The following is a 72,089-nucleotide window of genomic DNA, read 5'->3' on the forward strand; positions in this document are numbered from 1 at the left end:
TTTAACCACTGCCTCACAGAGGGCTACTTCCCCACTGATTGGAGGTCAGCAAGAGTGAGACTCATAATGAAGAACCCAAAAAAGCAACAAGACCTTCCGGGATCCTATAGGCCGATTGCACTGCTCTCGGTGCTCAGCAAGACTTTCGAACAACTGCTCTATCAAAAGATTGAAACCCATTACATTGGTGCGGGGCTCTCCTCTCCGAATCAACACGGTTTCAGGAGATGGTGCTCTGCAGCTGATGCTCTGGAAAACATAATGAACGAAGCACATACCTGCACCAGCAAGTATTTCCTAATAATCTCAATAGATTTTCCTGGAGTGTTTGACTCGCTATGGTGGCAAAGGGTCCTCGGCAGGCTCCGGAAGGCAAACGTACCCATCAACTTATACCGGTGCATTCAGACCTACTTTGCAAATAGATAAGTCAACGTCAGTTCAGTGCTCCGTACTGCCAGGTTTCGCGCCCAGTCTTCAGGGGTTTCCTGCAGGGCTCTGCCCTGGGACCCCTTCTGTGGAATCTGGTCCTTGATGAGTTCTTAAACTTTGACCTGAACTCAATAAAAATGCAAGCCTACGTCAATGACTTGATAATAATGCTTCAGGTAAACAGCAGAGTCCAAATGGAAGCAACGGCAAGTCGGGCGATCTCAACACTACTGCACTGGACCCAAGAGAACCAGCTCAGAATTTTGCCATAAAAGACTAGTTCCATCCTCTTGATGGATTCTCTGGAGATTAGGAAGCTCCCATAGATAAAAATCCATGGAACAACAATAAAGCAAAAAACGGAACTAAAATATCTCGGGATAGTCCTGGATAAGAACATGTCATTCACTCCACAACTCAATTACCTATGTGCCAAAATCAGGAATTACTCCGCTATGATTTCAAGAGTTATCAGAAGGGACTGGGGCTTGAAGAAGAGGACACTCTCCCTTTTTACAAGGCTATTTTCATCCCGGCTTTGTCATATGCCACAGGTGTGTGGTACAACAAAGCAATCACTGCAGTGAACAGGAAAAAACTAGACACCATACAGCGCTCTGTCCTACTGACTATCTCCAGAGCATGTTGTAAGGTTAGCACCCATACGCTCCAGGTCCTCGTTGGATCCCTTCCCGTGGACCTAGAAATTGTGCACTGTGGGCTGTTTTACCAACTTTCCACAGGGAGAGCGACTACCTGCATTGATTTCACCACCGATCCAACAAACAACACAAGTGTTGAAAAGAGGCAACAACACACCGGTAGCAGACCTGGCAAAACGATGGTCTGACTCTCCTAGAGGAGCCATAACACAGAAATTCTTCCCAGATGTACATCGGATATACCCAAGCCAGCCTGCATTGTTCGCTGAAGGCCTCCTACCACCTTTCTCCTCATGGGACATTGGTCCTTTAGGAGAAAACTCTATGACTTTGGTCTCTCAGATTCGCCGCAGTGTCACTGTGGGGAGGAAAAAACCTGGGACCACCTCATACATGAATGTCCTACCTACAAGGACCTTCGCAGCATCCTCATGAGAAAGATCCAGTTCACACTCAGGAACCAAGAACATCTCGTGTTGCAAAATGAGAACATTACCATGCCTTCACACTCTTCGCGCAGGAGCTCTTTTCAAGACAAAAAACTCTTCCACGACCACACAACCACAGGCTGACACCTCGTAAAGCTACCGGCATGGCCTCTCAGCAAGTCTACAAGCCCACAACTCTCAGTCCAAATCCTGCAAACCCAGCGACTCGTAAGAGACAATACACTTCAAGAACCAGAGGAGAGAATAAGTAAAGAAAGGAAAAGGGAAAGAATAAACTACAAGGAAAGCAGTAAGAGAGAAATGCTTCGAAGGAAAGAAAGAAAAACATTGACTGCGACAACAAAACCTGGACGGCATTCTGTCCTATGCCTCAACATCCTGGAGGAGCTTAATTTGAGTGCAGAAATACCCCCTTGCACTAGCTATCCACGATCCCACAGCACCTTGCTGCCAACATGCCACCTGGCGATCTGGACTTGGCACCTTGCCTGACCGCTTTCATTCCCTCTCCCCGGCGGGGCGGGGCGGGAGCTCTTTTCCGTCTCCTCGCTGACACCCTTTTCCCTCCTTGGGGGGGGGGGGCTTGAGCCTACCCGCTGACTTCCTATATTTCTGTCTTTTACCTCCAGTCTTCACTCTTCCCCCCCCCCCCTCTTAATGCAAGCGAATGGCCCCACACACCTAAATTTAAATACGTTCAAATTAACTTTTGCCCGTATTCTAGGCCTTTCCTGTTCAATTGACATTACTCTTTGCAATTGAAATAAAACTGATTAAATGATTTTTTTATTAGGTCCTAGCCATTGAAATCTCAGGAAATTAGGTGGCAGGACTTGGCAGAGTAAATAATTATAATACTGGTATACCTCGTCTGCCTCCACGGGGCGAAAGTGGGGAAATGTTGGGGCTCAGCAGCGGTCCAGCGGCTAAATGACCAGATGAACAACGGTACACAACAGGCAAACATGTACAATATCCATACACTTTTAAATCTCTGGCATTTCCAGCAAACTGGCATACCCATCACAATGCAAGCAGTGCGGAGATAGGGGGAACCTCTGGTGCCGCTTGACACCAAACACACTTTACTAAATTGGCATGGTGTTCTGGAACAGCCCGGTCGTTAGCCTTTACGAGCAAGACAAGATTGTCAGCGACGGTCAGTCGGGCAGATATCCGTCCCCATTAATTCATCCAATACTAAGTTCCAGAAACAGGGACGAACAATTGAACCCTCAAAGCAGCCTAGTGTCACTCTCCTAGTAATGCACTGATATCTGGTTTTGATTGAAACCTGTCTATCCTTAAGATAATCTTCTATTGTCTGCTATAAGTTTTGCAGTATTCCAGCATATCGTAGTCTGCAAAGTATGTTGGGGCACCAGCATACTTTGCAATAACATTTTAGACACTATTATACAGACTGAGGTTCCCGTCTTCAGTCTGTATAATACTTGTCTAAGATGTTATTTACAGAGTCTGCCCAACACAAGGTTTGGGTTCTATCTGGGTTTGATAGTTGTTTTTATAACCTCTCTTCTTGGCGGCTCTTTGGTCACTATTCTACAGACAACTCTTCAACGATCATTGTTTTCAGTAGGTCTCACCTCCAGGATTCTTTTTTCTTGTCTCTAATGAGGGCTGTATATTGATTCCTTAGTCTATAAGAATCTTTCAGTACATCCACTTCATTTTGTGGCCAAGATGTTCTGGCTCTTTGAAAGTGTCTCCTCACCTAGTGCACCATTTTCCTGAGTATAGTCAGTTGAGGGGGACTACCTATTATATTGGGTTTTAGGACCCAAGGCTTTGTTGCTCTGTGTATGTCGTCTTTAAATTGCATGTGTTCTGAGGTCCATTTTCTGTTTTCTGGACGAAAATCCCGAGCTTCCGGGAGAAAAAACCATGCTACCACCGCATGACACTAACTCAACCACGTTTTGAAAAAGACCCATAAAAATTCCTCCCATCATCGATGAGACTCAAAGTCGGGTTTTTCCACCTGGTGCGGGAAGGACGGTGATCCTACTAACTGTGATACACACGAGGGCAAGGAGACTGTCAGCTTCCTCAGTATTTTCCGTTGAATAGACAGTTTGGCTGTTTTTGTTAGGATGTTTGTCATAGCGCTTGCTCGTTCGGGCTACATTTGTTGTTCGATCTAGACCACTCTTTTTTCTGTTTTTGTAGCTCAGCTGCAGTAAGTTCTGTCAAGATTTGCTAGGTTTCCTTTTTTATATTAAACCTTTTAACATCTAATAGAGATTGTTGGTAAGTTTGTAGCTGCCTGTTGAGTTTAAAGGTGATAGCGCTATGATCTGATGTTGTCCAAGCTGGTTGGACACTACACTAGCCTGTAATTTTGTAGGCTCTTGAATTTGTGGCAAGAATAACATCGATGTCACTCTCCCATATAGTACTGCTAAAACTTGGGAGGTAATTTGGTTGATTTATGGGTTGGTGGGTTGATGGGTCTTGAAATGGTGAGGTAGCTATATACAGAAACTCTCCGACTTACGTAAGGGTTGCGTTCCACAGAACGCTACGTAAGTCTGATTTTACGTAAGTCGGATTTCCCCCATGTTTGTGCATCACTCGCTACTGTGCTCGCTGAATTGATTGAATCAAAAAAAGAAATGTTCAACGAACATGTAAATAAAATTATTTATTGTATTTATTCAATTTTTGTCATGCGCGGGAAAAATTACAAAAAGCGTGCAATTTAAAAAAATTTCAAAATTATAAAATTACAAAAAAAGAGAGGAGATAGGCATAACGTCAGTAGATTTTAACTCTCGAGCATCGTTGCCAGAATCGACGTCTTCAGCTGATAAGTACGCCGCTGCGGAGGTTGAGGGCTGTGGAGATTTAGAAAGGGTGGGCTGCTCAACCTTACGAAAGAACATATTAATGGATGACTCGACAGTGACTTTTTTCTTTTCATCATAGATTTCTTTATAGCAAGCAAGCATATCATTCACCCCTCTGTTAACTTTTAAGAATTGTTCGCTGTCAGGATCCATCTTCGCAAACCTGGTCATTGCCGATGCAATTTCACGAAATGCCATTGCCATCTCTCTGGTGATGAAGTGTCTCGACTTCTCATTTGGTTCGTCTTGTGCTTCGTCAGCATTTTCTTCTTTCACTATCGCTGCCTGCAAGTCAATAAGTTATTCGTTAGATAATTCCTTCTCTTCTTTCTCTATTAAATCCTCCACGTCTTTGGCATCAACCTCCAACTGAAGTAGCTCTGCAACCTTTACAATATTATCTGTAACCTATTCATATGATTTTTCTTTTTCAAATCCTTCGAAACCTTTACGTTCCGTGAGTATTTTCTTCCATGCGCCATTTAAACAACTTTTAATAATTTCCGCCCAGGCCTTATTAATGTTTAAGATGGCGTGGTAAATATTGTAAAATTTTCAAGTCTCTTAAATTAAAATTTTTCTCATCGTGTACTGCAGACAATGCCTGGGCAAATGTTTTCGTAAATAGTATGCTTTTAAATTCGAAATAACACTCTGATTCAGAGGTTGATGAGTGAAGTCGTGTTTGGCGGTAGAAATGACTCTCACGTTCGAATTGAAATCATCTAGATGCGTAGGATGTCCAGGAGCATTATCTATTAGAAGCAAAATCTTGAAAGGAACGTCGTTGTCTTTACATATTTTCAACCTCGGGAATGAAGCAGCATTTAAACCAATGCTCATAGAGAGATATTGCTATCCGTGCTCTCTGGTTCGATCGGAAATACACAGGTAGGGTGGCTTTATTGATGCGCTGCTTATCGCTGCCTAATGCACGAAGATTTTTAGAATGGTACACAAAGAGTGGTTTTAATCTGTGATCTCCCGCTGCATTAGCCAGGCTCAAAGCGTGGCCCTTTCTTTTGACGCAGTGAAACCTGGCATTGTATTTTCCTCTTTGGCAACGTATGTTCGATCTGGCATTTTTTTTTTCCAATACAGAGCAATCTCGTCAACGTTAAAATTCTGCTGTGTTGAATAGCCCCCTTCATCAATAATTTTTTCCAACACATTACAAAATTTCTCTGCAGCTGCAGAATCGGCACTGGCGATTTCACCGCATACTTTAACATTGTGGAAACCAGCCTGATGCTTGAACCTATTAAACCTCCCGTTGCTTGCCACAAACTTGGGTCGGGATTCGCCGTAGTTATCTTTAATATCTTTATAAATACTTGTTTCTTGAATGGTCATTAGACTCAGAGGCACTTGCTTCTGAATCTGATTTTCCATCATATTATTAATCGCTGTTCCATCTTTGATATAGCACCTGAACGCTGTTTTGTGGTCACTGTCGATCTTAAGTGCATTCATCCTTTGACATGTTCTTTTATACGCGTACTGTCCTTTCGTACATCTTCATTTCTAAATCAATTTTGTTTCGTGTCCTGGCACTACCACCACTTGCACTTTCCGTTGGTTGTTTTTCCTTCATCATTGTTATACGTAAATAGGAATGAATAGAAGTTTCTGAAAATTTGTTTTTTATATGATTGATAGCGCAACCATAACAGCGCAAAAAGCCACATAATTGCAGTTATCGGTATTATCGCAAATGCAATAAGATCGAGTTTACTACGCGTTTATAATTAGATGCACTAACAGAAAAGCCTAATAAACCGGAAAATGCATATTGTTTTTTGGCTGTGACCTCTAGAAACTTTCCTTTAGAAAAATATCACAAAGGCTTTCAATATTGATTCTTATAACGGGAACATATGATCACGATGAAAGCGTAGTGCAATTTCCATTTTAAATATGATCTTTTCGAGAGATAAATAGCTTATTGTATCTTTATTGTACAATTAAGATTTATTCTTAGTTGTATTCAACTTCCAAGGACTTGGAACCAATTAAAAAAATAAAAAAAAACAGTGTTATTGGGTTCACATTACGATATTTTCACGATACCTACATTTATTCCTACGGGATGCAAAATAGGTTTCCACGATTTTTTTAAGTTTGCACTGGCCGGCAAAATCTTACGTAAAGCGAAATTCCGTAAGTCGAGGAGTTCCTGTAATCTGAAAGTATCTGGCCATTGTTTGCCTACTCTGTCTTTTGTACCGCTATGCCATAAGGCTGACTGACAGTTGATATGACTTGCTACCTACTGCAAATACCACACACGTTTGTTTTGTTATTTGGTTTTTAGGAGCATTAGCAACTGAGGCCATATTGCTCCGGGATATGCGGTGGTCATTCCCTGACCTTTCCGCATCCTCCGTATTTGGTGGTGACGGGCTCGAACCCCGGTCTAATCAAGAAGCCTGTGCTACACACTGCTGCTCCTTCCCACCTGGCTACGGAGGCGCCTAATACCACACACACACTATGGTATTTGCAGTAGGTAGCAAGTCTGTGACTGCTTGTAAATATTCTATGGTAGGAATTATATCTTCATGGTCTGGAAAGTGAGATAACATAAAACTGTCCTAGATCACTAGTGATATGAACACAGATGACACATCTTTGTGACTGTAATCTCAGTATCTTTAACTGCTATTGCTGTAGAAGGGACACATGAGGTGTATTCTATGATTTTATAGCGTCTTGGGTATCCTTGAGCCCTACTCATATGTGTGTGTTTGATTCTTGGAGTACCAAGATATCTATGTCATTTCTTCTAATTTAAGCTTGATCTGACCTATAACAACTATTGCTCTTTGTGTATTCAGTTGGACGAGATTTAGAACCCTAGTCACATTTATATTTTCAGTCTGGCCCATAATTGGTCCTAGATTGTATAAGTGTTACCATGTTTTTTATAGCAGGGGGATTTGTCATTCCTGACGCTGTGTGTCAGTCAGCCGTGCTGCCTTGAAGGCAGCACATTTTGGCTGCTGATTTTTATTTCTGCAATTTTTGTAGTCATGTCGAGGAACTGCACAGCGACCACAGACAGGTTCTTTCTGACTGTAATCCCTGGCAGTGTGACCAAATTTGTGACTATTAAAGCACCTTTGTACAGGGAAGTGCTCCCTGAATGTATGACTGGTCCAGCCAGCATAGATTCTCTGTTGTGGTGAAATTTCTGCTATTACATTTAGCTCTCCGTTTTTCCTACTCTTTGTAGCTCTTTTTAAGATGAACTCATTTGTAAACTCTTCAATGTGAGTGTCTCTGTAAAGTTCTTATAATAGATGTCTGTCATTAACTCCCTTTCAGGATTTGACTCTATTATATCAAATATTAATATGCTAGGTCTCCCGTCCTTCGGCCTTTCAGTTTCTAGTCCTAGTTTAATTATCTCGTTGCGATTTTATACTTTTGTTAAATCTTCCTTTGTAGCCACTTCAAATATAACACCTAATTTTTCTCAAATTGTTAATCTTAACTTCCTGTAAATGTGGCTTTAATTTGGTTATTACTGTTTGCTTGACTGCTTCACTAGTTTTCACGGCTGTGTCTTCTTTTGGTTTTAGAATAACAATGTTAGCTTCCTTAGTAATCCTCCTTGTTTTGGTTTTAGTTTAATTTTTTTCCAGTCTTAGTTGCCTGGGTATATTTCACGGTATTAATTTGTTTATAGCTATTTTTTTAGTTTATTTTTGAGAAATTGATTCTCTGTTAACCTCGTTCTAGTATTGTCCAGCAATTCACTATTTGTAATCTTATAGCAGAGGTAATTCTATTTATTAGTTCTTATCGGACGATAAGAACCTGGCTGAGTGGGAAGCTTTGCACGATTCTTCAAGATTAACCAGAGATCAGCTTTTTTTCTAGGGCTTCGGGAAGACGCCAGCCTGAAGACATATATTCATGAGGGCAAGTAGATGGTCAGATTTTACGAGCTTGCAAATTTCTTGAACATATCTACACAAGCGAATCATGTCTGGTGCATTTGTTATCCGATTTGAGCTCCTACAGAATTAAATGTGGCTGCACTGTTTCATTGATGTATGCAGTATTATTAGCCCCTCTCTGCTGTTGTGCTTCAGTAAAGATAGTCTTCCAGATGGAAAAATACATTCAAAATATTGACAGCAACGTCATTCCAACTTTGTTTTCTGGGGACCCTCGGGTATGATAATACTATTCGTGCTGTCCCCATTGGGAAGTTTGTTAGTCACAATCTGGTAGACAGCACTACTAGGATTTGTGTTGCCGGAGGCTGATACCAAGTAGTTCTAGGAAGTTCTTTTCTTATTGGAGATTAACTTGGCATATGCGTTTCTAACATTCCTATACGCATTTCTTAATGTTTTTACTTCAAGGCTGGGGCCATAATCATCGGGTACGCTGAAAAGTTTTTCATGCCAGTTGGACTCTCATTCTAAGGGTCTCCAGTTCCTGGCACCACCAACGAACAGCAGTAGTACATGGTTTTCTCTTTTTCATAGAGGTGTCATAAGTAGAGACGATAGTGTTGTTAAGTTTATCCACGTATTCATTTACAGCAAGGCTTAACCGATTGGTCAAGACTTGGAAGGTTAGCGTCCAGCGATTCTGCAAATTTGTCCCAGTCAGCACATTTAATGGCATAGCGGGCGATATCATGATACGTAGAGGGAGCTGGATCCACTTGAAACTAGGGAAAAGGTAGTTGTCCAATAGTTTGAAGTGGTCCAGGCCTCTTTTACCTTCCAGCTGATGAACTTATAAGATATTGATCGAGTAGCCGTAGTCACATATATATGGAGTGCTTTTCAGCAGCTTGAGCTAAACATGTAAGCAATTATTAGGCTAGTTTAGCACCACGAAAGAAGATGTAGCAATGCAGTCCTCTATATAACTACCCGTTGTATGTGCTAGCGCGATCTTCAGTATTACTATGTCATAGTCGGCATCGAAAATTAGCGTCCGATGCACATATCTTGCCAGTTGGATGTAAAGCTGTGTCCCACTGCAGGTAATGGACGTAAGAACTACGTCCTCGCCTTGTCTACAGCACATGGAGATAATGTAAAGAGATTCAAGCGCACAGATGTTAAGCAGGGTGCATAGCAAATTAATCTTAAGTTTTTGAGATTCGTTTTTCTTACCAGCCCTCATGTGTAGTACCGTTGGCGTAATCACCGTTCACCCCCATCGGGTGGAAAAGACTTGCGGTTCGAATCCCGTCCAAGATGCAAAGAATTTTATCGATCTTTTTCACAACGTCGGTCTTAGGCAAGGATAGCGTAGTTTTTTTCTTTTGGAAACTCAAATTTTTCGTACCCGAAACAAATCGACCACAGAGCACACTCAATTTAGAGACTTATTATATTTGGTGCAATATGGTCTAAGTTGCTGATACGCCTAAAACCCTAAAACAACAACTTTCTTACCACAATGGCTGCCGAGCTAGTGTCTGTAGAGGTTCATCACCGTATAACAGAGAGGTATCCGTTTTTTCTACCCATATGCGTGTAGGGTTTCCTTGATGCATCAATGTTTTTCTCCTTCATTTTGACTGATCTACATCCAAGAAGGACAGCGTTTCTTAATGGTAACAATGCAGCAACCTTTTTTTTTTTTTTTTTTTTTTTTTGTGGCTAAGCTAATGTTTTCCTACTTACCATGCTTTTTTTTTTTTTATTTATGAACTGCGTACATTGCCATTTTATATTTTTCGGATAGCATATAGTCATATGAGCTACGTATAAAAATTAAAACGCTAATTATGTTATTCGCTGATCTCAGCGAAACACGAATGAAAAAAGTTATTGTCATTGCACTTTAAAGATAAGCTGTGGATTTTCAGAACTCAACTTCCATTTAATTTTAGCAAAACTCTTCATTGAGGCGTAACTTGGGTATGGGTAGGTGTGGCCATAGGCCACAGGCGCCGTTTCGTCTTAGGCATCGAATGGAGTTAAGAGCAACTCCCCCTCAACCTTTTCCCTCAAAAGCATTCTTCATTAACCTTTCACCTCACAATCCATTATTCGTATAATTTAATTAATTAAAAATATTAATGTTATAATTAATTTGAATGGGTTATGTAATTTTTTATTATTTTATTACTATATTGTAATGCAATTAAATTAACGGCGCATTTATGTATTTGGCCGTCGGATGTCAAAATCCCTACTTGGGCTTCTGTGTTTCTGCAAGAATCTGTTTGGATTTTTGAAGACACAATTCATGCCACTGTGTAAAGTGCATCTTTAATGAAAAGATAATGATTTTGATTGTAAACGCATTAATTGTGCTCGGGGTGGTTGATTTTGATCAAGGAACGGCAGCCTTTTCCTTTGTTGGTTCTATTTTTGTTCATGAGAACCATATCAGAATTATAATTCGGATACACTTACAAGGTGTATCTGAAATATAATTTATGTAAAATACAGAAAGCATCATATTACTGACATGCCATAGAGAATCTTCCTTTGTGCCACGCTTGCATAGAGTTTCTGATTCCTGGTGTAGACTATCATGTCTCTGGATTCAATTAATAACGCCAAATATAAAATGCGTGCGGATTACCTGTTACTAATTGTTGGTGTTTGGGTGCATTAGCAACTAAGGCCATATTGCTCCGGGGATATGCGGTGGTCATTCCCTGACCTTTCCGCATCTGGTGGTGACGGGCTCGAACCCCGGTTTAATCAAGAATCGTGTGCTACGCACTGCTGCTCCTTCCCACCTGGCTACGGAGGCGCCTCTGTTACTAATACTTATAAAAAGATCAAGAACTTAAATATTCAGTCTCTGCAAATTCTTAAAGATATTCTTATGGCGTTACCTAAGTTATTTATATAACTTAGGTAACGTTACCTAATGGCGTTATGTAACGTTATGGTCTTATGGCGTTACCTACGTTATATAAATGACTTAGGTAACGCCATAAGAATAACATTGATTAAGCAGTTTTCAGTATCATGCTTCCTGTCAACTCTTTCTTTACAATTGTTTCCTTATAATTAAATTCCAAATTTAATTTTACATCGGCAGTGCATTGTGCTGTGGGAAAAGAATTGATGCCTATAATTATAATAACAAATTAATACCGAAACTTACTTCTTTCAGCACGTTCAGAACATCTTTTAAATGTCGAATATTACAATAATCTTAAATATTGCCGGCTCATGATTTTTTTTTTTTTTTTTTTTTTTTTTGCACTGTGATGAGACCTTTGTTTGAGAATCATTCATTCCATTGGCTTTCTAATTATTGCAACTTGCCCGACATCAACCAATGAAACATTAACAAATCATTTATAAATATTTAATAGATCATTAATTTTTAATGCTGTCTGATGCTTTAATTTTAGTATTAAGTGTTTATGTAAATATGCAGATATGCTTAAATCTTCCAATGGACCAAAGTAGCACACTTTATTAAGATTTACGTCTTGTTTTTCAACAATAACAAATCACGACTTTTTTTATTATTTTTTAAATTAAGCAATTGCTTTTATAGCAGCCTTCAGGCCTGCCCATGTCTCTTCTCCTGTAGGGATGAGCTGACTTCTCGGTAGCATGAAACCATACCTTCCTTGATCTCTCAGTTCCAGTGCAAATGCCATTCTCATACCCACTCTAGAGTAAGCATAGTCTACGGTGGAACCTGCTGCTTCATCTGTGATAAAACAAAAAAAAATTACACAATCAAACATACTTATCAAATTGGGCGTGTTTAATTCACGTTACTAATATAAAAAATGAAGTTAGTCACTGCTAAATAAAAATATAAATGTTTTTAATAACTTGATGCCATAGTTATATACCTGGAAAATGTAACCAGCATCCTCCGTGATCAAAAAATAATAATAGGAGCCGACGTGAACTGTCGATCGCAGGCTTGGTACAGCCATACTCCGGATAGACATGGAACGAGGAATGGGCAGCGCTTGGAAGAATTCCTTGCAACATCAACCATCACTGTACTAAACAAGCCAAACCACCTACCAACCTATTGTAACCTCAGGTGGGAAGCCACAATAGACGTCTCACTAGCAACTAGAAACATCGCAGGCAACATAACCGATTGGCAGCTGCAGGACGCCTGGACAACCTCCGATCACAGGGCCCTGACCTTCCAACTAAACAGAGACCACCAGAGACCCCACCTAGCAACAAGAATGCTCCACAGATATGCACTCCACACTGCTGATTGGAATGTATATACTGGTGTTCAAAGAAAGTGCACCACCTAGGAATTTCACATTTCTAACCCTTTTTCGCGATGGTATGTTACATTAATGACCAGCATCACAAATGGAAATATAAACAAAAGATTTTTATTAATAGTTAAGGCAAAGCTAAGTAATATTTGACAGGTGTTCTCAAAATATTCCAAAATGAGCATTTGCAACCTTTATACAACAGTTTTGGTAAGCACGACAATTATAGCTGAAATGTTATCAGAAGCCCTCAGTTTGCTTCAGGTTATCATTTTAAATGGAAAACAAAATGAAAAGTTCACCAGGTGCAAACTGGTTGATATTTAGTTGAACCGCCTCTGGCCTGATGACAGCAGCACACTGACGTCGAGGCATTGACATTATCAATTTCTGAAGATAATCAACTGATAGTTCTTGGTTCCAAACACGAATTTTGGCTTCCTGAAGTTCACAAAGGGTCTTTGGTTTCTTTCTGGCAACTGTAGATTCCACACAACCAACAGTTCTCTATAGGATTCAGGTCCGGGCTGTTTCCTGGCCAGCTAAGAGTTGTAATGGACCGTTCTTCCAACCATTTTTTTCACCTGTAACAAATGTAAACACATTACTGCCGAACATCTAATGCAAAAATGAAGCTAAGGTAACTACAGAAGTGCCTACTTACACTTTTAGCCCGATGACAAGGAGCAGAGTCGTCCTGAAAGATGCAGGTACTTGGCAGGTTGAAATGGTCGCTAATGGTTGGCAGCAATTTGCCTTCCAATATAGCCAGGTATCCAATGGCATTTACGGAACCTTTTATAAACTGCAGGTGACCTACTGCGCGATACGAAATGCACCACCATATCATTTGGCTGGTAGGGTATTTCACTGTAGACACCATACAGTGTGGATGGTATTGTTCACCATGTTTACGGCGAATCGTTTGTCCTCCCATCAGCGCCATGCAGGCTGAATTTCTTCTCGTTCGAGAAAATAACTGACTTCCCCTGCTCGGGGGCCCATTTGGCATGCTCCTTACACCAAATTAATCGGGGCTTCTTCTTAGGACGACGGGCTTCAAGTCCATTTTTGAAGAGGCTTCTTCTGACTGTTACTGCACTTGCTACCGCTCCTGTATGTTCTTCCCATTCTCTTTTCAGCTTAGACGAAGAAGTTTTACGGTTTTTAAGGCATAAGCGCTTCAAAGCGCGATCCTGTTTTGGTGTGGAGACGCGTTTGCGTCCGATTCCTCTTTTTCCTATCAGCAGAACAAGTATTCTTGAGTTTGGAAAGAAATCTACTCATTATCGACTGATTACAAGACACTCTATAAGCAATATGACGGGAAGAAAATCCTTCCTCCCGTAAAGCAACGATAGCCCTCTTTCTTCGCGGCGTAAACTGCACGTAAAGCCAAGGCCACACAGAACGCTGCGCTATGTATGCTACGTATGCTTTGTACGATATGTTTGCTACGTTGGCTACAACAAGTGGCCACACTGGCTACGATTCGAAATAGATTTCAGCAGAGAAAAAGAACTAAATTTCTTGCATGCGGGTCTACTGCGCATGCCCGTAGTCAGCGACGCTTAAAAATATAGCCACAAATCAAACAACACGGCGACGTAGCTAGACAGCGTACATAGCGTACGCAGTTCTGTGTGGGCCCTGACTGCTTGATCCTTCATGTAAGACAAAACTGGAACTCTTATGAGAAGTGAGAAAACTCCACTTCCCAGAACGTTGACTACCGGACGGGACAACAGTCCCATGAATGACTCCCAACTGTGACATTTTGCACAACCTGTTCAGCCAAACCAACATTGGATCGGCTCTGCTGGGCCTCAAGTTTTTCTGGATGGTGCGGACCTGACCCTGCGGTCTGGTTTGCTCCCACCCATGCACACAGGCCACATTGGCAACCTGAGCCAGCTCTCTTGTCTGGCTCACTGTCTCACCTCTTCCTGGCAGGGTGGGGAGGGGACAGTAAACTGTCCCCTCCCCACCCTGCCACCCTATTTCTTCCCTTTGGTGGGGCATGGGCATGCCCCACTGTAAACTGGAGTTGCCTTCCCTTTCGGCTCCATATTTCTGTCTATTTGCCCCCCAGTCTTCAGCCTTCACCCCACTCTATCTGATAGCAACGTGAACACGCCCCACACAATCTAAAATCACCAATCTAAATTAATTTTGCCCAACATTTTGGACTTCTAGCGCTCCCCGCGACGCGTACGCGATTTTTTTTTTTTGTTTTAAGGTCCTAGCCACTGAAATCTTAGGAAATTAGGTGGCAGGACCTGCCAGAGTGAACTATATACTAGTGAGTACCTGGTCTGCCTCCACGGGGCTAAAGTGGGACAACGTCGGGCCTCAGTAGGGGTCTGGCGGCTAAATGACCAGATGAACAACGGTACAAGGCATCAAATATATACAAAGTCCATACACTTTTAAATCTCTGGCTTTTCCAGTCAACTGGTTCACCCACAATGTAAACTACGCGGAGATGGGGAACCCCCCCTGGTGCCGCTTGACCCTAAACACACTTTACACTTGACACTTTACGTTGTCTATAAAGGGAACTATTTTTCCCATGCATTGCAAACATAGCGACGTTGCGCTCTGTGTGGCCTCAGCTTAACTCGCCATCCTGACACAAGCAAGGATTGACTGCAATATGAGCGTGCTTATATAGCTGACAGTAACAGCTGATGCAATATTACGTCATTATCTACGCGTTTCAATCTTATCTGATGCAATATTACGTCATCACCTAAGCGTTTCAATATTATCTGATGCAATCTGTAAGAAACGTATCGCCCCTTAAAATTGTAATTTCCTTTATTACGAAAATTACAATTTTAAGGGGCGATACATTTTCTTTGAACACCAGTGTATTAAATTCTTCGTTGTACTAGTTTAAGGCGCCCTTTCTTGGCTGTCTTATGTGCTTAACGTCTTCAAAACAATTCGTGTGTCGAGCAATTTGTAAATTACGATCGGTTGATATTTATTGAATAAATCGTATAGTTCTTATGTATTTTTTATGTATTTCAGTGCAATTTTTAATGAAGCAATGGTATTTTTATAGCTTTGTTTTGGATTGAAATCTGAATAACTGCAGATGCCCTGAAAGATTAAACACCTGCTCTCGTGTTGCAATTACTTGATGACACGTAAGAATGTGTTCATGACTTAACATTTGTATCCTTCCCCAAAGGAATTAAACTCCTGCTGTATGCAGTGATTATTACTTTATTTAGATAAAGTTTTACATTTCTTGTAATAATCTAATCCGCAATAAACATATGTAACCTGCTCTCACCCTCTTTAAAACTATAGACTAGGCTGATACTAATAATTTCATTATAAATATAATAAAAGGTAATATTATGGCTTTTCATAGTCCGAGGAAAAGCATATCCTTTCCCTTCTCAGAAACTGTAGACAACCAGTTAATTAAAAGCCTCTATCATCCTAAATTTAGGAATAATATTTACAGATAATTGTTCATTCGCTATTTATTATAAATAATATTTTTTCATCAGCCTTCAGAAAACTACGATTAATCAAGAGATTCTCCCATTCACTACACATTTCTATTTTAACGAAAAATCATACACCACATCAATTCTTCTTTTATTAGAATTTCCATGCCCCATCTATTTTTTAAACTCCTCGAATTTAATAATAAATAAGATTTAAGAAAGAAAAATTCAAATTCCTATTCCAAAGTGTTAACTAAGGCAAGATAGAATACTTAACTATTACAAGAATAAAAGCTATTCTTACTTAACAAAATACAATATTAAAAACCTTTATATATTAGCTGCCTTGAAGATGTATTTCAAGGATTAAGATTTATTTATAAAATATTACCTAGCAAATGCATATCTGTATTTCCGAAAATCACTTTTAACATTCCCAAGTGAAATACAGTTCATCACAGGATATTTTTCTGGAATTATAGAACTGACTTTCGAAAACCCTCTCGATTCTAACTTCCATTTAATTGACCACTGTGAATTAGATCCGTTCACAGAATGGATCTAATTCACAGTGGTCAATTAAATGGAAGTGAGAACTGATATTCATTTACATGAATTTTGCAAAACAATTAAAAGAAATATTTATATATACTGTATATATATATATATATATATATATATATATACGTGAATGTTCAGTTTGGAAAAGATGAGCTGTCTATGGGTGGATGTAACTTTTCCTTTACTTGAATTAAATTTTTAAAAAATGACTTGGAGAGCTAACTAAAAAAAAATAATAATAAATAAAATAAAATAAATAAATTGAATTTTTTTATTTCTTTCCTGAACAAAAATATCTGAATCCCTCATTAGCCCAAGGGTTCGCCGATTCTAGGATTTCTTATCAACCCCCTGTAGTGAGCACTGTATTCAGTGCTCGCGTTGTGTGTGTGCATTGGATCGTTTATTTTCTTGGCCAAGATAATTTAGTATATGTTATGAGTTGTTTCATTAAATTAATATGTACCATTAATTTAAATTCGCACAGTTTATATATAAGATTTTATGTGTTATGACCTGTTTTTTTTTTAAATAACCCTGTTAAAATTAAATTTATTAAAACTTTTATAATAAAAGTTTTAATAAATACAGAAGTACAGATTTTTTGTTTAGATTTTTATACATCGTATTAGTTTTTATTACACAACCCCCAAACCCACACTGTCCAATCAAAACATTATGACTCTTCCCATATTAAGCAATTTGCTATTCCTGACATACCTATCGCGGTGAGAACCGGTAAAAATATGACACTGCAGATTCGTCGCATGTGGTCCCAAATAAATACTTGATCGACGTAGGCAAGGGATCTGGATCGACGTAGGATCTGGCGTACTTCGAAAAAGTGCTGTCATCGTCGGGTACCGGAAATGGGGGCAGTACTGCGGAAACTGTGAATCTTGTGGGCTGTTCGTGGAGTGCTGCAGTTAAGGTTTTAAAAGAGTGAATGGATAGTGGACAGAATAGCAGTGGCCAATCCAATGGCGGGCGCCCACGCATCATCGATGATCGTGGTGAATGTAAGGCTGTCCCGCCCGCCTTGTGGAGCTGATAGACGGAAAACTTTGGAACGGCTGACCATAGTATACAGTCTGCGCGGGTAGCACAGTGGTATGGTCACAGCCCTCCCCACACCGGGTGGAAAAGGCCCGGGTTCGAATTCCGTCAATGACGCCAGCAACTCTAATGGGTTTTTTTCACTCCGTGGCTGAGTTAGTCGGTCTCAGGCGTAGATAGCAATGTTTGTTTCCCCAGTAACTGAGGTTTTTTCGTCCAGCCAAACAGGCAACTTCACCAAAGAACACACGCAATTTACAGACAATTTACGTACGGGTTTATGTAATGAATTACGGGTGACCCTAATATATCTACACTGCCCCTGCTATGTGGACCTTCGTAGCCAACACACAAATCACAGATATATGAAATACCTCCACAAGATAGAAGCACCTTTTCATAACAGACCAATAGTACTCCCAAGCTTTTACTAACTTCGCTCAGAAGCTTCTCACCCGCAGAAGAACAATAATGGCCATAGAAAACCACACCTGCTGACTGATTATAGTCATACTGGGTAAGGATGCCCAGTTTGCGCAGACTGTAGTTTGACATCAAACTAGGCATTCTTGCCCAGGACATTACTCTACTATTGTTCCTAACTAGGACTTACAGCATCTCTACTAGGACATTATCGGACATTCATTAGCCGGCTAAACACACTAGCCCAGGCAACTCAACTGGACAGGATTCTTCAATGGCATCTAATTCTAAAATTTCTGCCCCCACTAGAAAATGGACCTGCTTACCCTGGGCATTCCAGGGTAGGATCGCAAACTTTGACATCGTCTTGGTAGAATATGCATATTCTCATAGCACAGGATAGGATAAGAATAAATGTACTTCTGCAATTGGAATAGACCCTGGATGATTGGGCTAGAGGGGAATGACTGATATAGGGCTGATTATGTTAAGAACAACGTTGGAGGTCAATGGCAGAATAGGTATCAGTTGGTTTCTAGCTATCTGAACGGAAAGTCTTAATTGATTAAGCTAAAAACATACAATGTGCGGTATCGTTCTGATTAACGGTGGGTTGCTTACCCTTAACATCATTTTTGACATCTGGAAGACGGAGGAAAGTTGTTATCATCTAAGCATCTCTTTGTGATGGGCGTTGTTATCGTCTGGACTGGGCAGCTCCTTGAGCTGTTCAGTTCCGAGCTGCCAAAATGTTCGTATGGACTGCAGTTCTTATCTTTGTGAGAGCGAGCCAGATGAACTTCAGTCATTGTTGCATACTTTTAAATGACTGTACCTCTTTTCTGCACGATAGTGTTAATTGTATCTGTAATGTTTTAAGTACGGTATTGTAATATATGGTGCGATGCCATAATTTAGCAGGGAACGCCTGGTATAGTAAATAAAAAATAATAATAATAAATATGCTAATACCTTTGGGTAAGATACAGTGGTTTATGGTCACTTCAATGCCAATAGGCGACAGCACCCTCGCTAGATTGCTTTTCTTCCTTCTCCTTGGGGGTTACTCCCACCCTTTCGTCTGGTGGAGCCAATGTTCCTCTAATAAATGGGAAGGATGCCTTCATCTACATCTTTTCTTTCTTACTTTCACTTCCCCCCCCCCTTTTTAACTTAGTCTTCGTCCAGGAAGCTCAGGCGGCGCTGGTGAGGACCAACCAAAGAATAATGGGCATCCTAGCTTACCTCATAGTGCTGTGTACGGGCAATATGGGGTCTTATCAGTGGCCCTGTGGGCAAAAGCCAGAACAGAACCCAACATATTATTCATATACCACACGCAACACTTTTTCTGGATTTTAGAGTACGGTATACGTCACAAGAGTACTTATGGCACAGTTATGGGAAACCACCATTGGCGTTTCCTTTGCAAACACTGACCATGACTGGCTTGGGCCACCATGGATTTTCCTGCACGCACTGGTTTCGTACTACCTCCGGTGGGTGGGTCTTTTTGTGGATTAAAAGACGAACACACTTTTCACATATCTGGCCTTTTTCACAGAGAATTTTTTGACAGATGGAGTTAAACAAAGTTCTAGGTGCGCTAACAAAAATACAATACAAGGCCATGGATTTAACCAGGGGACGAACAGTGCTGTTTCCAAGACCACGGCCCCAACGAACACTCCTACGTGTGGGCTTCCGAATAGTCATTCGGTGAAGGCACCCATTTTTATGGCCAACGACGCCTAAAGTTTGGAAAAAGTCTGAATAGTGTCACTAAGACTATTGATGAATGGGAAAAGTTGGCTTTCCTGATGAATCACATTTCTGCTATGCCGTGTGGACGTTAGATGGAGGGTACGGCGACAACTGCGAGAGGAATCATTCTAATGTTCTGGTCCAGCAAAATCAGGCATGTGGCTGCAGTATTTTGAAATGGAGGATGTTTCCCTGGGAATTCTCTTGGAGCTTTCATAACCCTAGACTGTACTCTGAATGCTAAAAACCACTTGTCGAATGTCGCTGATCAGGTACACCCCTTCATGGTGATTGTCCTCTCGGATGGCACAGGTGTGTTCCAGGAGTATAATTTACCCTGCAGCTTTGCCCTTATTGTTCGAGAATGGTTCTCCGAACACGAAAGTAACTATCAGGTGGTAGCATGGCCACAATTTGCCCATAGAAGATCTTTGCGATTACGCGGATCGACAGACCCGGCGTTTGGATCCACCATCGACTGTCGCAGACCTACGGGACACAGTCCTGGGGACATGGTACAACAAACCTCCTGCAACATTGAGAGGCCTTATAGAGTCTATGCTTCTCCATGTGGCGGCGGTACTGGTGGAAAGAGGACGACATATTATGTAGGTGGTCATAATGTTTTGACTGGACACAGTGTATATATATTCTTATTTTGTAAAGATAATATAATTTAGTTGAGTCTCTTAAATTGTTTCTATTTATCACGTAAAATTACATTGTAGCCGGGACCGTTAGCCTGTAATGTGCAAATAAAAACAAATATACTAATGCATCCGGTTTGAACCATTAGAAACACACCCGGTGCGTCATTTGTGACAGTATAGCGAGTTCACTATTTTCCCCTGGTTTAGATTTGTATTTAAAAGTCCCCGACGACTTTAGAAAAACTTAATTAAAAAACTAGTGGTGGTATTATTGTCCTGGAAATATCCATTATTATTTAGAGAACAGCGTATGACTTAAATTTTTAGATATATGAATTTAAATTTTTAGATATATTTTTAGATATATATTAGAGATATTTTAGATATATATTTTTAGAAATATTAGTGCTTTGCATTCAAAATGAGCAGTCCCAACCCACTCTATGAAATATTTCAGATGCTTGTACTGTATATATATACAGTAGTACATGCAGAATCTATCTCATTGTCTTGGAGTTGACGTTGCATGCGCCATTTGCTGTCTATAGAAGTATGAAACGGTATTCATTGGAAACACAAATCTTTTTGTGATTATATTATCGTCAGTGCAGTTTCGATGATCTTCGACCCATTTCAGTCATTTTTATCTGTTAGTCGCTGTGGTGAGCATTTTGTAAACGGGGACCTGGCTGTAAACTTCAGTTTACATTCCGCGCCCATGATTATCTTGAACATGAGAATATCCCTGCTATAGTTGAAAGGAATATTTCATTGTTGCATACATGAATGCCTATTTTAGCCGTGCAACCCGTTGTTAAATATGAAAATAGGCATAGTACAATGAGTACTGCCTGGGTTGGCCACATTAGCTGAGTGGACAAACGAAATTATACATTAGTACAGTACATGCGTTTGAGTTGTCTGTTTCAGGCTCGCATGACTGTTAAATACGGTGATGCTCTTGTATTATTTCTCTCTTTTGAGCTTCTCGAGTCTTATGTGGCCGTCCCGAAGTATAAACAGAAAATTAATTTTAATTTCTAAACCAATCATCACTTGTTTCAGCTATGTGTAGCTATACGGCATGGTAGTCCGCCTTTCTTGTTTTGCATTCGGTAACAAATAAAACATCAACTTTTTTTTGTGATTTTGTTACGTATGATATTTATTTACATAATAATGGAGTAAAATGGCAGATAAATCAGTACTCCTGAAAAACGATAATCCGGATACATGCACTCAGAATAGCTATTGCAGCCACAATTAAAGACGTGGCACCATATTTAATTTCTTTTTAAAATAAGCATAGGGCATCGTGCATTTTGCCATTAGTCCTGTTTAAAATGAATAAATAAATATGAAAATACTTACAGATGATTCTTGCTATGGGTCCAACTCTGTACACCGTACCGTGAACCTTTCTCAGGGCAGCTGCTCCAGCTTCACCAACTCTCATCTGGAATAAGAAATAATTACAAATAGTTGGAGTCAGATCAGACTGGGTGATATTTTATGGTTAACGTAAATCAGAATATTTTAAAGATATTTAACGAAAATCATCCATCCATTAATTTCCAGCTCTTGTACACAACATTGGTGAGATATTTTCCGCTGTGAATTATCTAAAGTGATCGGTAGCATCTTGCAGTCGCTATTATTAACCGAATTTTCTTACGGGAAAATAGTCTGTTTATACAAGACAATGTACACTAACCTTCACCTTGTATTGGGCCACCTCGCTCCTGCGACGTAAGGATTAATTCAGTAGGGTACATGACAGGTAGTTGGCAGTATAAATATGTTAAAAGCAGGATATAAAAGGGATGCATGCTCATTGACAAGTACATGGAACAATGGAACCTGAAAAGAATCTGCACCCCTCCACAAGAGGTGTGATAGTCAGCTTTCATATAGCGAGCATATCCATTCGCTAGATGACAGAAAGAGTAGGATATCGAAAATAAGCTGTTCGAACACTGCACACCAGTGGCACACAGAAGCTCTGGTGAACTTTCATTCCAAGCAAGGTAGACCACCATTAATTGGAAGCAAAGTATTTGTTATTACTTTGCTTCAAATTTATACTAACAAATAAGTATTAGCAAAATACATTGCATGCAAAGTTTCATGCAACGTACACAGTCCAGGTATCAAAACACTAAATTGAAATTAGTTTTAACAACACCTGACAGGCACTCATCTCTGTATTGTTTATTTTGTCTGTAATGTTTGTTAAGGGACTGATTTGCATGTTCTGCGGATTGAAAAGCCGGAATAATCTATGGTTGAGACCCTACTTCGTCTACGATCGGTCTCGATTGAGTAGGATTGTAGAAATTCCTCTAGTCATCGAAAGGAATTGAACCTAGACCTCTTCAAACCAGTGGCAGAGGGCAATGTATCGTGACGACTAGTCTGCCATGAAGGACAATCCAGGCATCAGATGAACCCCAACTGGATGTCCATCTAATGCTTGCACTCAACTTTCATTTATAACATCGATCCCAATTTGGTATACAAGTTAAAAATAAATAAATTATTTTATTGAACTTAAAAGATATGATACAGATATACACAATTAAAAAAAAAAAAAAAAAAACTTAGCAGGCAAATAGAAACTTCTGTAAATCAGTCCTCCTTGCATCTATATTAAAGGTTTGCGTTGATGATGGCGATTAATCAATGGACGTCAACACAAGGGTGACACCAATTGATTAATGATTTCAGAATTAATATAGTTTGGGAAGGACGTTACGTGTATGTTATTCATTACGAATTATTAAAATATATCATAAACCACTCTTATACCACGTGGAGTTACTGATATATTTTATTTCAGCATTAGCCTAAACTAATATACATTGGGTAACGTTTCGGGTACTTGCCGATACCCATCATCAGACCGTGCTGTCTGCTGACCGAATCCTCTTTTCGGGTTCACAGACCTGAAGCGAATGTTTGTGAACTTCAGGATTCGCTTCAGGTCTGTGAACACAGGATTCCCGAAAACAGGATTCGGTCAGCAGACAGCACGGTCTGATGATGGGTATCGACAAGATATCCGAAACGTTACCCATTGTATATTAGTTTAGGCTAATGCTTAAATAAAATATATCAGTAACTCCACGTGGTATAAGAGTGGTTTATGATATATTTTAATAATTCGTAATGGATTTCAGAATTGTAACATACTGATATAAATACACAGACTAAGCACGAACAACACAAACATATTAGCATGTTTTTTTTTTAAATAAATATCAGCACTTTACAATTATATAAAGTATTATACAGTATTTAGAACTATAGCGGAAAGACAGTTCGTAACAAAATTACACTGACCTACAGTACACTAAAAGTCTTTCCATTTACAGTATGCATTCATTTTATCATATTAACTTATGAAAAAATTCCTTCGAAAGCTGTAAAATCCGAGACCACGTTCTTTTGGTCCGTTGTAGCCGAGTTGTCAACAGAGAGAACGTAGCAGCACACCCATTTGAGTGTTCTATGGTTCAGGCCAACGTGACTACGGTTAACGATTGTATTCTTTATTGAAATGATTAATTGTAAAAAGCTTTGATCTGGGGGTCGTGTCGGAGTATAAACAGAACTTTATAAGTTAGATTGTCTAATTTTGTCACTAATTTTGACAAACTACCATAAAAGTTAAAGTTTACTTTTATGAAGCGTATTATTTGATAGATAGTGGCGCAGTTCATAGAAAGTACTAATACTAATTAAAATTAGAAAGTTTAATAACTAATTAATAAATGAAAATTTCCGTTTATACACCAGGTCTTCCACATTAGTGAGAGAGAGAGTAGTTTACAAGCTAGAGAATACAAGAAAGAATATTACTGTATTTTGTGGTATTATATTAGTGCGTTTGACCGACTAATTTGACCACATCAAGGGCTTTAGTTTACCTTCTGGAAATTCAAGTCAAACTGGCCTTAGAATACGGTCAAATTTATATTGATGCCTCATGTACTTAGTTATCATGGTGGAAATTCTAAAACAACTTAACCAAACCTATCACTAGTCCGCCCATTTGAAATATTTTAAAATAAATAATCAAAAATATTTCACATTCTCTCCTCTAATTCGTGATTGTCTCGTTTCATCATAAATAATTCACTGGTCGGCATCAATTTTCTTCCTGAAATACTTTCGACACATTCTCTTAGGAAATATGTTCAAAAACTTAGATATGTGCTTGAAAAGTTCTCATCTCCCTCAGTTTCCAACTGACCGAAAACCCAAAAACCGCAGTTGGTTTAATCATCTTTTTCATTTATTTCATTCCATTCATCTACTTCTATTTATCTATTTTTTTTAAAAAAAATTTCTGATCGACTGATTGACAATTTCTCATAACAGAAATTGTCAATCAGCTGTTAAATTGAGGAACAATTTCTGGTACCAGTTGCCGAGAATCGTTTTCGAATCAGTTTAATTTGTTTATATTTATATAAAAGGAGTTACTTAATCTAAAAACTCTAGTTCTTTATTCAGAAATAGAGCTCTCCTCACAGCTCATGTCTCTCACATCAACTTTATCAAATTTCATTTTGATAAAATTTGATAATGGTAGAGTAATTTTCTGAAGTCGTTGTAATGCTATGCAGGCTTCCTCACAAAGAACAACCAATGGCAAAATGGAGATCACATTTCAAAATCCACCTTCTAGTACTCGTCCAGGCAAAAAAAAAAAAAAAAAAGAAAGAAAGAAATAAAGAGATCTAATATGAACTTTAAATAGCGTGTTGCACAAGTTTAATGTCTACGGTCTTAAAAGTTTAGAAAATGAGCACTTCTTCCTGCTTAACAACAAATTTCAATCTGTGTCATAAGAAATAAAATAGAAATTTCATATGTTTGGTAGCTTAGTGTATTTAGGAGTATGCTTCGGCAACAGTACATTATTTATAAAACACTTAATATCATTATTAAACTCCTTCAAAAAAGGCTGGGAAAATGCGCCCAGAGTGAATTACTCCATTGCTTCTAGGCAAATAATTTGTGTCAGATAGCATATTCTAGAAGTTGTAACCAGGGTCTGCGGATCTCGTGTGCCTCATGGTTATTTTTTGTGTGGCTCGTGGATGCTTCACCGATAAGTTAAAATACAACCGTCTACGAATTTTGGTAAGCCAAAAATGCAAAATCAGTGTGAAACAAGTAAGAAGTAATTAATATTTTCTTTTAAATTTTTGTGTTGTCTCTGAAAAATGTTTTGGCTATCAACATTTTATCCCAAAATGTGTATGTACACACACACACACACACACACACACACACACACACACACACACACACACACACATTTTGGGATAAAACGTTGATAGCCAAAACAGCTAATATATATATATATATATATATATATATATATATATATATATATATATAGGGAGGGAAGAGAGGGGTAACAAGAGTAAAAATAATGCAGCAGAAACTCGTTACGATAATTTAGAACATATAAATGTAAAGATGATAAAATAATAATCCATTAAATTTCGAATGCCAATTAAATAGATATTTAACGGTGCTCCCTCTGACGGATACCAGGTCCAAATTTATGTGAAATATCACCAACAGAGATGTAAACCACTACAATAAAATAAAACAAAAATAAACCAAAAATAGACTGACCATTACGCCTCATCTCAACAGAGACCACAAGGCCAATAATGGTCAGGGAATCGCTGCATTTCGATCGCTAAACAAATTGCCTTATTAATAGTTAAGGCAAAGCTAAGTAATATTTGACAGACGCTCTCAAAATATTCCAAAATGAGCATTTGCAACCTTTATACAGCAGTTTTGGTAAACACGACAATTATGGCTGAAATGTTATCAGAAGCCCTCAGTTTGCTTCAGTTTATCATTTTAAATGGAAAACAAAATGAAAAGTTCACCAGATACAAACTGGTTGATATTTAGATGAACAGCTTCTGGCCTGATGATAGCAGCACACCGTCGAGGCATTGACATGATCAATTTCTGAAGATAATCAACTGATAGTTCGTGGTTCCAAACACGAATTATGAAGTTCACGAAGGGTCTTTGGTTTCTTTCTGTCAACTGCAGATTCCACACGATGCCAACAGTTCTCTATAGGATTCAGGTCCTGCCCTGCAGTTTCCTGGTCAGCTAAGAGTTGTAATGGACCGTTCTTCCAACCATTTTTTCACCTGTAACAAATATAAGCACATTACTGTCGAACCTCTAATACAGTTAAAGTAACTACAGGAGTACTTACTTACACTTTTCGCCCAATGACAAGGAGCAGAGTCGTCCTGAAAGATACAGTTACTAGGCAGGTTGAAATGATCTCTAATGGTTGGCAGCAATTTGCCTTCCAATATAGCCAGGTATCCATTGGCATTTACGGAATCTTTTATAAACCGCAGGTAATACGAAATGCATCCCTATATCATTCGGCTGGTAGGGAATTTCACTGTAGACAGCGTACAGTCTGGATGGTATTCTTCACCATGTCTACGGCCAATCGTTGTCTCCAATCAGAGCCATTCAGGTTGAATTTCTTCTCATCCGAGAAAATAATTGACTTCCACTGCTTGGGGATCCATTTGACATGCTCCTTACACCATATTAATCTGGCCTTTTTCATTTTTTGTGTGAGGAGGGGCTTCTTAGGACGACGGGCTCCAAGTCTATTTTTGAAGAGGCGCCTTCTGACTGTTATTGCACTTGCTATCACTCTTGTATGTCCTTCCCATTCTCTTTTGAGCTCAGACGAAGAGGTTTTGCGGTTTTTAAGGCATAAGTGCTTCAAACGCTGTCCTGTTTTGGCGTAGACACTCATTTGCGTCCGATTCCTTATATTTGGTGTGACATAAGCACTGCGAAAGCAAAAATAAGAGTAGGAGTGTGTTATAGGCCTAATGACTCGAATGAGTACAATGAACAATTGTACAGAGAAATAGAGTGGGCTAGTAAATCGGAATGTCTTATAATGGGGGATTTTAACTTCCCAGATATTGACTGGAACTTGTGGGTTGGGCACTCACACACTAGTCAGACTTTTGTGGATTTATTGGATGATTGTTTTCTGCAGCAGCATGTTCGAGAGGCAACCAGAGAAAATAATACTCTTGATCTGGTTATCAGCAGTGATCATTCATGTATTAGGAATTTGCAGATAAAAGAACCACTAGGTGGCAGTGATCACAGTGTACTGACGTGGGATTTACTTAAAGATTTAATTACCATCAGGGGTAAAGGAAAGGGTTTTTGCTTCCGTAAAGGCGAGTACAGTGGTCTACGACAGTTTTTAAATTCTGTACAGTGGGTTCAACTGACGATGTTACCAACAGTAAATTCTAAGTGGGAAGCAGCATTCAAGGAATTAATCGTGGAAGCTACGAAAAGTTTCATATCTATTAAGAAATATTGTTCAAGGTTTAGGCCTAAATGGTTGTCAAATGAACTAATGAGACTCGTAACAGAGAAGAAAAATGCATGGGATGCATATAAATTATCAAGCGACTCAGAAGCCTATAGCAGATATAAGTTAATCTGTAATCAGGTCACAAAGGAGGTTCGGCAAGCGAAGGCAGATTACGAGAAATCCTTGGCAAAAGATGCTAAGAAAAATAGCAACGATTTCTTTTCTGATATAAACTCTAAAAGGAAGGGGATGAATCTGATTGGTCCACTTGACATCGATGGTTCGACTGTTGATGATCCTGCTCAGATAGCAAACAAACTGAATGAGTATTTTACATCTACATTCACATATGAGGAATTATTAAGGTATGAAAATGGCAGAAGGTTATCAAATTGTAGCAGGATACTTAATGATTTTGTAATAACTGAGAGCAAAGTGGAAGAGAAACTGTTGAAGTTAAACGTAAGAAAAGCACCTGGGATGGATGAGATCTATCCAGTTATATTAAAGGAGGCGGCAAAGCAACTAAGCAAACCTTTAGCCATAATTATGAGAGCATCCTTGGACTCAGGGGAGGTTCCCACGGACTGGAGATGTGCAAATGTATCCCCAATTCACAAAGGGGGATCGAAGGGTAACACGAGTAATTACAGAGCAGTTAGTTTAACTTCTGTTCCGGGTAAAATAATGGAGTCGCTTGTTAAAGATGCATTGCAGGATCATCTAGACAAGACTGCAGCAATAATTCAGACACAGCATGGGTTGTTAAGGGAAAGTCTTGTCTGACAAATTTGATAGGATATTATGATGTGGTTACAAAGGAACTGGATGCAAAAAATAATTTTGATATCATATATTTGGATTTCAGGAAAGCTTTTGACACTGTTGCGCATGGAAGACTATTGTACAAATTGGAGCAGAGTGGTATTAAGGGTAAGTTGCTACAATGGATAAAAGGATGGTTAAGTGCGAGAAGACAGAGGGTGGTAATCAATGGGTGCTGCTCTTCTTGGACTAATGTTATTAGTGGAGTCCCACAGGTTCGGTGTTGGGTCCACTGTTGTTTTGTATATTTATCAATGATATTGATGAAGGTATATCAGGCTTAGTGTCGAAGTTTGCAGATGATACAAAGGTTGGCAGGGTTGTTAATGACAGTAATGGCAGTGTGCTACTGCAACAGGATCCAGATAATTTGGGCAGATGGGCTAAGAAGTGGCAACTGAAGTTTAACCTTGACAAATGCAAAGTACTGCATATGGGTAGAAGTAACCCCAGAGAAACGTACCAACTGTGTGGTACTACACTTAAGGTGGTAGAAAATGAAAAAGACCTGGGAGTAATTGTGCAGGCAGATATGAAGTTTTCTGAGCAATGCAGACAGGCTGCCAGGGCAGGTCATGGGGTTTTGTCAATGATATATAGGAATTTTGCTAGCAGGGAAAAGGAGGTGATTGCCCCTCTGTATAAGGCAATGGTCAGGCCACGCCTTGAGTACTGCGTACAGGTCTGGAGGTCTCATTTTAGGAAGGATGTAGATTTACTTGAGCGTGTACAGAGAAGGGCAACAAGATTGGTGAGGGGAATGAAGGGATCCTCTTATCAAGAGAGGCTTAAGTTCTGCAAATTGTAATGGCTGGAGACTAGGCACCTGCGCGGTGATCTGATGACGTGTATAAGGCCTTGAATGGGTTCAGCACGCTGAATTCTGATGGGATCCTTCCACTTGTTCAGATTACGAACCTAAGGGGGCATGAATTCAAATTAAGAAAGGACAGATGTAGAATAGATGTGCGGAAATTTTCCTTTAGCCAGCGGGTGGTTAATTGCTGGAAGAAACTTCCATCTGTCGTTGTGAAAGTTGATAGGTTGAATAAATTTAAGGAGGAACTGGACAGGCATTTGGAGGGAATGGTGTGATTTTTTTTTTTTTTTTTTGGCTGATGCTGCATAAGCTCATACATTTGCTTTCTTGCATCACATGCCACTACTACTACTACTACTACTACTACTACTACAAGACACTCTATAAGCAGCATGATGGAAAGAACATCCTTCCTCACGTAAAGCAACAATAGCACTCTTTGTTCGTGGCATAAACTGCACATAACTCGCCATCCTGACACAAGCAAGGAACGACACTAATTCTTGCAGAGCCTGCTTATATAGCTGAAAGCTGATGCAATATTACGTAATCACCTACGCGTTTCAATCTTATCTCATGCAATCTGTAAGAAACATTGCGTATAGTTACGTTAGTCGGACGAAAATCACAATTTTAATGGGCGATGCACTTTCTTTGAACACCAGTGTATATATTTTTTTATTATTATTTTTTTTTTTTGGGTGACCGCTTCCCCCACTTCCCCCAAACACTAAAGCTATTTCTGTATATTTCTTTGGTGTTTCTGTATATTTTAATTTTCAAGAAATACGTATGAAGGAAAATTGTTTCATACAATAGAAGCAGAATGGATAAATGAGGAAAAGTTAGTTCTGTGAATTTGGGGGTGGATAGTGAATGGATGTTGACGACTGGCTCGAGGCAGGTGACTGATTTTGAAGAGGAAGGATCATAGATGCCCCTTAAGAAGAAGCGTGTCCATGGAAATATCTGTAAAAGGCATGCAACAGAAACTGAGCGAAGGTATGATAGAGTGGAGGGAGTGCGTTACAAAGGGATCATGAATTTACCTGGCTGTCATATTTAGCATTAGCATTAGCATTAGTAGAGGCATTTGATGCAAGAAAGCAAGCTTATGCAGCATCAGCCAAAAAAAAAAAAAAAAAAAAAAAAATAACATAAATAAATAAAAATAACCACTTCCACTTCACCCCTCTGTTCGTTCGAAATACCTGTCCAGCTGAGCCTTAAACTTATTTAGGCTATCAACTTCCACGACAAGGGATGGAAGTCTGTTCCACCCACCAACCACCCGCTGGCTAAAGGCAAATTTCCGCACATCTATCCTACATCTGTCTTTCCTCAATTTGAATTTATGCCCTCTCAGGTGATTTTTCTGAGCTAGAGGAAGAATCCCATCAGCATTGAGCATGCTCAAACCATTCAAGGCTTTGTACACCTCTATCAGATCACCCCGCTGGTACCTAGTTTCCAGACACTGTAATTTGCAAAACTTAAGCCTTTCTTCGTAAGAGAACCCCTTTGTCCCATTCACCAATCTAGTTGCCCTTCTCTGTACTCGTTCCAGCAGCTCTACATCCTTCCTGAAATGAGGCCTCCAGGCCTGTATACAGTACTCTAGGTGTGGCCTGACCATTGCCTTATACAAGGGAATAATCACCTCCTTATCCCTGCTAGAAAACTTCCTATATATCATTGACAATACACCATGAGCTACTCTTGCAGCTCGTCTGCACTGCTCAGAGAACTTCATATCTGCCTGCACCACCACCCCCAGGTCCCTTTCATTCTCTACCACTGTCAGTGTAGTACCACAGAGTTGATACGTTGCTCTGGGGTTGCTGTTTCCCATATGTAGTACTTTACATTTGTCAATGTTAAACTTCATTTGCCACCTCGAAGCCCATCTGCTCAACCTTTCCAAATCCTGTTGCAGCAGCATAGTGTCAGTAGTGTCCTTGACAACCCTGCCAACCTTCGTATCGTCTGCAAACTTGGACATTAAGCCTGATATACCATCATCAATATCATTTATAAATACAGAAAACAATAAAGGCCCCAATACTGAACCCTGAGGGACTCCACTAATAACATTAGTCCACGATGAGCAGTGTCCATTGATTACCACTCTCTGTCTTCTCCCCCTCAACCACCCCTTTATCCATAGCAGCAACTTGCCTCCAATGCCACACTGCTCCAATTTGTGCAGCAGTCTTCCATGTGCAACAGTATCAAAAGCCTTTCTAAGATCCAAGTATATAATATCAAAGTTATTCCCTGCATCCAGTTCTTTTGTGACTGCATCATAGTATCCAATCAAATTGGTCAGGCAAGACTTCCCCTTAACAAAACCATGCTGTGTCCTAGCTATAACTGAAGTCTTGTCTAGATGATCCTGCAGTGCTTCTTTCACCAGTGCCTCCATTAATTTTCCGGGAACAGAAGTTAAACTCACAGGTCTATAATTACTTGTGTCAGCCTTTGATCCCCCTTTGTGAATTGGGGTCACATTTGCACATCTCCAGTCAATGGGTACCTCCCCTGAGTCCAAGGAAGCTCTCATAATTATGGCTAAGGGTTTGCTTACCTCCTTTGCTGCCTCCTTTAATATAACTGGATAGATCCCATCCACCCCAGGTGCCTTTCTTGTGTTTATCTTCAACAATTTCTCCTCCACTTTGCTCTCAGTTATTACAAGATTCTCTAGCTTACTGCTAGAGTTGAATACACCTCTGGCATTCCCCTCGCTGAATAACTCCTCATGTGTGAATGTCGATGCAAAATATTCATTTAGTTTGTTAGCTACCCGAGCAGGGTCATCAACAGTTGACCCATCGATCTCAAGTGGACCAATCTGATTCATCCCCTTCCTTCTAGAGTTTACATAAGTAAAGAACTCTTTGCTGTTTTTCTTCGCATCCCTTGCCAAGGATCTCTCGTAATCTGCCTTCGCCTGCCTAACCTCCTTTGTAACTTGGTTACAGATCAACTTGTATCTATCATAGGCGTCCGTGTCACGTGTTAATTTGTATGTATCCCATGCATTTTTCTTCTCTGCCATATGCCTTATTAGTTCATCTGACAACCATTTAGGCCTAAACCTTGAACAATATTTCTTAGTTGGTATGTAAAGCCTAGTAGCTTCCACAATAAGTTCTTTGAATGCTTCCCATTTTGAATTTGCTGTTGGCAATATCATCAGTTGATCCCACTGTATAGAATTTAAATACTGTCTCAGTCCATTGTAGTCGCCTTTACGAAAGCAATACCCCTTCCCTTTACCCCTAATGGTAGTTACCTCTTTGAGTAACTCCCACTTCAGCACACTGTGATCACTGCCACCAAGTGGTTCATTTATCTGCAGATTCTTAATTTTCTGTAGAATCTATGTGTTTAAGAAGAGTTTTAAGTGAAAGCATCCCCAGATATAAGAATAGTATTCTATGGTAGGGCGAATTTGGGATTTGTGCAAAAGCAATGGCTTTTTGAAGTAAAGTAATGAGGTAAGCGAAAAAGAAAACCCAACTTTTTCAATGCACAAGAAGCAATGTCACATGTTTGTGCCAAGAGACGTTAGAAGGCAGATTTATTACCAATAAATAAATACGATCTTGCCTAGAAATCTGAGTATTATCTAAGTATTGGGCAGTAGACTTTTTTGTGAGAAATAAGACAGGACTGAGTTTTAGAAGGTTTGAAGTTAATTAAGAACTGACTTTAAATTACTCCATATATCATCATTTTATTCAAAAGCATAAAGTTCCAGAACATATACCGATTCCTATAGATTCTAGAGCGATATGTATTTGAATCAATTGTTTTTATCGCAAAGTACTCGTGTGATTAATTTAGTCAGTTCATAATGGTAATAACCCATGAAGAAAATATCTTTTAATTACAGGATAACGGTTATGTGTACTTCGCCTCAATGTAGAATTATCTGGAGATAGACATTTAAGAAGTTGAACTGTTTGTGCAGAGCAAGGTTTCTCGAAGTGGAGGGTGAATTGTAGTGCGTTGTCATCGGCAAACGATGAATGGGATTTATAGTAAGTATAAGATAATTAATGTAAAAGAGTAGGATAAAAAAAAAACAGAAGCTTGGAGCGCTAGCATTAATTGAGGTGTTAGACGACAGAGCTGTCGACTCAAAGGTAAAAACTGGTTATTCAATTGCAAAAAGGAAAAGAAAAAAAAAACAAAAAAAAAAAAAAAAACAAGGCAAATTATAAGGAAGCTTAAGAACTTAATGGAAATGACCCACGAAAAAGCAAAAACGGTGAAATTATGGATTCTCAACCTCGTGCCAAAAGCGATCAAAAGCTTTAGAAATGTCAAGAGCAGCTGTTTTGTGTTTCAACGAATTCTTCAGAGATGAATAACAATCCTGATGAGTATTATCAGTAGAGTGACACTAACGCAATCCATATTAGTGATCATGGATCAGATGGAAGGTTCCCAGATAGTGTAGCAATTTGGGTTGATAGATTTCTCCATTATTTTGGAAAGAATCGAGGTAAGTGCATTATCATATTACAAACCCATAAAAGCGTTCTCTGAACGCTTTTATGGGTTTGTAATATGGTTCAACAACGCATTAACAATTAATTTAAAAACTTTGCCCTACTTGGTCTATGCTTCTACCTGAAAATATTCAGGAATAAACAACAGTTACCGCCCGCAGCCACATGCAGGGTGGGTCACTATTATACATATATTTCAGATTTGTTCCTTTGTCTTAAGCCATTAAAATTCTCTATAAATTCTAAAAATTATACTTAATTTACACTATATGCAAATTTAAAAATCATGGTATAAAAAAATTTGTATATACAAAAATCACCTTCTTCTAAACACTTCATGTATAAATTCTAAAAATACTTCATAAACTTCCCTACTTTCAAGTCGCTTCAATTCCAGAGAGAGAGAGAGAGAGAGAGAGAGAGAGAGCGAGCGAGCGCCTACCTTATGTATCAGCTGATACTCCACAATGATGTGTTAACTAGTTCTTAAAGTTTCACATCTGGCATCAGCTTTCAATCCTAACTGCTGCAATCCCACTTTAAGTCCATGCCCGGTCACTACCATTGTCTGACATAACCCCACACTTGGCCAACTCAATCCTTTCTATCATACTTACCTCAGGAATCATCTTATACGTTATCCTTCCTTTATCAGATATTCTCCAACGATTCTGCCCTATCTCGATTATGCCTTGTTCAATTCTCATTCTTTCTTAACAACTTTTTTACTATATTCTTTCCCTTTAATAGGACAAGACCTTATCCCACATATTTCTATAGACTGGTTCCTTCTGGTTTTATAGCATCTCTCTATAGTAACCATGTCTATAGGTTTTTGACCTTCTGTTATTTGCAGGGCATCGTTGGAGATTGTTCTGCAAGCTCTAGTCAGACTCAGGAGGGTATCCCTCTTCGCTGCATAAAGATGTCTTATCATAACATTATCCACAGCTGAGTCCCAGATGATGGATTTCTCCATTATTTTGAAAGAATTGAGGTAAGTGTAATGGGAAGATAACGGAAAGGGAGAGAGACTCTTTCTCCTTTTATGAATTGGCTGAATATGAGCAGATCTCCATCTAAAGGAAAAATTCCACCGGAATACATAGAGTGTAAAAAGCCAAGACAAAAAGAGAATAAGCTTCGGAGTACAGGTTTCGAGATTAAGTGGGAAAATGCTATCAGGAGACCTGGAGACTTCTTGGCACCAAAATTGTGGAGGATTTTTCTAATGTCCATTTGTCAGAAGAGGACAGGAACTATTGAGTAAAATGTGTTTAGTATGGTAGGCGCCTCCGTAGCCAGGTGGGAAGGAGCAGCAGTGCGTAGCACACGCTTCTTGATTAGACGGGGGTTCGAGCCCGTCACCACCAAATACGGAGGATGCGGAAAGGTTAAGGGGATGACCAGCGCATTCCTGGAGCAATATGGCCTTAGTTGCTAATGCTCCTAAAAACCAAATAACAAACAAACATTAGTATGGTAGGAGGTGATTTTCCAAGATAGCCGATGCACGAGTTAGAGGAAACGTTGGATGCTAATATGTCGGTTATACTGTATCTTTAGATGAAGATGCAATAAAACTATCATGATGTAATTGGGAGTGAAAGCATGGACAGGCAGAAATTTTGGCTAATAATTTTGGTCAAAGGCCAGAAAAATGAAGGGCTCTACTCTGTTCAAAATCGATTTAGTTTGATTAATATTTTTTATAACTGTTGCAAGCTTTATTGTAGGTAGAAAATGAAGCTGGATGTTTGAATAAAAGCCATTTGAGGAATAGTAATGATAACTGTACTGCAATTATGATTGTTTAATAAATGTTCCCTGCTTTTTTGTTGTTAAATCTACTGGTCCTGCATTCCGCATTACGAAGATGAGTTGGAATGCGTTTTCCGCTAATGCCAAAAAGGTTACTAACCCCCTGGTTATACTGTAATGCGTGCCTATGCGCACATTATTTCAGACAAGGTGCTCGATCTCTGTAAACAGTATTTTTTTTCCGACACTGTAGACTGTGATTAATAGTTTATAGCGACCAGCGCGCGCGTTAGACAGTAAACTTACGAGATCCTGATAGTTAGGTGGTACTGAGACTTTTGTATTTCCGTAGGGTGTCATCCATAGTTGCGAAAAAGCATGGATTGAGAAAAACGCTTTGTTTCTACCGCTTGTCATTTCCATGAGAGTACGAATGGCTTGACTTTCCTTTTCAGAGAAGGCAAAAGGCCCACAGTAAATGTCATCACAAGGGTCAGTGCTCGTGCCAACACCTAAACGGAGAAAAGTGAAAATATTGTTTCAGAAAATAGTTTCAGTGAGGTACACTTAAGTGATAATTGTGATGATACGGACATATCAGACTCGAACAAATATATTATATAGAGTGATATACATAACATCATAACACGAGGTTTAATAAGAGTTATAATAATAAATAAATTTTCTGTTTATATTCGGGGACGATCAAAACGTCAGAAAAGTTCACATGATAGAAAGAAAGAAGAACATCATCGTATTAACCAGTCAACGGGCTCGAACGAAATGTATCCTGACGTTTGACTACTCAATCACGCTGTTGTTATTTCAGCCGTGTAATAAATTTTATTACACGGCTGAAATAAATTTATTATTTCAGCTTATAATAAAATTTATTACAAACGCATTAGAGGGTTGAACACCCAGTCACCTGTAATGCGTCTGAAATAACATTAAAATAATTTAAAATAATAGAAAAAATTTTAACAGTTTAACTTAAAATCCATGTAATAAACTTATGCATGGTAAAACAAATAAGCTAATTTAAAATGCAATTAGAATTTAACAATTCAAAGATCAAAATTAATATACACTTAAGCGATTTAAAATAAATAAGATGAAATTAAAACTTGTTTGTGTTAATCAATACTATTGACCAACATGAATCTCATGATTACACATAAGATTAAATTTCAGGTTAGATTTAAGACAACTTCAAGCTAAACACAAGCTCATAACAAAATTCTGCAAAATGCGCTGGATTACCAAACAACAACTACTTCACGTTAAGGATCTGGATGTGACTCGGCGGTACGTATATACCTCTGTATACTCGTCGTGTTATACGCCTCAGAAATATGGGCATCTGCAGCCCCCACGAATATCAAGCGTGTGTACTCCTCCGAATGCTGGCTGCCTATAAGTGTTGGAGCTGACCTCAGTCCGGGTTGAAGGATTCTCCAGCTGCACGGTTCCCATACGTTTGGCTCAGATATTATTCCAGTTAAAGGATCTGCTGGTTACGTGTTGGTACAAGATACCAAAAGACACATTTAGAAATCTTGTAGCGTCCATGCCTCGTCGGGTGCGAGCTGTTTTGGCTGCACATGGAGGACCAACATCATATTAGGTAGGTGGTCATAATGTTTTAACTCATCGGTATATATGTTAATTAATAGGAGTTCGAGCAAAGATTCTTGAGGAATTCCTGTTAGGGATTTGTAATCTTGAAATAATGGTCAGAGTTGATTTGATATCTTCTCAGAGACACAGTCAAATAACCATATCGATAGAGTTGAAGGCTCTGGAGGGGTCATGTAAATGACATCGGCCCAGTTCCTTCCGTTGAACTCTGTAGAAAGAACTTCCAAAAGGAGACCAGATTTGTCACAATTTATCCCCCAGGGCGAAAACTATGAAAATCTGATGAGAACATGGAGTTAATGTACAGCGTTAATTTATTTTATTTTATAATTTTTATTTATTTATTTATTATTTTTTTTTAATTACAGAGTCGAAATTTTTCCTAGACTATTTAGGACAGTTATAGGCTTTTGATTAAAAACATCTTTTTGGAATAGGGGTAATAAAACCACTCTTAAGGTCTTTAAGAGCCTAAATACCTTTAAGACCTATTTGAAGATCTTAAATACGATAGTTATATTTAGTTTCGTTTAACGATTTTTTAAATATATATCAGTTAAGTCAAACGGGTGCAAAAGGAGGAATAACTTCTTTCAAAAATTTAAAGGAATTTGGTCAGGTCCTCTGGAATAGTTGTATTTTAAAGTTTTATATTACGTTCAATATGTCATTCTTTGATAATAAAAGTATATACAGTAGTTACTCTTATATGTGCGCGTATAATCATAAGAGATGTTACCTAGAGGATGCGAATTAAGACTTTCATAATATTCGGCGAACAACTCGGAAATCTGTTAAGGAGATCGTGCTGTTTGGCTGTTATGAATCAGTTTGGGTATAGTGGAGTTGCTTACGTTGAGGTCTTCTTACAAAATTCCAAAATAATCTTGTATTTTTGCTCTCAGTTAATTTTTTTATTAAATTAGAGTTGAAGTAATTCCGAGATTGAAACGCTATTTTTTTTTACTGTCTTATTTTCCTCAATTGCGTATATTCGTCGTAAGATGTTTTAGTTTTCAACCTTTTATAATTTTTACGAGTTTTTCCTTTCAACCGAAGCATGCATTTTAAATTATAGTCGAACCGAATAGGATATTTTTCCAAGTTTCCTTGTAGGTGCAGTCTCATGAATATATTTTGAATATAGATTATGAACTGAGTAGTGATTTTCTCAATGGAAGTAATTCTGTTGTGTATCAGTGTTAGTGCTAGCCATTATATTAAAAGTTTAGGCTTTATGGTCCAAAGTGGTGATACCATTAATAATCTCTATTTCCAGATAAATATTACAAAATATCGCATCAAGGAGTGGTTTCCTGTAATGGAGGAGCTGAGTTGTTGAATAAGAACATGATTATTCATAATTTCTAGAAAAAAATTCGTGTTTATATCGTAGTTTTGAGTTGGTTGATCTACTTTTGGGAAATTTAAATTATACAGTTGTAATTAAACTTAATGGCTAAGTTCAGAGTGTAAAACTACGACATGTTTTTAAAAACTGATATAGTTTTTAAGGTTACATTTAGTAACGAATGGACCTGGAGTACTGGGATCCATAGTTTAATATACACGTAAGTTAGCTATAAACCAGTTATACAAATATATTAACAAAATCAGTAGCTTTCGAGACGTCCCGAAAGCTACTGATTTTGTTAATATATTTGTATAACTGGTTTATAACTAACTTACGTGTATATTAAGGTTACATTTTGTAATTTTTACAACGGATTTAAGCAAGATTTAAGAGTGTTCTGAACGAATGAAAGAAGGAAGGAAATAGCTGGTAATGCGAGGTGATTTCTTTCTTTGAATTCTTCCGTTAAAATTCCTCTTGGCCAGTTCTCCTTATTATTGATAATGTTATATCTTTAGAAATGAAGCTTTCGCTAACCCCGTTTACCTAATGTCTCTTGTGCTACACAGATATATCACAAGGTGCAAAATCCCCCTTATTTTTGTTTAAATTTCAGATCATTGAAATTCATACTTACCGCAGTGGTCAATATCGAAATTTCTGTTTGCATCTGCTCCTTTACATGAGGGTACATAGGTTTGAGAACGAGTCTTCCGCCACAACCGGTTCTAGAAATACAAAATAATAGAAAAGGAAAGAAAATAAAATACAGTAATTAAAAATCGAAACTCGGTTTCTAATTGTCAACTGCTTCCATGTGAACTTTATACACATATACGCTGCCCTACCCGAAACTAGTGATGGGCATGATCGAGAGGTCATAATTTATTACTGTATTTCGATTATCATAGCATTCGAATGATTAATTCGATTATATCATTCAAATACTATGATCTGAATGATTAGTAGTTAGTAACCACTAATCATTGAATTATTTCGATTATTGACATCTTGATTACTAATCATTTGGTTATGCCTATCACTAGCTCAAACCAGTCAGTTGAACGCAAGCATTATGATATGGTGCGTTATTCTGCTGATACAGATATGGGCCTTCTCTACGTGCTTCCACAACGTAAGTAATGCGTTATTGTTGAGGTCGTCTAAATGGAACTCATTTAAACTACCTACCGGACTGCATCGTCCTGACAATGAAACTGTCAGGACGATGCAGTCCGGCAGGTAGCTTTCTCCGGACGTCCGCCACACATAGGCACTACCGTCGGACTGGTACACAATGTACTGTGATTAGTCACTACAATGCACAGCTTTCACAGTCCAAGAACAGCGAGCTTTACACCAAGCTAGACTTGATTGGCATTATTCTGGGTAACTCTTGGCTTGTGGGCGGCTGCACTACCGTGATAATCCGCACCATGCAGCTTCCTGCGTATTGTACTGGTGCTGATTAGATGTATCCTAATCATTTCACTGAGGTCTGTGTGCATCGACAACATCAACCTTCTTTCCGAGCGGATAATTCTTTGCAGAGCTTTCTGATCACGTTCTGTCAGCTTCAGAGTCCGCTTCTATTCGCAGATCGCATCATTAACCAGTAGCTGACGAATGATGTAATTGTTTAGGGATTTTCAGTGCCGTTTAAATATTACGTACGGATCGACTGTTTTTATGTGGTCGGAATTATAATTCCGCGTGTAAGTCTTTTAGTTCAGTCGATCGTGTCATTTTCTATTCACAATCGTACTACAGGCTCCTCGAAGGCCTACCAGCGTATTTATAGTTGTCTGACACGTAGTACTTGAGTAGGATATAACCAACTTTCAACAGAGGGGTTTTCTGATATTAATAATAGGGCAGTGTAATACTCTTGTAGAACTTTAAGCTTCTTTATACCATATCATTGTTTATGGATATAATAGTATAAAGATGCTTAAATTTCAATACTATACCCTAAATAATGATGATTATTTCAATTATTTAAAATTCAGTAAATTTTAAAATGTGCTGTCACTATCTGCTGTACAGAAGACTTACCATTGTTCTGGAAAATTCGTATCCATCGGGATTAGCCTGTGGAACGATATGAAACTCGTGAGTATCCACAAGGTCCTTGATTTCTGGATCGGAGCTGTATTTCGTGACTAACTGAAAGAAAGAATGATAATTATAAAAAATATAAATAATTATAATAAATCTTAGGATGTTCCTAAGAAAGATTCTAAAGAATTATTTATGCATTTCCATCCTTAACACTCTTTTGTAAACCTTAATTTATCAATTAATAGCAATTTTTCACAGCATGCTTATTAGGTACATAATTATTTAATCAACTGAAACGCGTAAGAGTCAGACTTCGCTACGATTTATTTCGGAGAAAAGAATCAACGGTCAAGAGATGCTTCTTGGAATCGCAATGGAGACAATGAATGCATTACCTGGCTGATGACGTAAAGACAAGTCGTTGTAGCTGCCCATTCTCTTGCATGGAGACCACACTCTATGACGATGTTAGGATTCTTTCCACTCGGCTCACCGGTAATCTGAAGAATAAAACGAAATTATTTGAACTTAAGCGTAGATCTGGATTACAGTTGTTGAATGTGATGTCAAAATCTCTCTTAATGTTTCTTTGATTATATATCGTATCATTATCATTAATTATTTATTCTCTCAGTGAGCACTAAATTTTGCGAAGTTTATTCCAGTTTTCCATTATTTTTTTATTATGCTCTTTTCACTTCCATTTCACTGTCGAGTAATGGCATATCATCACGAACGTGGACTTGTGATGCATACTTGTACGATACGCCACTGCTGTCGAGTGCATTATTTGACCTGATACATATTACTAAATATAAAATTAAATTCTTAAAGTATATTAGAAATTAATCCCATCTGAATTAGAAAGATACTCGCTGTACCTATAAAATCAATTAAGTTAAGTAGACGATAAGGATATGACTTACCATAATAGCATTGATTGGTCTCCCTTCGTAGGATGTGCCTATGGGCGAAACTTTTGCAATCTGGGGGTATTCCGAACTCAACAATTGTAAGTAGTTGTCAATCTGAAGAAAAGTAGGTGGAACAGTGGTATAAAATTTGATTGCGTTGTTTTATTGCTAATGTCTAAATAATTGGAAAAAAAAAATTGTTACGATGTTTTGAATTAACCCAAAATGGAGAAGTATAAAGAGTAGAAATATTCAGATCTAATTGAAATAGCTGAAATCTGTCTTGGGGGGGGGGGGGGAGATCGAACACCCACACTGTTTTCAGCACAATCTCCAATACGTGAATTTTATGCACAAATTACAAAGTAACAGATTTCGAACCAGAGATTTCCAAAGAGAAATCCCTTTATGTATTTGTATCGGCTGTTTGAAATTCTTAAAATGAGTAAGTGGTATTAAAATTTCTGCTTTGAGGTATCAAGAAAATATCCCCTGAGGGTCATCATACATTTATGTTCAGGTAATCTTTAGAGGAAATTTCTTTGCAATATCTCAAGTTTAATTTAAGTCCGAACTGAAGCATTTTATTAGAGCACCCAAATTCTGGCTACTTTTTGAATTGTAAGTTACACTTTTTGATAAGGTCTGCCCCAGTTTTCCAAGAGTTCAACATATTTCCATTTTGCTGATATAAACTATCAGCTGGTAGGATCAGAAATTAATTATATATAATAATGAAGAAAGTTACAAATAATTTTACTGCAGATGCGGCAGCAACTGTTTTGAACATACTTTTAACGGAAAATTCGTTAATTAACTGAATGTTAGCAAATTCTTTTGTGACGTACCTCCGCTATACTGTGAAAAGAAGAGTGGTCAAAAGCTGCCGAGTTCCTCATGGGGAATTTTGATGGGGCACTGTAAGTCTTTTCAGCCTGAATGGCGCTGGAAAAAAATAAGAAAATAGTAAGGGTTAAAATTGCACATAAATTAAATGATGAAACGATTTCAGTAGGAATATATTTATAATGAAAGACTGGAGTTGAATTCAAAAATAAATAACATAAAATATGAGACAACTATTAGACTAACGCTTTATTATTATATGTAGGGTGATTTTTTTCCCTATTGAACTGCAGGAAAATGAGATACTATAGCTAGTAGTAACGATCGACAAATGTATTTTATTCCCATTCTGTGAATTTAAGAATATAACATATTTCCATATCTCACCCTTCTGGCACACTGCCATCCCTGTGTGACCCACAGTTTCTTGTGGTTAATAAACGAATAATAATAATAATAATAACAACATCGATTATCGCAAGGCCTTCGACTCTGTGCCTCATAGCTGTCTAATAGAAGCGCTGAAAATCTACAAAGTCAATCCGATAGTGACAAACTTCCTAGGAGAAACGATGGCGAAATGGAGTACCACCATTAAGATCGAAAACATCACAATCAGGCCAATCCCCATCAGGAGAGGAATCTTTCAGGGAGATGCCCTGAGCCCATTGTGGTTCTGTCTAGCACTTAACCCGTTATCTACCATGCTCAACATAGCAAATACGGATATAACCTCACAGAAGGAAGGAAGAACCTGTACACCTCACCCACCTGATGTATATGGATGACATCAAGCTCTACGCGGGAACCGAGAAGCACAATCAGCAACTACTCCAGATCACCGAAGAATTCATCAAGGATATTAGGATGGAATTTGGTCTAGACAAATGCAAGACCCACGGATTGCGTCAGGGAAAATTAGTCAACCGAAACTACCAGCTGCAGAGTGGTAAAGAGATCGAAGCCATGGCAGAGGGAGAGGCCTACAAATACTTGGGGATGATGCAGGCTCAGCAGTTACAGCACAAGGAAATTAAGGCCTGCCTGACCGAAAAATACCATCAGAGACTCAGAAGCCTGCTGAAAGCAAAGCTGAACGGAGGGAACACAGTTAAAACCATAAACACCCATGCAGTTCCAGTGATAACATACTCCTTTGGGATCATAGATTGGACTAACACCGAGCTGGAGGATATCATGAGAAAGACAAGGACAATGATGACCAAGAGCCGCCAACACCACCCGAGAGCTGCCGTGGAGAGACTGACAATTGCCCGGGAAGAAGGAGGAAGGGGCCTGATAGACCTCATTGAGCAACAGAAGACAGCGATAGTTAACTTGAAGGATTACTTCCAGAAACACACAGCAGCACTCCACCAGGCCATAAGGAAGATAGACAAGCGGTATACCCCACTCAACTTAAGCGAGGAGCCCCCAAACCAGGAAGGTGGGGGGTTTCCCAAAGAAGCTAGAAAGATGGGCAGAGAAGACACTCCATGGCAGACACTACAATGATCTCCATCAGGGTCACATAGATAAAATTGCTTCCAATGCATGGCTCACAAGCGGGACGCTCTTCCCCGAGACTGAAGGATTCATGCTCGCCATCCATGACCACGTAATCAACACCAGGAACTATAGAAAATACATCTCCAAGGAGCCCGGAGTGTTAGATGACACATGTCGACGATGCCACCTGGCCTCACAAACGATCCAACACATCACCGCGGGATGCAAAGTGATCACCCAGACTGAGTACATTCATAGACACGACCAGGTAGCCAGGATAATACATCAGAAGCTAGCAAGGAAATACCAGTTGATCGAAGAAAGTGTACTACAAGTACGAACCCCAGGCAGTACTAGAGATCCCAACCCACAAGCTGTACTGGGACCGCGCCATAATAACGGATAGGCAATCCCGCACAACAGACCCGATGTAACCCTTGTGCACAAGAAGGAAAAGGCTACATATCTGATTGACATAGTGGTACCCAACGCTGGCAACCTGCAGAAAACCCATGGGGAAAAAAATCAGGAAGTACACGAACCTAAGACAGGAGATCAAATAGATGTGGTATATGCAACAAGTAACGACCATCCCGATCATCGTTTCAACCACAGGTATGATGACAAAGACCCTACATAACAGCCTAGCAGCAGTAGGTCTCCCAGCGAATACCTACAAGGAACTCCAGAAAGTCGCAATCCTGAACACCTGTAGGATTGTCAGAGTTCCTCGACCAACAGTTACATCAGACATAACAACAACCACCCTGTGTACTTGGTAGCGATACCCGTCACGAGGTGGAACCCCCAATCAGGGAGAAATAATATAAGAGCAGCAATAATAATATCAAAGATTCTGTGTACTTATTTGTTCATTTACAAGGCGTAGGGTATGCATTTGTCACGGGGGGGAGCTAAAATCTTGGGGAGTCACTGACGGTAATATACAAAAATCACAGAAAAAAACCCGTATTTTTATTTCATCATCTAAATTGTATAATATAAATTTTAAAATCTAAGTATGCAAATTATAGGATGTCTGCATATCGCACATTATTAAATTTTCGCCTTTAATATTTGCTATTTGTTCATTCGTGTTTTTGTGTTCTAGCGCCCGCGAGCAGATGCTGAAAGTTTAATGGGAGGAAAACTTGAAATTAAGAAACGTCTATCCATTAACATTATTAGATTTCGGTGGCGGAACCTTTTGATCCAGATTGAGGACATGCTTGGAGAACTAGTGAGCTAAAATATTCATTAAAGAGGAAATCAAGATCAACAATACTTGCGCTCTGCATGGAGAAACTCATGTACTGCGAAGTTACCGACAACCAGACATACTTATTTTCCTTTAAAATTTATTCAGTCTATAAAGTATATCCCTTTAGTTAGTCAAAATTTGGAAGTTCTGAGAGTTAATGAAATTAGTGCCGCCCTTTCTTGAAATAAATGTATTGTAAATTTATTAGAAGAGTAAATTTGTTTTAATAGCATATATCATATCATAATACAGTATAAGCGGAACCCCACATTGATACATATCTTCAATTTCTGCTTAATTATTTGCAGTTTCGGAGCATTATATATGATCAACTTAATTGATAGGTCAAGTGATTTCTAAAAAAATGGTTGGATTCGTAGAGAAACATCACGTCACTAGTACGCGCAAATGACTGCTGAAGGAGCTGCCACCAGACGCAGTCATCGGGTTCTATGTAGTATCTAGAATGTGCTACCGATGTTGCCAATATTTGTCCATTTATCTCTGCTCGTCCTTGAATTATTATTATTATTATCTGTTTATTGCTCTGCTCAAGAGTCACCCTCTGGACATTTGCATTCAAAGGTTAAGACATGGACATGTGTCCAGGGTTACATGGAGCAACATGTATGCTTAACTTAAAATGTACAGTATTTACAGTTTTTATATACAAACTTGACATTCCATTTTGTGGGATACCAAAGTATCCCAAAAAGAAAGATATTATTTTATCAAAAATTAATTATACTATATCGTCAAAATATAGTACAATTAATTAATGTATTAAAGTTGCATGAACGGGAGTGAACAAACAAACAAAAAATATATATATGTATATATGAAAACACTTAAGCTAGCATACCAGATAACGCAGAGAACTCTTAATAAAGATGAATGAGTCAGTGACCTTTCTTTAATAACTATAAATTGAAAACGGTTATGGAGACGGAAATGCGAGTTATCCTTCATCAAGTTCCATCACTTCCAAACTTATGTATAAGGAAACTGTGGTGAACAGAGTTGAAGGCCTTTGCAAAGGTGACATGTATAAATGGACATACAGAGACCTCTTCAGTGAGTGGAACACATACATGCCCATAATACTAAGATATTAGTGGTTAACTGATATCTGATAAAGCCGTGACTAATTATTAGAGATAAGGGCTTAAGAAAAACTAATATCCTGTGCTTGAATTCTGTGTAAATCTACCTGTACTGAGGGACGTGCTAAAGAGTTTATAGAGAGGATGGAGGAGGACGATTTGTTATAGTTCTTAATGAGAATGGGAGAAATGGCATTGTGATCGAGGGAGGAGTTCAAGGAGTGTTTAGACATGCTGATGTTAGTGAAATGCACTTACCCCTGGAGGTCTCGTATAGCAACAAATGTAGACATTCCAGCTTCCTTCAGAATGGGCGGAACCACACTCAAGTCTGATGGAGACAGGTGGATCATAACCGGGGTGCCTGATAATTTTGGTTCATTCCATAGATCAAGCTATAAAATGTGGGAAATGCATATGAATTAGAGTAATGCTTTTTATGTACTGCACATAAGATTGATAAACCTGCCAACTCTAATTTTATTGTTAACACTATATCCACCGCACTACAACATTTAAGTCATGTTGTTAGAAATGTTATTTTGAGTTAACCGCTTGCTTTCTTGCATCATTTTCCTCTACTTAACGCTAACTCAAAAAAGAATGTATCTGGTCATAATCCTTGCGCTACCTCCAACAGCCGTGCATCAGGCATGGCCGTCAGATTTTCGCAGAATCGCATTGACTTACCAGAAGAGGAGTAGGATGTTCAGCTAATGAAACTGCGTTAATTTTTAGCCATTCTAATGTTTATTTGTTCATACCAGGGATGAAGAAACACTAAAGTCTTTCATACCTTAAATTTTTTCCGAAGTGAAGTGATCAATTGGAGATGGTCGTCATTTTCTGGAACAACAGTCAGCACCTTGTGGCTGCAAATAAAAATTAAAAATTAACCAGGACTTCATTTTGAGACATGCTGAAAACATTTGTATATTACGTTTTTGTATGAAGAGACATGAGAATATTTCATTCCCACTTTTTCATCCTCGCTTTCCAAAAGAATGACTTTCATATCTGCTTTGATAACAAAAGATAAAAAAAATATACACGGTGCGGCTAAAAGGGAACAAAAAATATTTTTTAAATCATTTATTATTTTAAATACAACAATTTCAATGTTTATTCCCTTCAAAGCGCTCTCCAGCCGCGCCTATGCAGCGCTCCATTCGCTCTTTCCAGTATCTAAAACAGCAGCGGAAGGCCTCGAAAGATACCGCCATTAATTGCTGCATTGTGTTCTTCTGGATGTCTGCAGTCCTCAAATCGTTTTCCTTTGAGGTGGATTTTAATTTTCCGGTACAGAAAAGTTGCACGGCGCGAGATCTGAAGCATAAGGCTGGTACTCCAATGTTGTGATCTTGTTTTTTGTTAAAAACTCTCACTGCGACAGAGGAATCAAACGTCGCATTGTCAGGATGAAAAACTATCTGTCAAAATTGTTCTCGCTGTTTCTTTGTCAATGTGTAACTGATCTGCGATTAGTCGAATGCTCATCCGGCGGCCTTGGCTCACGATCTTTCGAATTTTTTGAACTGTAGTTGAAGTTTGCAATCTTCTTCTGGTCGTGGAGACGTTCCCGTCCCTCTCTGAACCGTTTGTACGATTCGTATACACGCGGCTGAATAATGGTTTCATCGACATACACTTTCTGTGACATCACCAACGTGTTCCTGAACCGTCCGTTTTTACCGAATTTCACTAAAAATTTAATAGCAATTCTTTACTCTACATTACGATCACTCATTTTCCTCCGAAGGGTTAAAATACTGATTCACATTAAGAGGAACAGTTCAATCAAAACTTAACCGATTGGAAAGAAACAAAAACTGATCTGTACAGGAAAAAATACGCTATAGCAAGATAAGAATGTTGTTAACATGCGCAGTAGTAAGCCGTTGATAAGCAACGATTTTCGTTTCATTTTCGCCACACTTTGTATATATTCGTTCTGCATATAGTAAAAAAACTATCCGAACATCAACAGTTTTTCGAAGTAGCTTTCGTATTCTGCATAGCGCGGTAATTTAACTATTTCTGATCATTGTCAAGCATCAGCAGCAAATAAACGCAAGAGAATTCTGATTTTTGTCTTCTGAGCAATGGATCGTGATATCTTCTGGTCAATAACAAAAGGCTGTAATTTGCGTAACACCGTAAATGTGAGTTTCCCTTCGATTTCTCTATCTCATCACAGCCCACTTTATAGCGTCTTTTATTTTTAGTTTATTTTAATTAACTTGATTTATTTATAAACGTAATTTGTAACGGTAAGTTCGGTGGAGATTACAAATATTCCCAGAATCAAATTAGTCTCTTAATAAATCCTTTTCGTTCATTGCGACATTTTGCAATTACATTAATAATATAATTATTGTCATATCTTTAATCTGTTTCAATTACACAAGAATCATATTATTCAATCATTATTAATCTCGCATTTATTATGAAAAAACTCGTTTACTAAAATTAAAAGTTGGAATTAAATCTATACCCTGAGTAATCCACCGGGGTTTCTTGTGGGAAAGCCGCACATCCTGCCGCTAAGAACGCTACAATGGTAACAATTGACCTCATGTCAGATATAAATAGCGTTTTCCAAAAACTACGTCGACTCTTTTTTGACTGAGAAATTGGCTTTTATAAGGCTTACTATCTCTGTTATCATTTTAAACCCGGAGGTGCTGCAGTTCTCATCGCTTCCCGAAGGAATTTACAACCTGTTCTTTCCCACTTTCACAATCAGCTGAGGCGGAGAAATTTGAGCAAAGTTTACTTTGCGAAAGAAGCAACAACAAAACATATAACACCTGCAGTCTACCCACACACATCTGTACATTGTAAATGGTACGGAGAGGTTTATTTTTTTTAACAATTTCGTAGTTTTTATAGACATGTCACTGGGTCCGCTCTCCCTCCTCCGAAAGAAATAGTCTTTCCCAAGCGTAACGGTGATTTCCTGGTGAAAAATTACAATCAAAGAACCCTAAGCAGGAAGAGGATTTAGAAAAAAAACAATCTAAAAAAATACAATAATTATGTTCTCAGTAGGCCATTTCATCTGTTCACTCTATGGAAACGAAGTTCGGGCAAGTGTGTAGTCTAAGTGTAGAAAGCGATAATTATTTTAAACACTGATTTTTATGTTTTACCAGTAAGGATATTCATTTTTTTTTTTTTTTTTTTTTTATTTGGAGGCTTTCTCTGAATCAGCATATTGTGTCTGTAAATTGTGTATAATCTATGGTCGGTTTACTTGTTTGGCGGAATAAAAAATTACTTTTTCCTGGAGTAAAATCGGTGCAACCCTCTCCCGAAACCGGGTAATTCGGCTATAGTGTGAAAGATACTCATTTAGTTGCTTCTTTAACTATGAAAATCATTTAATTTCGACCGGTGAGGAGATTCGAATCTAAAACGTTGTAAGAAACAACATTTTATTGTAATATAAAATGATGTAGAAACTGCAGAATTAGCGTCACCAAAAGCAATTATTAAAAGGAAAAATTAAACGATTTTCCAGTATTTAAAACTACAACTGATGGAACGCAGACTGAATCTCCTTGATTATTTGTTAAAAGAGGACTGAATCACCTACACGAGATCGAAGAGGAGAGAACAAAGAACAGAATTTATTTGAAATTCTGTTCTTTGGTCTTTCAATTTGAATTTTTTTGAAATTTATTTGAATTTCTTTGAAACTATTAAAATACAGATGGTTTACACATACGTGATTGACTGGTGCCACAAACGCCACACATACGTGATTGACTGGTGCCACAAACGAACCGCTTCCCAGAAGTCCTGTAGTCGTGGATATAAAGAAGCTGCGCTCCCAGTTCGGTTCATAATTACTAAACAGCAATATCTTAGTGCCTTCTAATAATGGTGCATTCGTTGAAACCCGATTGGCAATAGTATTTGAAACAAAGATGGCAGAAAACAGATGTAGTTTATGGAAGAATCTATTTTTTATCGTCTGTTTTCAAAGCATTGATTGAAAACTATTGGTATCATGACTTTATTGAGAATGTGGATTATAGAGATTGGTCTAATGTTATGTTTTTTTTTTTCTTTTTTTTTTGGCAGTTTTTTTTTTTTTCTGTTTTTTTTGGCAGTTTTTTTTCTTCTTTTTTTTGGCAGTTTTTTTTTTTAGGCACTGGTTTTATGTCATGTTACTTCCAAATATTTATAACAATAAATGTTCGAACGTTATCTAGATGAAATTGATTTGTTGGCTGCTTTCTGTTTGATAGGATTGTCTAAGGGTTATTTGTACCACGTGTTTCTTAATTTGTTTTACAGGGTAGTCATAAAGTATTTTAATGTCGAAAATATGTATGTTTTGATGTAATAGTAGAAACCTAACTAAACAATAATCAAGTTTCATTGTGGAGCGTCAATTTACATGGCTACAAATATTGCTCTCTGAGTCAATAACAGCTCCAATTTGTGTAATGAAATTACGATATTTGGATTATGCTCTTAATTTTTTGCGGCATCTTTTGGGCCTGATATTTAAGATAACCTCATAAACATATTCAACAAGGTTCAAATTGGGATTGCGAAAATGGCCACTTTATCCAAAACCGATACCGAAATTTCTTTCATCAAAATGTTCTCTTCCTGATGCAGTAATTCTCAGAGAATGTGGATGCCCTCTCCTATTGAATCACCGGGTCCTATACTCCTTTCTGTCTCAAGTCTCAAATGATATTTCTCAACATATTTCTGCATGTCGTTACCATATACGGATATGATAACGAAGTGAATGTGAAACTGCGATATACTGTTACTTTCTAATGTGTGTTTATTAAGGGTTGATTTGTCTATAGCTCACACAAAATTATTCATATTAACAGGACTAGGAAGGTAAAAGTGGGCTTCATTGAACAATAAACCGCAGTCATGTCTTTGGTTTTATTACTTATGTATGAAAAATTAAGACAGATTGTTGGGTCGAGGGGCAATTCTTGAACCATTTGTACTTATTAATGTCGCAGTTTTTATAGTATTTTTATTTTTATAGGTCTGTATTCGCTTAAAGGGGAAGAGTCCAGTTTATTAGTAATATGTCCAGTCTGAACTTCGATATGAATTGTTTCAAGGATCGAATTCAGAAAGGACCTTTATTGCCTCTCATATTTTAGTAATAGTGTTGGCCACATGGTCCAAGGAAGTCCTAGGATTTTACCGAACCAGGCAAAAAAAAAAAAAAAAAAAAAAAAGAATAAATACATTGGTAATAAAAAAAAGAATAATTAATTAAAATATAATAATATATAAATAATACCTCTGTGACTTTAAAATTGCAGCACCCAGAAGAAATGATTGGAAGTGCATGCAAATCAGCAGGCGGATGAGTTGTGCCGAGATATACAAATGATTAAAATGGCTCACACAACATTTCCGCTGATATAAAAACCAACAAGAGATCATGCAGTTCAAAGCAACGTATGCGTGACAGTAACAGGCTTTTCTTTCGCAGGAACTGAACTTCAGAGTGTAAGGAGATTCTAAAGAATGCCGAGACGTCACGTTAGACACCGATGTCAACGACTTCGTTAGAGAGCGCATTATCCACCTTCGAGAGGCTGGATGGTCGTTTCGTTATGTAGCAGAACCTGTGGGTCGTGATAATACCGTAGTGTACAGACGTTGGCAACAGTGGCTGCTGGAAGGTACGACTGCTCGTTGAATGGGTAGTGGAGCACGACGAAGGACTACAGAACTGGAGGATCGTCTTATCCGTCGATAGGTTTACACCGCGCATACAGCCACGCTGACTACCATCCAACGAGCTGTGACATCAACTGGCTGTCACCAGATCACTGGTTGAACTATTGCTTGTCGACTGGCAGGAGACCGCCGAGCATATTGGCCATTGATTTGATTATCCTTAACCATTGCATGTCATCAACAGTGTCTGGAATGATGGACATGTGTATATGTAAGGGCGGCACCTAGAATGTCAGTTCAGTTCCGCCTCGTATCGCTGTGAAGAACAGAATCAATTGTAAAGGGCCAGAAATGTGTTGGTGTAGGTTTGTGTGTATTGTGTGTGTTCTGTTGTTATGTTCTGGCCGCTTGGCTACCCAGAAGCATCAGTCACCTGGACAGATGATTCTGGGTACTCGTCCACACCACGAGTACCCAGAATCAGTGTACCGAATAGGTGTTTTGCTGGGCCAGTCCCAGCAAAACACGTACTGTCTCAAGAGAGACTTTTGCCCAACTAGTGTTGCCAGAAGGTGGGCCAGCTTCCTCTGGGGTCCCATTCCAGAGGGAGGGGGAAAAAAAAGGAAAAAAAGAAACGAGAAAAAAAAATAATAATAATAAAAACCACCCGTAGTGCAGTTAGGAAAAAAAAAATAAGTTTAAATTAGGCTGCACTAGAGTGGGAACTCAAGGCAGAGCGCGTGAAGAAAATAAAATAATAATAATAAATGATTTAATGAGAATTAAAAAAAAATAAAGAAATATTAATAATAAAAATAACAATGAAATAAATAAATTGACTGCATTAGAGTGGGAACTGAAGGCAGAGCGAAAAAAATTTTTAAATGAATAAAAAATATAATAAATAAATAAATAATAAAATAAATAATTTAATAAAGAATTAATAAAAAAATAAAAATAATAATAATAAAAAATAAATAAATAAATTGGCTGCACTAGAGTGGGAACTCAAGGCAGAACACGTGAAGAACAAATTAAATAAATAAATAAAAAATGTAATAAAACAAAATATTAAATTTAAAAAAAATAAATAAATAAACTAGCTGCATGCACTAGATTGGGAACTCCAGGCAGAGGAAGTGAAAAAAAAAAAAAAAAAAAAAAGGAGAAGAAGAAAGAAGGTGGTGCCTGTGAATACACACGCAATTGACAGACATAAGGCACAGCACTGCAGTTGAATTTAATTATTCGGGTGGCTTACAAATAATAGTTTTAGTAAAACTCATTTCAACTGTTATTACTTTGTTAGATCTCTTAGCTTTTAACATATGAAGTGTATTACAACTGGTATCCTCTTACATCAGTAATATTTACTACAAATCACTCATTCTACCTTAGTTACCACCTTAGTCATCCCTCTTTACATATGAGGTTTCTCAATTAATAAAATTTCTTTGTCTTTACACCTCATCTGGTATGTTATCTTGTTTTGGCACCTGGCCTAATTTAATGATGTAGGTTAACATATCCTTACAGTACTACCCCTAGAAATATAATTTATATACTAATTCCTTTGTACTATTACTTTCTTGTTTATTACCTCTGTACCACCCTTACATTATTTCATAATCATTAACATTCATAACAAATTATCTCAACCTTAGTAAGTAACTTGCCTATTTCAAATATAATTTTTTCGAAAGAACTATTAATGAATCAATTTCTTACAGAGTTTAGATTATGAGTCCATGAGTTCGGGGTTCAATAAAAAAACAGGAACAGACTTACGTTCCGAAATGGCCGCTACTTCCAATTTCCTTGCGTTCAGGCTTCCTTCGTGGCAGACAGGCTTTCTTCCATTTCTTGGGCACACTGCCTTCCGATGCTGGACAAGGCTTTCTTTCTTTTCTTGGCTCGCATATCTGCACAACTGGCTATTTCTGAACGGGCCGGACCCTAGACACAAGTGTAGTCTCTTACACGAGAAAACTTCGGATGTATATCTTGCGATTTCGTTGCTAGGGATACCGATTACCCTATCACTGCCCTCCGATGCCGGGCCAGGCTTTCTTTCTCTCGCTTTTTTTTTTTCTTTTTCTTTTTCATCTTGCTACCACGAGATGTGAACTCCCACCACCAAAAAAAAATCTACTTCTACTTCAACCCGAACTCACGACCTTTTCCCTCTTTAGACCATAGAGAAGTCAGATACAGAGTGGACGCTTGCTCAATTTCTTCCCCCGAACTTTTCTTTTTTCCCTCAAGTTTGGAACTCCACTCCCAAGGACTCTAACCAATCCTCATACTCTGCTTAATTTTCCATTCCTTTCTATTTTCTAAAACAACTCACCACAGCTGCCTCCCTAGTGCACAAACCAACCCTTCTCTAGAAATTTCTTCTTTTTTTTTTTTCACACAGCAGTATGGCTTTTTCATGTTTGCCAGTCACCCCCAAAACACTCCGTTTCGTGTTCACACCTTCTCTGCTAAATATGGCCAACATTGTCAAAACATCAGCCACTTTGACGCCGTTTTCTTTTGACGCGAACATTGAACGTCCACTAATTTCCTGTTTACTTCCTAACGGTGGATTAGATCAAAAGAGCCGCTTCCTAATCCAGTTTCACAGTCCTATTGTTCTTGCCCTCAGCAACCTTTCCTCGTCTGTTTGCAAATGGTACCTCCTCCTGGCTGCTGACCGCTGCCCCTGTTTGCTCTCTATATTACTCGAAATTACTTGTTTCCATTTAGCCGCTATTTAACATATACGTCTATAATTTTCCCATCCCCAAATCCAGTGTTTCTTCAACTTTAACCTTAATTACATTAAAACTAAATATCCAATCTTAATACTTACTATTTTTAAACTTAATGCTCTCTTTCCATCGCCCTTCCTGGATTTATTTTAAGAAAACAAATATTTCTATTTTATTTGTAAGATTTACTCTTACATGACCTTCAAATAAGCAACCAGTTGAACTCTGTTTTATGCTTAGTCTCTCCTCACAAGCACTCGACGATCCAATTTATCCCAGAGGTTTACTAGAGGATTGAGGTGGTCAGGGCTCTGGGCTGGCCAGCTCAACGTTTAAATGCTCGTGTCCTGAAACTGGTTCGTCACAACTCAAGCAGAATGTCATGGAGCATTCTCTTGCTAATACAGGTATGGCCGATGTGCTACCACAACGTTGTTAACGCATTATTGTCCCAGGTCATCTAGACAGATCTCAGCATTTATGCTTTTCTCTAAAATAACTAATGGTTCCAGGCCAAACCATGAGAAACAGCCCTAGATAATCAAGCTACCTCCGCCAAACTTCATTGTTGGGACAATACAGTCCAGTGGGTTGCTTTCTCCGAACACCCTGGCATAACCGTCATACTAGTAGACCATGTACCATGACTAACCACTACAAAACACAGCTTTTAATCTGGCTACGGTCAAAGAACGGCGGGCCTTACACCAAGCTAAACGTCGACTGTCATAATTCGGGGTGATTAGTGACTTCTGATCGTGGTAACCCGCAGCGTCCTGTGCACTGTACTGGTGCTGACATGTATTTCAATCTTCTCACCGAGGGCCTGTGTTTTCTGCGATAATATATCGATTTGCGTTTCGAGCGAACGAATCTTTGCAAAGTACTGTCACGTTCTGTCTGTCGGTTTCGGAGGTTGCCGGTTTCAGCATCATTACAATTCCATTTGCAGGTCACATCACCAGTCGTCAGTTTAGAGATCTTCAGTAAATACCGATTACTTATGTGGCACCCTATTATCTTCTGCACTGGAATTCTTTTAACTCCGTCGATCATGGAATCTTGTATTCACAATCGTACTACTGTCGCCTCGACGGCCTACAAGTATATTTACAGTTTTGTTTCACACGTGGTGCTTGGGTAGGACGTGACCCACTATCAATGGAGTTGTATCTGAATATTAATAGTAGAGTAGTATTTGTAGTAACCTCTCATGAGGAACTGAGTCAAAAGCTTTGATGAATATATCTGCTCAATCAATAAATTAATTGAACTGTGTTGAAATTGTTTCCTAAATACAGCTTATGAAACGTCCTATCAAAAATAGCTAATCAGATTGGTTAAACCTGGTTTTCCCTTTACAAAACCATTTTGTGTTGCTGCAGAGTTCCATTTCTGTATAAATGAGCCTGTAATGAATGTTTAAGGAGAAAATCAAGGAGAAAATGAATGTTTATCATTTTATCCTTGATTTTTCCCTATCATTGAAGTCAGAGTGATCGGTCCTTAGTTATCCACTTCACTCTTTGAACCACCTTTATGTACTGGCAATATATTGGCACGTCTCCAATCCAAGGGATTTTCTCTTGAATCCAGGTACTCCCTCATCATTAACCATAATAGTTCAATACACTCTCTTGTCGCTTCCATCATAATTATTCGGTATATATCATCAACTCCAGGAACCTAACTCTTGTTTAGGTTCGAAAATTTTTCTAATAATCTTTTCAAATATCAGTATCGCTAATTTCGTGCTTTCCAGCTTCACTCAAAAAGTTGCTCCTCACTTTAATGGGTCTTTCTTCTGTAAATATCGAGGCAAAGTACTTGTTCTATTCGTTGTCTGCAACGTCAGCTAGATTACCTGTAACTTTTTCTCATCCGTTACACAGGGGTCCGATTTGATCGTTGTTTTTTTTTCTTTGTGTTCACTTACGTGAAAACTCCTTGCCCTCTTTCTTTCTCTCCTATCCAGCGATTTCTCATAATCTGCCTTTTCCGGCATAGCCATAGTATTATTACATATTAATGTGTCGCTGTTCAGGCTTCAGTACAGGTGATTACTGACGCGCTGTTCACGGCATCTTTTTCTGCTCTGTTAAACAGGTTGGCTCATTATTCATCCATCTCTGAATCCTCCGCGTGCTGTATTTTCTTAATTTTTATATACACATTCAGAGCTTCAGTGACCATAGTTTTATACCATAATTCTTAATATATTCACAGTGCGAATATATTAGAATTATGGCATAAAATTATGGTCACAGAAGTCATCTTCCCAGTTTACAGAGACCATGGAGCACTTTAAAGTTGTCATACTTTTCTTTCCTGAAATTAAAACCAAATCCTTTTCCTTTGACAACTGCTCCCTCTCTCCTCATCATCCAACTTTGAGCTTCGTGATCACTGCCTGCTAATGTTTCCTGTACTGTCAGCCTCATGATGTCATCTTGTTCGTGGATGATGATTGGGTTTAAAATTTTTTGTTCCTAATACTTTCCCTTGAAATGCTGATACAAATAATGATCATCCAGTTGATTTAAAAATTTTGTTCCCTGGGGTAAGTTTCCCTCCCACTTGCTCCAATGAATTAGGGGCAAATTGAAATCATCCATAACAAAACATTTACACTTGTTTTCCCATTTCATTTGCATTTGGAGTTTCTCATCACACTCTTCTGGTGTGTAGATTCTCTTCCTCTTGTTACTCTTCCTCTCGTACTTTTGCTCCTAGCTAATTCACACCAGATAGATTATATACTGGCATGTGTAACTTCTGAATCTGAGAATTCTTTTGTATTAGGAATGACCATCACCCATTCTATCTTCTCTGTCCTTCCTAATACATCTTATGTATACATTTCATAGCGAAATTCATCCCCTATTTCCAGGTGACATCACGTTCTCGTGAGCCCCATTATGCTAGCATTAGCTGTCCAAAGCGGGAGTACGAATTCACTCGTTTTAGGCATTATTATGCAGGTCTAGTGGTAAGACTCCTTGCTGGAGTCTTGCCACTAGACCTGCATGTCATCTTCAAAGGACTATGCTATCGTCTAAATCACAGAGTTCCTGGCGAGATACTCGGCATCTCATGCAACCTAACTGCTAACGTCAAAGACGAGAAACGGAGAATCTGGGATGAACTTATCAATGTGTGGCAATCACGATGGGATTCCAGTACTACTGGTCAAGTCACCTGCTCTTTTGTTCCTGCAGTTACCTTCCCTCTCAACAAGAAGGTCCGCCAATAGTTTTCTCCCAGCTTAACAACATCATACTCGTACTTACTGGGCACGGCTCCATCAACTCCAAACTATTTCACTTTGGCTTGTCTGATACCAATCTCTGCTTGTGTGGTGCTGAGGAAACTTGGACGCACGTTTTGTATCGCTGCAACCTGTACCACGACAACAGTTCTACACTACAAACTGCTGTCAGCAACTTTTCTGAAGAAAATGAAGTGGCACTGACTGAAAATTCTCAATAATTCTCAGCTCTACAACAATTCTCCGCTGCTGTTTTCACCAAAAGAAAGCAGCTCTTCCCTAGTCTATCATCATCTCAACAACAAGGAACCAACCGAACACCTGCAATGTCTATCGATATCTCTGAAAACTGATATCACCTGCCATCTCCTCTTTTTTTTTTCCTTAGCTGGTACTCCAGTTTAGGCAGCTGAGGGTATGGGATTAGCTAGCACCCACTGGTATAGCACTACTTCCAGTGGGTGCGGTTTTTCGTCCTTCCTAGGACAGAAAAGACTGCTGTCTTGTGGTTCCTTGTGCCACAATTTATACTTCTGATTAGTTTCGTGATGTGATTTGCTGTGTGGACGTGTTACCTGTTCATTTCACTTATGGCTTTGTAATTAACATGATTCTTTTATATCATTGCATTGGTCCGATGTTGTTCTCTACAAACTACGCGTTCATAGTCCTTGTTTGTGATTTGGAGCGTATTCGTGTTGGCTGCTTTCACAAAGTTGGTACAGTCTAGAGCAGGGGGTCTGAAAACTTTTTCTGTAAAGGGCCAGATACTAAGTATTTTAGGCTTTGCGGGCTAAGAGGCAAAATCGAGAATGTTGCAGAATCGAGAATCATGTAGGTAATTGTGGAAATTTGTTTTATCACTTATATAATAAGTGATAAAACAAATTTCCACAATTTTTTTTTTATTAACGAAATTAAAAATATAATTATAGTAAATGAGTACAACTTTTTGGAATACAGGTCTGCTAATGAGATGAATGGAATTCTCTTTTTTTTGGGGGGGGGGGGGGATATTTCGCTTAATTGGTAGTGTTCACTATCATCAAAATCGATTGCAAATGTTCATCTGTTAATGCTGATCTGTAATGAGATTTTACGTATTTCATCTTTGAAAATGTCTTTTCACAGAGATAGGTAGTGCCAAATACTGATATCAATCCACGAGCATATGATTTCAATTGAGCACGTTCATCCCTTGGAAAGCTAATCTAATAGAATAGATTAGACAAGAATCTAATAGAATTCTATTAGATTCTTGTCTTGATATTTTCCTTTTAGCATGTCATTACATTGCAGATTAATCACTTCCAGTTGAAGGTTGGGTGGAAGCTTAATTGTACAGTTAAATGGTTTTGAAATATGCTAATTTCTTTTGCACTTGCATCGAGGTCCGAAAAATGCTTCTGGAACCGTAGTTTAAGCGCGGAAAATTTGTTCTCTGCAAATTTGTTTGGGAATGGAGATCTCGCTTCTTGTTTTAACTTTTGACAACACGAAAAGTGTATAAAGCAGCTTAACATTACTTGTGATTCAGAAAACGTTAGTTGTCGTCGAAATAACTTTACTACAGTATAAGTTTCGCATATAAGCGCTGTTTTGCCTTGTAATTTTAGGTTGAATTCATTAAGTCCTTGAAGTTGTCACAGACATTCTCTCAGATAGGCCAGACAAGCTGTACTTGCTACCTGGGAGTCTGAAACGCTGATGGAACTGATATTCGGGTGACATTCAAGTCAAGTGGACCCAATTTCGGCGAAGTCCGGACGGTCTGTGACAGCCAAATCCTCTGCTTGCACCTTCACGATGGTGGGACTGTTAGTAATCCTCTGTATAACCTCCATGCACAAGCACACTGTGGGTGACCACCTAGTTGTGAACCAACGTAAGCAGGGGTCGAGGTGTGGCGCCCACACCACATGGAGGAATGCCGCCCCTCTGTGTTACCAGGCAATACTTGGTGGTAGATGACTCTCATCAACTGGTGGAATACCACCACTTTGCTTATTGGAGGCTTGAAGTGGTAGAACCCATGTTTAGTCTCCAGAGCTAAGTTCCGGTCAACCCTTTCCCATCTCTTCCATCATGCAGTATGACTGATAACCTTTGAGGTTATGATGAACATCGTGGCGAGATCCAATCTTCCTTACATTTCGAGGATACAGCTCTAAAACGGTGTTCGCAGGCCGGCCGCTAGTTAGTACAGCGGACCGAACCTATTGGCAACTCTTTGAGAGGCTTCCGGATCAGCTAGTGTAAAACCTTGCTACCTCTACTCTGCCAGATAGTGACTTGAGGGAGTCCGAGTAGTGTGTATGCAGGGAGCATTGTCGAGGCCACGTCATGTCAAGGATCTGGGTATAATCTTACCATGTGTACGCCATATCCAAAAATTTAATTACTTCATTCAGCATCCCCCCCCCCCCCCAATTTTTCTAATAGAGTAAGCTTATCTGCGAAAAGATCTAAACCTCCCAAACATTTCCTAGTTCATTTCACAAATATACGTGGTCTCAATTCTAATCTCAACGATGTCCATTTCCACTTGCAGTGGACATGTGTATTATGTAAAGGACGGCTCCTAGAAAGTTTGTTCACCTCCGCCTCCTTTCTCTGTGAAGAACAGTATCACTACAAATGGACCAGATATGTGTGTGATGACGGTTTGTGTGTATTATGCGTGTGTTCTGTTGTTCTGTTCTGGCCCCTTGTCTACCCAGAAGCATCAGTCACCTGGACAGATGATTCTGGGTACTCGGCCACACCACGGGAAGGTAGGCCAGTCCAAGTAAAGCACGTACCGTCCCAAGAGAGACTCTGATCCACCTGATGTTGTCAGAAGGTAGGCCAGGATCCTCTGGGGGGCCATTCCAGAGAAAAAAAAAAAAAAAAAAAAAAAACGATCACCCATGGTGCTGGATATGGAACCGAAATTCATAAAAATGAAGCAGAAGAAAATAAAATAAAACATTTATAAAAATAAATAAATAAAAAAATAAATGAAATAAAATAAATCAAATAAAAAAAAAAAATAATAATAATAAAAATAAAATAAGTAAAATGGAAGAAGGTAGTGGTTCTGCTAGGGAAAAAAAAAACCCAAATAAATTAGTAAACAAAAAAAAAAGTGGTGGTTTTTTAATATATTAAATAAAAAAAAATAATTTAATAAATAAACAAAAGAAATTAGTGGTGCTCCTAAAAAAATGAAATTATAATAATAAATAAATACATAAAAGAAAGAAAGTGATGCTACTAAAAAAAAAGAAAGAAAGATGCTACTAAAAAAAAAAAAAGAAAGAGAAAGAAAGCACTTAATTTTGTCTGCAGGCCGAGGAATTTGAGTTTATATATTATTAAAGAAGATCTAACCAGCTATGCATCAGCAGGACCATTGTGCTGCATTCTGTTGAGATCTGTCGACACTGAACGCCTTGAGCGAAAGCCTGAAGAATCTGATATGACTCCAAGCTTTGAGGCAGAGACGACTCCTGTCCTGGTTGAACATTAGTAAGTGCATGAAGAGGAAGTCTGAGATCGTCATATAGGGAGCAATGAAACAAGATGGGATCCCAACTCTCTGGTGATCCACACTAACAGAGGTCTGTTTGTGATAAATTGAACCTAAAAAGACTCTGGTTCATCGATCCATGTCCTGTCAACAAGTAGGACGTGAATATGTCCATGCAGAACCACAATCGAACACGTTTATCAGGTAGAAATGAAACTTGTGATATAAATTTTCTCGTTGTTGCACCAACGGGAGCTGTATCCCATCGAGACTGCCAGATGTTAACTAACTCGTTCCACTGTCTCCTTCTTCTTCTTTTAGCATCATCTTGAAGGTTGATGGTTATTCCAAGAAATTTCGTCTCAATGTGGTTTTTCAGTTTGTATAAAAATCGTCTATAAGTAACTTGCAAGTCTAAAGGTAATGTTCCGGCTAGTACTTGCAGAGCTTGCGTCGAGACTCCTGCATGCCTTAACTAAACACCGCAAGATGGTTCTCTGCAATGAGGCGAGTTTTGCTCTGAAGTGTTTGAGCCGTGTCCCCTTGCAGTCTGCTAAACTCCACGTACTTTTTCTGACAGAATCTCAGTTATCGGTTGATTTAACTACTGCTCATCTCAGTTGCCCAAATTATTCTCTGTATGATTCCTTTCGCTTCAAAGGTGGTACGTGTGCATATGTCCGTTCCGATATTCCCTGTCAGAGACTTGGTAATTTAGAATCTCCCCTTTTCAATATTCTCTGGCTTAAAATCTCTACCTCATTGTGTCAAATTCATCTGTTGTCTCTACCGTTCTCCTAGCTCCACTAACCACTTAGATTTCTTTAACGTCCTCTCTTTGCAACTTGACTTTCTCCAGTCCAACTTTCCTAACAGTGAGGTAATTTTTCTTGGTGATTTTAATGTTCGCAACTCCACCTGGCTTCCGTTTTCTAGTCACACCGACCCAGCTGGTCGAGATGCTGAGGCTTTTACAATTACTAATGACATGACCTTGCACAGATTGTTCATTTACCTACAAGAATACCGGCCAATCCTAACCATACAGCCAACACCCTTGACCTTTTTCTCATAAACTACCCTTCGAAGTACACGGTCGAAGTGAGTGGTCCTTTAGCCACCTCAGATCACAATTTGGTGATTGTCTCTATTCCAATGGAGTCTTTATCTCATGGCTATTCCCAACCTCGTATTGTTTGGCATTACAAGAATGCAAAATGGGATGACCTGTGCGATTTCTTTTCTTTTCCTCTTTTCCTCTTTTCCTTGGTCGGATTACTGTTTCAAAACTTCTGATGTCAACGTTTGCTCAGAGCGTGTCAGTGAAATTATTCTTGTAGGAATGGAATCCTTTATCCCACACTCCACTTTAAAATCTCGTCCTTTATCTAAACCTTGGTTTTCCAATAAATGTGCTAAGGATGTTCAAGAAAAGAACGTTGCATATCGTAATTGGCTTGTTTCCACTTCTTCAGTTTCATTTTCTACCTACACCCAAGCTCGCAACAATTATAAAGCAGTTATTAATCAGTCCAAACTAGATTTTGAACAGGCTAAGAGTAGAAAACTTGCTTCTTGCCCTAATGGTAGCCGAGCATTCTGGTCTCTTGCCAAAGCTATTGGCCGCAACTTTTGCCCATCTCTGCTCCCACCTCTGTCAAACCCGGATGGTTCTGTTGTCACTTCAGCCAAGGATAAAGCTGATCTGCTAGCATCCCACTTTTCTTCCAACTCATGTATTAATGAGTTGGAAGTTAAAATGAGTTAAAACACCTCCCAACATTCCCAACACGCTCCATTCAATGCCTCCTGTGGTCTTCCGTCAAAAGGATGTCAGAAGAATTTTGACGAATCTTGATGGTAAGAAAGCTCCAGGTCCAGATGGTATTTCTCCCCTTGTTCTCAAAACCTGTGCTCCTGAACTTAGTCCTGTTCTTTGCCGCCTTCACTTTCTTATTCCAAAGGTGTTTTTCCTTCTGCTTGGAAATTTGCTCATATCCATCCAGTTCCTAAAAATGGTGACAAATCCCTCCCATCCAATTATCGTCCCATTGCAATTACTTCGTCTTTATAAAGTAATGGAGAAATCAGTTAACCGCCATCTCTTAAACTACCTAGAAACCTTCCGTCTGAGCAACTATCGCCAGTATGAATTCCGTCAGTGTCGATCCACTGGTGATATTCTGGCTTATGTTACCCATTTATGGACAGATTCAATGGAAAAGTTCGGTGAAACACAAGTAGTTGCTCTTGACATCTCAAGGGCTTTCGATCTTGTTTGGCGTAAAGGGCTTCTAAACAAGCTTCAATCTTATAGTTTGCCAACTGTTTTTTTGTAATTGGTTATCCAGTTTTCTCTCTGATCGCTCACTAAGGGTGATGGTGGATGGCTCTCTGTCTTCTAACTTCTCCACTAATGCCGGTGTCCCCCAAGGTTCGGTTCTTTCCCCCACTCTTTTTGTCTTGTATATTAATGACCTTCTTCCATTGACTGGAAATCCTATCTATAGTTTTGCCGATGATAGCACATTGCATTCCACTTTCCATTTTGAGAAACCTTGTCCTGCTCAATCAGCTTCAACTTCTCGAATATCCGCTACCAATTCCTTAAATGCCGATCTCCAAGTAATTCTCCAGTGGGGCAAAGACAACTTAGTTGATTTCAATAGTTCTAAAACTCAGTCTAGTGTTATATCTTGCAAAAAGGATTATTCTGCTCCTATGCTTATCTTTGGTGACACTCCGATTTCTAGGCAAGTTGATATATCTATTTTGTGGATTACTTTGACTTCTAATCTCTTGGCACAAGCACATTACAAATATTGCTTCATCTGCATCTAAAAAACGTGGTTTTCTCTTTCGCTCTCGGCGTTACTTTTCTTCGAAACAGCTGTTCACTGTACAAATCGCAAATCTGCACTACCATGGAATATTGTTCCCATATTTGGGGTGGTGCCCCCAAAACCTCTCTTAGGCTTCTAGATTCTAGATAATAGTGATTGAAGGCGGTTCTTCTCGTTCAGAAAAATTTCAATCTCGGTCCTGAGCTCAAAAATTCGCAATAAAACTTTACCACTGCTAAGCCTTCGAACTGCTGTGTGGTAGGGCAAGTCAGGATTCTATTTTTGACAAAAATTAACAGAACTGACGATGGTTAAAGTCCACGAGAGCCAATTAAGTTCACAGTTGACACTATTGGTTCAGTGACACATGATATATGTATTCAAATATTTTCAGCAAAGTACCTACTGATGAATAATACAATGAATAACCATAGGCTTTAAACATCTTGCATTTTCACAAGCTTCGTAAATTTGCCCAACTAAGCCTTTTCCTGCTCCAGGGATATTTTTAACCACCATCAGTTTTAACACATCTTAGCAGATTCCTCTTCAGGTTGTACTGAATTAGTGTTTTCTCAGATTCTTTGAAAATATTCTCGCCTGTATTTGTTCCACGCAGACTATTCATAGAGGCTAATTCTTCAGTCATTTCGAACTCGGCATTGGCTCCTCGAATAAACAACAACAACTGAGCAGTATCGGAAACAACTGTCGACTCATAAGAGCCAAGGAAAACCACTCGAAATCATTTGCCTTGTTTTTTAATTGACTATTAATATTGCTCCGAATGTCCTCAACTCTTCGAGCAACTGTTCTCAACGAATGGCTAATAGTCTTAAACAAGTCTATTTTCTCTGGACACATTTCTTCGGCTACTGAAATCAAACACGATTTAATTAACTCGCCATCGGTAAACTGCTTTCCTTGCTTGGCTAGCAAATGAGCCACTCGGAAACTTACTTTTGTTGCAGCCTCATATTTTTTCGCGAAGAAATTCTGCCGTGATAAATATTCTGTTTTAAATTTTCAAATTTTTCTGACTGTTGCTTTCCTGCGAGTTGGGAATATTGTGATGAGTGCTTAGTTTGGTAATGTCGACTTGTATTGCATTCTTTTAGCACCGCTATTGTGTCATTGCATAATAAACACTGGCATTTAATTCGATACCAAAATAATCCACATTCCATAGAGCATTAAAAGTGTGACATTCAAAGTCCACTTTCCTCTTCTTTTCTTGTTTTGAAATAATGGGTATGCACTGTAATAAAAAAAAAATGTTGCGGTGCTGCGAAACGCTGTCAAGTTATCACTGCGTTACTGCGAAAAGTTGTGCGCCGAGCAGCAGTGCAAGCGAAGAGAGCGCCACATGTGGTCTCAGTCACAACTATTGAACTTTATCGTTGTAGAGCAAAAGCAGCCATAGACAATACGTAAACGAATGAGCGTGGCTGTGTTCCACTAAAACTTTATTCATGGACACTGAAATTTGAATTCCATAAAATTTTCACGTTGGTACGAAATATTATTCTTTTGATTTTTTTTAACCATTTAAAAATGTAAAAACCATCCTTAGCTCGCGGGCCGTACAAAAACAGGCAAAGGGCCGGAGCGGGCTATAGTTTACCGAGCCCTGACCTAGAGGATTAATGGACACAGCATTCAGTTGTATGCACTGTGACTGCACTTAGTAAACGCTACGAGAAACAGCAGCCGACTGGACTAGCCGAGTGGGTAAAGTGCCTGCCTAGCAACCCAAAGGGCGCGGGTTCGAATCCCGCCTCAAGCTTGGATCAAAGTACTGCAAAAACCTTGGGAGGTGCATTATGGCCACAGAAGCCAGTGCGCTAACAACTACAAAAAAAAAAAAAAAAAAAAAAAAAAAAACGAGAAACAGCTCCCAAACCCAAGAAACCTCTTCACATTTGAGAAGACGAGGTTCTTGTTAAGTGGTGAGTCACGTGTATGACGTGACTCACCGCTTAACTTGACCGTGCCAATCGATGATGCACATTTCTTTTTGTTATCAAAGGCTTCTGGATGACTACAGCTCTTTTTTTGCAAAAATTCAATGTAAGAAGCTTTTTCAACGTGTTGTGAAAACCTTTAAAAGCTTGACTTTGTCCGCTCGCAGCTCCAAACTCAGATTCTCTGGGGCATGATGTCGAGATGAGGTAACCGGTCATCTCAAGGCGCAGCATCACCTGTTAGTATTTTATGCCCATCCGATCGTGTCTTGGGCTCAGTGTCACATCTGGATTTCCATTTCTTCAGTACATTTTGAATTGTCGAATTAGAAATGTTTAATTCCCGAGCAGTACCATTGCGTAGAGCTGCCATTCCCCTATGAAATATTGTTAGGTGGTTCTGTATGTTCATCGTTCGGTGAACTCGTTTGAAATATATTCTGAGCCGATCGCCTCTCTATGAAAAAAAAAATATTTACATATTTCGTAGTAGCACACAATTGTTTACAGGTAGAAGGGTGTCCTGTCCCGTGACATTCAGTAGATAGTGAAAGTACAAGTTAATTCGTTTAACTTTTAATCGATGTTTTCTTGTTTGCATACTTTCCTTTTCATTTGAAGCCCTGCAAAAAACTCAGTTAGTTTTCCTGCATTTAGATTAATGTATTTACTTGGAAACATTTACATATTTTAGGTTATTATTTTGTGTCATCCGGTATATGATCGTTCTGATATTTTTTAAGTTGGGACCTAATCTGTTAGACTCTTAGCTTTCTTCGTTAATCCATTTTTCATTTTTGAAGTTTCCAGTAACCTGATCGCTTTTCTTTTCATTTTTACAAGCGTTCCTTGAAGCCTTCTTATGTGCTGTAAAGTCTACTCTATTTTTAATCTACTCCATTCTAATAAGCCTGTTGTTTGGCTTGGAAAATTGGTTTTGGTTTTTCTCTTTGAGAAAAAGATCAATTTAGTTGCTCAATTTCTTGCTATTTAAGATAATCTTTCTGTGAGGATTGTTTCTGGATTTTTTGATTTTCCTCACAATCTAATAACGGGAATTAAAAAGAGAAATTTTAATATTCATTATGTGACTGCTAAGAGAGTTTTCTGAAGAGTGTTTGAAAAAGAGGGTTAGGTAACGTAATCAAATAAAAATTAGCAGCGAGGAATTTTAATACACGCTGCTCACGTTCTTGGTTCATGTACATGTGTCATTTCTTGCTTAACGATTCTGGAACTATGTGTTGGTTTTAAATGCGAGACATTTTAATGACGGAGAGACTGGATTCTAAAATAATACATGCATATTTATAAAATTGAATGAGATCTGTGGACTCTGTGCAGATGAACGAGAAAAATTAAAAAATTTTTATCTACGAATATTTTAAAGTTGAACGCAAATTCTAACCAAAAGTCGGATGCAGATTCTTCAAATTATGTGATTTTTCTTTTGGTCGTGTTCTGAACTCTCTAAAATCTGGCCTTTTCTAAAGCACCAGGAGATCTTCAACCTTTCAGTTGATCTCCTGGTTGGTAATTCTGTAGTTGAAAAAAGTTGAATTCCGCAAAAATCTCGGGAACTACTCTGACTCCAAACTCATATTCAAAACTCATTTCCAGAACTCAAAAATTAAATCTCTTAAAATGTGTTTGGAATTCACATCTCTGACACTTTTACTGTAGTCAAATGCATAAATGCTCATTTGATTTCTGCCTTGTTATATGATTACGTCATTTGGCCAGCCAAAGGTAAGTCGTCGTCTCGCCACTGAATTCCAGTTTCTCAAATGGGCCAATGAAAAAGCTGGATTCCTTTACCAGGTCAAGATCTCAGATGTACTGTATATAAACCTACAAGATATCGTAGGTTTTTATACAGTACATCTCCAGACTATTAGTTATACGGTTGCTAAAATATGCTTTTCAATGTTTCTTATTCTTGTGGGATAAAATCGCCATTCTAATCTCCCCCTAAAAACGTTAGACTCAATGTGCTTTGATCCCCTTTTTCATAATATAATAAAATCTCTTGACAGATTTTTATCTTAACTATCCATCAAATTAGAAAAAAAAAGGCATTGAACTCTCCCTATTTATACAGAATAAATATTACTGTGCGACAGTAACTTATATTCTCTCAGGAGTTATATGTATGTCTAGCGTGTAGAGCCTGCTGTTTGTCCATTTGGTAATACTAATGAGTAAAGTTATTCTGTATGTTATTGTTATTTCTGTGTGAAACTATCTCTATACAATAGAAATATGCTGTTTAATTGTGTATGTAAGATATATATCTAAAGTTTATTGATAAAGGAAATGGAGAGAAAGGGTATAGTGGAGTGAATAACTAGAAAAGAATATTGTCGCATAACTTACAACCTTGGTGTCTTCTTCAAATCTTCATCAAGATCGTAGCAAAAGACGACGATATCGTGCCTCTGTTTCGGATGCAAAATATATGCCAAAAAGTAAGGTCGAAACAAAAGTAAATAAACAATGAAAATTTGGAGTAATTTCGGATTAAATTCAATGAAATCAGCAATAAAGAAGTTAAAGCCAAAACGGATGTAAAAGAAGTTTGGGAGTGGGGAGGATTTTAGTAGGCAGTGCAGTTTACAATTTGTAATTATAGAGAACCCATATACAACTACAGAAAAAGTATATACAACAGATGAACTCACAGGAAACGTCAGCGGTACAGGTGCGAAAATGAAAGTAAAATTGGAAATGGCTTAATATATATACAGCGTAGACTAGCACCCTCTAGTGGAAAAATGAGAAATTAAATTCGTGTTAAACACAGCACAGATAAGAACGTAATTAATGAACAAAGCAGCAAGGAAAGGTGCTGAAAATTTTGCGAAGGTGAAAAACGTTAATATAGAAAGAAAATAGTTTCTCAATAGGCGTCGTTAAAACTAATGGCTTACGATAAATAAGAGTAAGAGAAAACATATTCGGCTTTATGGGCAGTAAAACAAGAGATCTCCAACTTCCATAACCCGGACCTTATCATCAAATACATTCTTCGTTGTATTTTCCCAATTCCATTATATGCCTCGACTATATGGTCCTCAGCACCCTCATCATACCAAGCCAGGTTCCTCTCCCTGGAATTCTGGATCTTGAAATGGCTAAATAGGGTTGCCGGGCTAACACCTACAATCTCAAAATCTGTTCTGGTCACCAATCTTAATACGCTTCCTTGGAGGTATCACATCATCTCTAGGAACCTTCTTACCCTCTCTCAGCTTCTATCCGGAAAACTGAGGTCACCCGATATTTGGGACATCATCGCCAGACCGTCCGATAGGAGAAGATGCCAGTCCAATACCTCCCCATACAGATCGAAGCTGCGTAGCATGTCCTCCTTGGACAACATGTTTCCACACAACTCCTTCCAAATATTTAACAGATTAGCCATAGACGCTGAGAAACTTTGCAAGGACAGAACCTACAGATCTTCCATTCTTGCAGACATGTATGCCTTAGTCATGCTCTAGGTGGACTCTCTGTGATACCGCAATATCCACGCTTCGATGTATCCGGATGCACTTTTATTTGTTGTAACTTTATGTTTTTGTACTTGTTGTAACTTGATGTTTTTGTACTTGTTGTAACTTTATGTTTTTGTTATAACTTTATGTTTTTGTATCTTCACCAGTGGCTGTTTAAGGCCGTATATTGTATCTGGCTCTGTATGCAATGCATATGTCTGTATTTTATGTTTTTTCTCTGTATATAACTCATGTCCTCTAGCTGCATAGCTGTAAAAGGACACTTCTTCGGAAATAAATTGATATTAATAATAATAATAATAATAATACAGAAAAGTAAAAAGTAAAGGAAATGTAACTCTGTAAAATAAGTAAGGCTCAGGTAGAGTCCGGAGTCGTAACTCTCGTTCCTATAGTAAGGATCTTGAACTAAGTTCTGTATCACGAATTAAACTAATGTGAAAGTAGGGCTAATAATAAGCAATAAAAATAAATGGGGACAATAATTGTATAGTCAGGCATCATAGTTATGATACTGGTTCTTGAAATGGATGGATTGGAAGACCAACCTCTCGAATGCTTCTCATTTTAATTCAGTGAGCGGTTTTACCCATAGTTCAGAGATTAGTGATCACGAAAATTAAGATTTATTTTCATTGATTAACATGTGTTAATACGCATAATTAGCCGGATAATTTCAAATAGTCTTCGAAATTAAGAAATAAGCATTGTTAGACTGAGTGCTACTTTGTTTTCGAAATTTCTGTTATAAAGATCATTTGCATTATTACGAGTAGGTTGATCGATTAACTATACGGATTATAAGAACTGTAATACCACTTTCAAATGTCATGTCCATTATTTCTTTTATGCACAGTGTAAACCTTGCCTATCCTAATGATTCCTTGTGATTAGGATTGTATATGTTACGAAATCTTTTATTTCTCAGACCCGACTGTCACAAATAATGAGACGACGAACTGCTGAAAGTAAAATTTTAATACGCGATTACCATTAAAAATAAAATGTAAGCCATTGTAAAATACAGTATTTAATAAAATTAAAGGGATAGTATTTGCAATAGAATTAACTATACATTGCAATAAATACAGTCCCTTTATTTTTATTATAAATAAAAGTGAAAAATAAATTGTAAATAAAAGTGTGACAATGAAGTTTCACGACTGAGTCCGTTACACGCTTGTCAAAGCTTGTAGAACCAAGATGTGGCATGCCATTGAAACTACACTACGTGACCGATTCATTCGCAGTTTCATTCGCATATCACAAATCGTTAGCAGTTATGTTAGAGCTATTGTGCTGTTCAAGGCACTGTCCTTGTGGTAAGTGATAGAACAAAGAGCAAACATTAAATTCTGTGTAACGTTGGGGAAAGTGCAACTAAAATCATAGTCTCATAACACAGTGTGTTGAGATGTGTCTCTCCGGCTGCATTCTTCGTGTCTCTTGCTTGGTCCTCTGCATCGTCTACCTGACACAAGAGCTTCCTTAGTAGAGAACATTGGATCCTAAGGAGGCTAAACAAGACACTCGGAAAAGCTTTTATAATCTCAAGAAGCATTCTGTATACCACCTTTAACTGCTTCCTCTCCTTATTAATTAATCGTAATCAGGACCAACATAATCATCCTGGCAAAATTGCTTACACTTAGAATAGACGCATCAAACTTGTCTGTAGTTATTTCTCTTCCTCTCAACCGAAAGATAGCACACGGGACCGAGGCTGGCCGCTACGCTCAACTATGACCAACTCAGAAGCTTACAACGGATGTTCCTGTCCGAGACGGTAAATCATGTGAACTGGCTCGGCAAATATTTCAAGCAACTATGTATCAGTAAAACCTACAGGACCGCCATTTTTCAGAAAACTTACTGGCTGATAGGCTCCAGCCGATGGAGAACCTCTTGACACCTCAGTGTGCTACAGCTCCAGCAATCGTCAGTATATTTATTGTATATATTGTAGTACTAC

At 38.5% G+C, this 72,089-nt stretch overlaps 1 protein-coding gene across 1 annotated transcript; it reads right to left on the reverse strand.

The window, feature by feature from the left end:
* Positions 1 to 11,899: 11,899 nt before the first annotated feature.
* LOC150082932 (carboxypeptidase B-like) lies at positions 11,900 to 47,372 on the reverse strand. The gene is made up of 10 exons (XM_090378329.1): positions 47,343 to 47,372; positions 46,837 to 46,973; positions 42,708 to 42,804; positions 41,872 to 41,973; positions 41,341 to 41,445; positions 40,940 to 41,050; positions 39,522 to 39,612; positions 36,196 to 36,401; positions 21,915 to 21,999; positions 11,900 to 12,078 (listed from the first exon to the last, which is right to left on the reverse strand). Exons 1-10 carry the CDS (start codon positions 47,370 to 47,372, stop codon positions 11,900 to 11,902), a joined length of 1,143 nt encoding a protein of 380 aa, XP_090234455.1.
* Between the last annotated feature and the right edge of the window lie 24,717 nt (positions 47,373 to 72,089).

The sequence above is a fragment of the Mastigoproctus giganteus genome, chromosome 7 (assembly GCF_048544385.1).
Source record: "Mastigoproctus giganteus isolate SK-2022 chromosome 7, ASM4854438v1, whole genome shotgun sequence".
Lineage (NCBI taxonomy): Eukaryota > Metazoa > Arthropoda > Arachnida > Uropygi > Thelyphonidae > Mastigoproctus > Mastigoproctus giganteus.

What these genes read in the sequence shown, in the direction of transcription:
- LOC150082932 (XM_090378329.1), bottom strand. Translation starts at nt 47,372, where the DNA reads ATGAAAGACTTTAGTGTTTCTTCATCCCTG. An exon ending in GCTATACGAGACCTCCAGGG is followed by an intron (nt 42,805 to 46,836) that starts GTAAGTGCATTT and finishes ATTTTTTTCCAG; the next exon opens with CGCCATTCAGGCTGAAAAGA. An exon ending in CACCTAACTATCAGGATCTC is followed by an intron (nt 22,000 to 36,195) that starts GTAAGTTTACTG and finishes TTCTTATTCCAG; the next exon opens with ATGAGAGTTGGTGAAGCTGG.